The 71,956-nt window shown below is 34.2% G+C and overlaps 3 protein-coding genes across 8 annotated transcripts; 2 read left to right on the top strand and 1 right to left on the bottom strand.

Moving 5' to 3' along the window:
- The first annotated feature begins 18,720 nt into the window (after positions 1-18,720).
- On the top strand, positions 18,721-24,295 carry LOC115977120 (putative chloride channel-like protein CLC-g). 2 transcript variants are annotated; one of them, XR_004088494.1, is made up of 8 exons: positions 18,721-19,154; positions 19,257-19,457; positions 19,658-19,835; positions 20,572-20,834; positions 21,176-21,445; positions 21,551-22,682; positions 23,340-23,809; positions 23,973-24,295. XR_004088494.1 is itself a non-coding variant. In XM_031098793.1 (7 exons), the coding sequence occupies exons 1-7, from the start codon at positions 19,021-19,023 to the stop codon at positions 23,472-23,474; spliced, it is 2,313 nt and encodes a 770-aa protein (XP_030954653.1). In that variant the 5' UTR covers positions 18,721-19,020; the 3' UTR covers positions 23,475-24,295. The 2 variants fall into 2 exon arrangements, 1 of the variants encoding a protein (XP_030954653.1); XM_031098793.1 differs by having other exon boundaries at positions 23,340-24,295.
- A 2,767-nt stretch (positions 24,296-27,062) lies between these two features.
- Positions 27,063-35,916, bottom strand: LOC115977119 (calmodulin-binding receptor-like cytoplasmic kinase 3). 4 transcript variants are annotated; one of them, XM_031098791.1, is made up of 8 exons: positions 34,567-35,916; positions 34,219-34,431; positions 33,680-33,948; positions 32,648-32,813; positions 32,475-32,564; positions 30,415-30,713; positions 27,539-27,679; positions 27,063-27,420 (listed from the first exon to the last, which is right to left on the bottom strand). In XM_031098791.1, the coding sequence occupies exons 1-8, from the start codon at positions 34,850-34,852 to the stop codon at positions 27,349-27,351; spliced, it is 1,536 nt and encodes a 511-aa protein (XP_030954651.1). In that variant the 5' UTR covers positions 34,853-35,916; the 3' UTR covers positions 27,063-27,348. The 4 variants fall into 4 exon arrangements, with proteins under 4 accessions (XP_030954651.1, XP_030954650.1, XP_030954652.1 ...); XM_031098790.1 differs by having other exon boundaries at positions 27,115-27,321; positions 27,440-27,679; positions 34,567-35,889; XM_031098792.1 differs by having other exon boundaries at positions 27,115-27,679; positions 33,680-33,945; positions 34,567-35,890.
- A 25,822-nt stretch (positions 35,917-61,738) lies between these two features.
- Positions 61,739-69,898, top strand: LOC115977118 (probable sucrose-phosphate synthase 1). 2 transcript variants are annotated; one of them, XM_031098786.1, is made up of 13 exons: positions 61,739-62,115; positions 62,280-62,369; positions 63,981-64,222; positions 64,543-64,606; positions 64,740-65,438; positions 65,859-65,975; positions 66,138-66,269; positions 66,429-66,605; positions 66,989-67,042; positions 67,146-67,208; positions 67,320-68,252; positions 68,456-68,583; positions 69,306-69,898. In XM_031098786.1, exons 1-13 carry the CDS (start codon positions 61,933-61,935, stop codon positions 69,583-69,585), a joined length of 3,162 nt encoding a protein of 1,053 aa, XP_030954646.1. In that variant the 5' UTR covers positions 61,739-61,932; the 3' UTR covers positions 69,586-69,898. The 2 variants fall into 2 exon arrangements, with proteins under 2 accessions (XP_030954646.1, XP_030954647.1); XM_031098787.1 differs by having other exon boundaries at positions 62,024-62,115; positions 62,230-62,369.
- Positions 69,899-71,956: the final 2,058 nt, after the last annotated feature.

Genomic DNA, 71,956 nt, shown 5'->3' with positions numbered 1-71,956 from the left:
TTAGAATGGAGTTTCATAAGGATGCTGCTCACTCACTTCGGCTTTCTTGATAATATTATCAATCTTATTTTGAGTGTGTGTCAACTACATCTACTTCGCTGCTCTTTAATGGAAGTAAGCTCCATCCCTTTTGTCCATCAAGAGGTATCAGACAAGGGGATCCTATCTCTCCTTATCTATTCCTCCTTTGTATGGAGTTTTTGGGGGCTCAAATTTATAGGATGTGTGAGGAGAATAGGTGGGATATGATCAAAGCTTCAAGAAATGGTCCTGGATTTTCTCATGTGCTCTTTGCGGATGACATTTTACTGTTTGCTAAAGCTAACAATAAGAATTGCACAGCCATTATGGAGGTCCTTCATAATTTTTGTAACTTAACTGGACAGAAGGTGAATTTTGGTAAATCTAGAGTCTTCTTTTCTCCCAATGTTTCTGGTAGGAGAAAAAGGACTATATGCAGAAGGCTTGGTATCATAGCTACAAATAATATTGGTAGATATTTGGGTTTCCCTATCATTCATAAAGGTAGAGTGGGAAATGCTTTCAATTTTATCCTTGATAAAGTCCAGAGTAAGTTGGCTGGTTGGAAAACAAGGTTATTGTCGAGAGCAGGGAGACTTGTGCTTGCTAAGACAACTGCTGCCCCTATTGCAGAATATTATATGCAATGCCATAACATCCCAACTAAAGTTTGTGATTCCCTTGATAAAATGGTGAGAGATTTCATTTGGGGGTCAACTGAGGAGAAAAAGAGAATGCATATGGTAAAATGGAGTACTGTTACTCTTCCAAAAGAGCTGGGTGGCTTGGGGATCTATTCAATGAAACAAAGGAATGAAGCCATTTTAGCCAAACTTTGTTGGAGGCTGGCTCATGAGGAGGGGAAGCCTTGGGCTAATATGTTGGCAGCCAAATATCTCTGTTCCAGTAGAGTGTATGAGGAAGGAAGTAAATTGCCATGTTCGCGGATTTGGGCTGCTTGCAAAAAGGGAGGCCCTATATATGTGAAGGGTTTGAGATGGACGGTGAGTAATGGCGAGTCTGTTAATATGTGGAAGGATTTCTGGCTTCCCTGTGGGAGGTTAAGGGAGCTAGTTGAAGGCCCCTTAAACCGGGGAGAAGATGAGTTAACAGTGCAACAGTGTTTTGATGAGAAGCTTGTATGGAAGGATTCAAGCATATCTTTTGAGCTTCCAAATAATGTCCTAAACACCATTCAGGCTATACCTTTCTCTTGTGGTACTCAAACTAGAGATAGTCTTATGTGGGCCCATTCAAAGAATGGATCATTTTCTATTCAAGCAGCCTATCTTATTGCAAGGGGCTTAAATCCCCCAAACCCGGTTTCTGTGTCTTACAAGTGGGTTTGGAGAACTGATATTCTTCCAAAGATTCAATTTTTCATTTGGCTATGTCTCCATGACAGTCTCCCCATGGCTTATGTGCTGGGTTCAAGAGGTTTAAACCTCGATAAAATGTGTAGAATGTGTAATAAAGGCAATGAAACCATAGACCACTTGCTTAGAGAATGTGAGGTTGCCCATTTATTTTGGCTGCAAGTTCAAGTTCCCCATTGTTATAGAAACTCTTTTAAACTCCCTTTAAAGGAGTGGCTGGAATACAATTGTAAAGATGAAATGAATACAACTGTCAAAGGGGTGCCTTGGAAAGTGCTATTTCCGATGGGGTTGTGGCATTTGTGGTTACATAGGAATGACTTTTTGTTTAAATCAGGTACTACTAACCCGCAAGCTTGGAGAAGATGTTTTCAAAGTAGTGCCGAATTCTTCTCAATTGGCTTTGTGAATAAGGCTAAGCAATTGAAATCTGTGATTCCCGTGGGGTGGGAGAAGCCACCAAGAGGTTGGGTTAAGATCAATACTGATGGATTAGCTATAAAGAATTCGAATAGAGCAGGGGGATGGGGTTTGCTACGGGATCATGAGGGGAATTGGCTGAAGGGTTTTGCTAGGGGGATCAGCTACACTAACAGTGCCTTGGCTGAACTATGGGCTCTTAGGGACGGATTAATTCTTGCTAAGGAGATGGGGATTCAGCAGCTAATTATTGAACTTGATGCTTTGAGTGTTGTGATTCTGCTGAATAATTGTACTGAAAATTTATTAATGGAACCACTCCTAACCGATTGCAGGAACCTGTTGCAGGAGTTTCCAGGCAAGCGTGTGACCCATGTGTTTCGGGAAGCAAATCAATGCGCTAATGCTTTAGCTAAAATGGGCGCGCAATCTTTGTATAGTTTTCATGTTTTTTGTAATCCATCGCTTGTGGTGGAAGGTTTGTTGGCTGCTGATAAAGCCAACATGTTTTGTAATAGACTGGTTAATTCTTAGCTTTTATTTTATATCATGGTTGACCAAAAAAAAAAAAAAAAGAAGTTAGAGAGCAACAAAGTCACATAAATTTACATATTGATTGGTGCTTGAGCTCAATTTTCAATTTTGGTGATAAATAATTCTTGAATTTGAATTCCCAGCTTTAACATTTTACTTGAGATGGTATAAAAGAATCATAATTTGAAAGATACAAATGCAAGTGTAAACTATTTAATTTTTTTTCTTATTTAATCAAATAAAACAATCATGTGAAAATCAAGTTGAATTGATGATTTTTTGGTAATTAAGTTTAGGTTGATGACAACAAACTATGATTACAGTTAATTCTTCAAATTGATTTTGAATACGATAAAGACTTTTAGAAAGTAAATGATGTGATTAACAACTATTTTTTAGTTACCTTTTTTTGACAAAACAAACCCTATCTAATTGACATATAATTGAATGCACTTATTTTAGGTGTTTTTTCTTCTATAAGTGAATGAACATTCTCCGATGCCTTGTCGTTAAGTTGCAATTTGTCCAAAGTTTTGTAAGTCAACTAACACTGCATGATTTTTTCAACGAATACATCTAGTTTGTTTAGATTTCATATTTAATAGTTACAACTTATTATTCCATCTTTCTATCATTGTTTCTTAAGTGGATGTTTAGATTCAAACTAAGTTGGTGAAGGTAGTTGACTCTAATTCTCAGAGTCTATGAGAAGCAAAAATAGAGAAGAACACACAAAGAATAATCACACAACACAAAAATTGGTCTCAACTTTTTTCTTGTGAGGTTTGTTATGATTAGTGTATAATAAAAGTGATGTAAGTAATTAATCTATATGAAAGAGATATTGCTCCATCGAAAAAATGTTGCTCCATCAAAAATATGATTAATGCTTTTTTTACAAAGTTGCAAGGATTTTTATTATGTCAAAAAGAATAATATAGAGGCAGCTTAGAGCATTGGCATCAGGTGTGCCAAATGCTAAAAATGCTAAATTTTTAGCATTTAGCACACCAAACACCAAAAAAACACTTCTCATCAGACGTGTCAAAATCAAAATTTTTTTTCAACATGCTACAGTACTGTAGCAAGTTGTAAAATCAAATAATAATTTTTTATTCTCTCTTCTCTTTCCTCCCTCTTTTTTTTTTCTTTTCTCTCTCTTCTCTCACATGAACATATTCACCAAGTCATCTTTTTTCTCTTCTCTCCTCTCTCTTCTGGGTTGAGATCAGAATTCTCTTCTCCCTCTTATATTTTTCTTCTCTCTTCTCTCACACTTGTAGAAAAGCTTTTTTTTTTTTGTTGAGATCAGCGTTTCCAACTGTGGTGGGTTTGAGATTGACGGCTTTTTGCGGCGATTTTCCTCTCCTGCACATTGACGAAGCCACCACCAATGGCCATAGACCTCTCTCTCTTCTCTCTCTTTTATCTATTTCTCTTCTTTTTTTCTTTTTCTTTTTTTCTATTCTTGTTTTTGTTTTGGTTTTGGGATGGGTTTTGTAGTGGTTTTGGTGTCTCAAGTGGTGGGTTCCAATGGTAGTGGTGGAGGGTTGTGGGGGTGATGGACGGTGGTACTTGGATTGGTTTGGTTTTTGTTTATATTAATTTTTTAATATAATTGAGTTCTTTTATTATTATTTTAATGTGGTGTAATGTTAAAATAAAGGATGCAATGTATAGCGTATTACAAAATATTATGCTAAAATTAATAAAGTAAGTTTTAGTGTGGTAAAATAGCATTTGGCATAGCCCGTCTAGTGCTCTAACAAAAACTCATTTAAAAACATAATGCTCTCAAATTGGATAGGGTCCAAACTGGATTCACCACAAAACCAGGCTCCTCAAAGCCTAACAGTTGGGATCACGGGCTTGGTTTATCTTTTGGAAAATGAAGTGAGACGGATAATGGTCCAGGTCCAGGCTGACAGTCCAGTCAGTGAGACACTGTTGAACATTATTAAAACGAGCCTGGAGTCATATTCAACCGGTCTTGGGTTTTACTGGACTATATTGCTGAGGCCCTAACGATTGAAACCCATAATATAAATGAAGCCCATAAAGAAAAAGGCCTAAAGAAGAAAAAGATCCATTACTTTTATGGTACACTAGGCACCGCCTACAAAAATCATGACATTTCTGATTTCTCAAATCAAATGCATTGGTTCCTTTGGACTTGCTCTTCACAATATTACTTTGTCACTTGTATTGTATCTCAATGTGTTTCCCTAACATTTCCATCCTTGTGTTCCGTTAAACTCTCATTTGATCTTACCCATATTTTACAAAATCATCGCTCTAAGTCTAGAGATGCAAAATTGTTTACAACTTTTTCCTTACTAGATCTGTTGTGATTAATGTATAATAAAAGTAATATAAATAATTAATTTATACAACACAAAAGAGATATAGCTCCATGTGAAAAATGTTGTCTCTAATATTACTCTAGAGTTATCTTAAACATTTGAAACGAGTCCCTTTTTTTTTTTTTTTTTTTTTTTTTTTTTTTTTTTTAAGTTTTTAGTGTGATATGATAAAGGATTCTATACCACTTTTACAATGCCACAATCTTTGAGTGACCTTCAGCATCTCTTTATATATTAACAAGCACCGTAAGGTTCCTGTTAACTATAGCCTTTGTACTTTTTTTTTTTTCGGCTTTATTGTAGCTTTATGTCATATTTTTGTAGCTTTTAGGTTGTGAGACTAACTTTATAGAGAAAAAAAATATTAAAATAAATTGTGGGGTCAGTTTTATGTCTTTTTTTATTCAATTTTTTTATCAAATGGGACCTATATTAGTGCAACATTAACAAGCATGACACGGTGCTTGTTAACATTTGCCCAATTTTTAAATTCCTTTTTGGAGAAGGAGATAAAACAAGCAAAGAAAGTCTTTACTTACCACTAAAGAAAAGTGGGCATGAAGAGGTTCGGTACTTTTTTATCTTTACATAGATTTGGACAACCATGATTGAAGTACTTGAGAAAAGTAGGAAAACAACCACTCCAAAGTGTGATGCCATTGCTTAGCTAAATCATCAAACATGGATACGTTAAATTGAGGCGGGCAAGAGTGCAAGTCTGCAAGATGCTTTGGTCGTTTACTTTTTGGCAGAGATGAAGATGGCCTTTGTGAAAGTATAGCTGAAAAAGACCTATTATTTCTATATCTTTCGGCTGGTTCCAGCGCCAAAAAATGCGTGTCCCGTGCCTTTTATATTGCTTCCAAAGAAGTTCAAACTTTTCATGTCTCATCTCATGATCTTATTAATTATTATCACCTTAGGCATTTATTTTAATTAACCTCCAAAAATTGTAGTCCTTTTTACCCCTCTTTTTTAACTGGCTGTATTTCTAATTTCTATAATATCTTTTATTATGAAAAATTTATCATTCCTCGAAAATAAAATAATTCATTCCTTTCTTCTTAATGATGATTTGATTTTTATTTTATCTTTTTGTTTTTGGTAACAATGAAGTGAGTCTATTGCCTGCCCAATGAAGTTTAAATTCTTGATATCTTTATTGAAAATAAAAGGCTATCTTATTGAATTACAAAAGTCTTGGTCATATATTATTTGATATTTAAACATAAGTAGAATAGAAAAACACTAATGTATGGTATGAAAATATAAATAGAAGATCAAAAGAGGAGGGCATGGTTTATGCATGCAAAGGAGGAAAAAAAAGTCTTTGCACTCAACTTGCAATTATCCTGGCAGCTTTAATAAATGTTTCATACGATCAAATCCGAACAAAGTTCCTCAACCTAGAATAGTGTGATTCTCAGCTCCAATAAATGCGACAGCAATGAGCAATTAGGCAAAGTTGTCCTTCACAGTCACTGGCTTCTTACTGAATGTAAGTGCAAGTTACTTCTATGATTAAGGGTCATTATAGGAAAAGTCGGCTCTATGATTTGAAGTCAGTGTTCAAAATAATTTGACATATACTTTTTCTTCTCTTTTGTTGTGCTTTTACAATAATAATATAATTTTTTTTTAAAGTCTTAAACAGAAGCCTCTCTTCTTGAGGAAGTGGTCAACTGTTATTGTGATCAACAAGCCCCTTTTGCTTAGAAAACGGTATATGTAACATATATAAATGATGATTTACTTCTTTTTGCACACATTTTAAATCACAACAAATCCACGATTTGCTTTTGGAGTCTTGGCAATTAAACTTGGATGAATGATCTATATCATGAGTAAAACATTTGATCATGGGACCTTATTTTATATTCAGAAAGTAGATGTCCTACCGTAAACTATACTGTCATGATTCTTAGCTTTAAGCAGGAAGATATACCTTGGACTTACAAATCACTCTTGGTATCACACAATTATTAGTTGAATTAGATGCTAAATTAGCTATTCTTTTTTGAGCTAACTTTATATCTGTTCAAAAAACCCAAAAAAAAAAAAAAAAAAAAAAGAGAAAAGATTGTGCTCATATTGTAAACAAGTGGAAATCTTATATCATGATGTTGGTATATCATCTAGAACTTTTTTTGGAATTTTTTGGCTAGACATTGATATTGATATTGCATGATGATCAAGATCAGGGGCGGAACTACCCTTGAACTAGGGGGGAATGGCCCCCCTATTTTTTTTTTAATATTATTATATATATGTGTATTAATTTTAGCAATTTTGTTTTATAAAATTACATTTTATTTCCCTTTAACAATATCATTGATTTTTTTAAGAGTAATGTTATACTTACAAACACTTTTATAACATTTTTACAAACCTTTTCGGTAGCAAATTCTTATTGATTCGCATATGGGCACATCACTCACATTATTTTTTTACTTACTAATAACCACTTATTACATAAGTAATTTATAAAAAACTTACAACTTTAGCATTTTCCTCATTTTAGTAACCATAAAAAAATTTATAGACCTAATATCTAAAACAAAATATACAAGTCAAAAAAAAAAAAAAAAAGCTCCACAACAAAAATTACTAGTAAAACTAAAAACAAAATTAATCTCAATTAACTAATTTTATCTAAAATAAATAACCATACCCTTCAAAAAATTCTAAACAAAAATCACAAAATTAGAAGTTAAAATAACTGCACATAACTAATAATAAAATCGCCCCTCAACTCAAAATTCTAACTCCTTCTATGATCAATTGGGTTTCCAGCTTTCATCCCCCAAAAAAAAAAAAAAAAAAAAAAAAAAAAAAAAAACGGTTTGGTTGTTGTAAAGAGAAAGACTGGCAGCTGAAATAAGCCTTTCAATTAGATAATTAATTAAGAGAGACCAGGGAGTGAACTTAACGGGGGGGGTGCATGCAATCATGCTATGCCAGAGATGCATCTAACATTCAAAACGTCATGTCAGCCGTACATTTATTCAATACTCACCGGATCATGCGTACATATATAATTAATACTTTTGTATATTTGTGCTGGAATTAAAAAAAAATGACACAGTTTTGTGCTACAATTTATCACGTGATGAGTTGTGATTGTGAAAGAATGTTTGTAGGCCATATAAGGATACGTTTTTACTAATTACTACTCGTCACGTAGCGAGTTGTGACACAAAATTGTGTCATTTTCGATAATCTCAACATTTTCCATTTGTTTTACTTCTTAAGGATCCGGAAGACTATATTAATTATCTATTTTAAAAATATATATATAAAAAATTGAAAAATATGTTTTAAAAAAAATTAATCATTTTTTCATAAAAAATTATCTAAAATAATTTACTAATGTTATATATATGCCATAAGAATATTTTTATTTTCCTCTCTTAAGGTCTGTATGGGATCCGCTTATTTTGTTGAAACCATGGTTTTAAAAACCGATACGGTGAAAGAACCGAAAAAGATGCTAATTACCGATTTTATGGTCGGACCGAGGTTCGACCAATGGTCGAACCTGTGACATCATAAATAATTTAATTATTATTTATTTAAATGATATAAATAATTAATAAATTTTTTATATACTAAAACTAACAAACCAATAGTAATAAATATGTTTCCTTAAAAAAAAAAAAAAAAAATACAAGTATATAAGTATATAACATCTTTTTAAAGAAATTAACATAATAACATTACAAAACAATCATCATTAACATAATAAACTTTCAATAGAACCAAATAAATAAGTTCATTAGTCATTACATTTACATCCAAATGGCAAATAGCAAATATGTTCATTACATCCAAATAGCAAATAAGTTTTAAAATTTCAAACAAACAACTATTAAGTTTTAAGACCCAAGCCTCATCCAAATGGCAAATAGCAAATAAGTTCATTACATCCAAATAACAAATAAGTTTTAAAGTTTCAAACAAACAACTACTAAGTTTTAAGACCCAAGCCTCATTTGTTATAAAGAAAATTGAAATCAATATCATCATGTGAACCAAATGCTCCACCACTAGCATCATTATCATCATCCTCATTCTCATCTTATTCATCTTCAACATGAATAGGATGATTTTTATCTCTAAATCCGGGAGGAGCATCAAGTTCATCACCAAATGATTCCAAATAGAGAGCAAAGTTGATGAAGCCAAGAAGCAGAGAACAAAATCAAAATCAAAGGAAAAGAATATTACCTGATGAAGCTGAGAAGCAGAGAGCAAAGATGAGAGCTCAGAGGGAGAGGGCGAGACCGAGAAGGAAAAAAAAAAAAAAAAAACCTTCGGATTTAGAGATTTTGGTCAATTTTGTTTGTGGCTTTGACAAGGAAGAAGAGAGGGTTATTGGGATCCTCAGATTTAGAGATGAGAGTGGTCAGTGGAGTGGTTGATCATTGATGAGAGTGAGCTTGAGTGAGGTAGAGAGGCAGAGAGTGAGGCGTGACTGTGTGTGCGTGAGATGAGGTTGAGGGCTTGAGGCGTGAGATGATGAGAGTATGAGAGTCAGAGTGTTTAGTAAGTTAAGCTTTAGGGTTAGTTTTTATGTTTTAGCCAAAATGATGTAGTTTTAGGTTGGGAAAGGAAAAAATATCCCAACCAGTCAATAATCGGTTCGACCATGCCGATTCCCGGTTTTTTGGTTAAATCGACTAGTTTTCAATTTTTCCTAGTTTTTAAGTTATTTTCGGTTTTTGACCATAACCGGACCAAATTGGAGGCCAGTTTCTGATTGAACTAGTCTAGTCCGATTTTTAAAACCACGATTGAAACTAAAAACTTTTTGTTGAAGTACTGTAGATAAAAGTAAAAATTAGTTGAAATAGTATAATGAGACCCATGAATAGTACCAAAAAGTGCAATGAGACCTATGAATATTAGCAAAAATAAACTAAATAGTAAAATAAGTTGGCAAAAATAATCTTGCTAAACAAACACTTGACTTAAGTGTGCATTTGGCTCTAACATAAAAAGTCAACTTATTTTACTATTCATGATCTCCATTGTACTTTTTGTACTATTTATAAATTTCACTGTTTTTACCTTTAATTACAGTATTTTTAGCAAAAAATTTCAATTTCAACAAAATAAGCAAATATAACACGGAACACATTTGCAGTATGGTGTTTTTATAGCTCAGCTTCAACGGTCAACAAGTGGCTGCCAACAAGCCCAACAGGTTGACTGCTGGTGGAAAAACCGAAGGCAGTATCAAAATTTGTTTCAAGAGCCAATTTTAGCCCAAAAGTGGGCTACATTGTTACAACTCTTATAAATTAAATTAAAATTAAACCGAACCCTAGGTCAAGCAAAAACAAATTGAGTTTATTCAATTATAGGGTGAATATGAAAGGAGTAATGTTTAATGAGTGGGTCTAGGCTTCTAGCTTTCTAGGATCATAAATTATTTCATAATTTTTAACCACAATTTTGACATAGTAGATTGCGCATGGTTGTTTTGTCTATCACTAATATATTAATCCACAATTTTTTAGTCATCAATCATGCTCTACCACATCATAGTTATGACAAAAAATTGATATAATTTTTTGTGGTACCAGATTTTTTTCATGTTTAATACTCTACTAATCTACTTTGTTTAGGTTTCAATTGGCTCAACTGGTAAAGTCTCTTATTATCGAATAAAAGATATTGGGTTTGATCCTCGACTACATCAAAAAACCCAATTGTTCGATAAAAAGAGATAAGATTCTCAAGTAAAAAAAGGAAAAAAAAAAAAAAATAGAAGAGACGTTTTTTTTTTTTTTTTTGGGTTGAAAAGATGCAATAGGGGATTTTAACCTATCAAGTATCAATTTTATTCTTATTGTTATTATTATCAAAGAAGAGATTTATAATAGGCTAAAATGCATAATAAAATCAATTTGAATTTGTAATTTTTTTTTTCGCTAAAATTTGAATTTGTAATTACTAATTATTAGTATTTAGGACAACATAAATTTTTCCTAAAAAAAGGGACAACATAAATAATAACTATTTCTTTCACAATCTAAAAATATCTAAGAATTTTCTAAATAGGAAAACACATCAAGTTTTCATTGATGCAATATTGCAAGTGATTTACCAAGGAAAACTTTTTTTCTTTCTAGTTTTTATCACACTTATCAAATATAATGTGCCAAGTCATTAAGAGTTTTGTGACTCTATAGTGGGTTTGAATCCCCTTCTCTCATTTTTTGTTATAAATAAACTAGCATGTAGTCCGTGCTTACGCACGGAAATATTAACAATTGTGATGATAAGATGTTTATCTTAGTAGATTCAATTTCCACATTGAGCATTATGAATAGAAGTAACTTAACACCAACATTTAAAAATCAAATTGGACACATAGCACAAAATTAAACTACAATTAGAAATCAATTTGATTCAATTTGAATTCTAAAATTGAACTTCAACTTAATATAATATATATGATTATATTTTTGTCACTTTTAACAAATTAACAAAATCTTAATCCAGACACACTAAAAACTATTAAAAAATAAGAACTAATCATTGAGCTTGGAATCTTCTTGGAGGCGCCAATGAAGCGCTAATGTATGAGAGTGTGAAGCAAGGAAGAGTGGGATTGAACATTGTGTTTGAACCCGGCCTTGCTCTAAAAAATCCGTAAGGAGGAGGAGAGGGCAGTGTGTGGATCTAGTTGGTAGAGGTTGAGAGAGGAGGAGACATGGGATGAAGATATAGAATTAGGAGGAGATGATGTTTTACTTTTATAGTCTTTCTCGTTGGACTCCTTGGTTCTGGTTGTGGGATTAGAAGAACTCCAGACTCTATTGAGATCACCCATAAAAGTGTGCAGGTGAGATGTTCTTGCTTAGGCCAATGAGTATTATTATTGTGGTTTTCTTGGCTTTCGTGTTAAATGTTAATGCATCATTTATTTGGGCACAAAAATTAGAAAATTTAGATAAGATATATGACACAAAATTGGAGTCCAATTTATAATCTCCATGAAAGTGTGCAGGTAAGATGTTTTTGCTTAGGCCAATGAGCATTATTATTGTGGTTTTATTGGCTTCTGTGTTAAATGTTAATGCATCATTTATTTGGGCACAAAAATTAGAAAATTTAGATAAGATACATGACACAAAATTGAAGTCAAATTTATAATTTAATTAAATTTTTTTTTGAGTTTTGGTTAGGACAAGTGGTGCAAAATTGAGAATCCAATTGAAATCTAATTGGATTTTCTCTCTGCTTCACCTATTATTATATATATAGATATATAGATAAAGTTGTCAACTCAAATTTTATAAAACTTTATAATTATAATTATTTTTAATTTCCTTGATTTCCTCGCTCAGGTAATTCAAGTCTCAACCATGTCTTTGCTCCCACATATAGTTGCAAGTTTTAAGTTTTTAGTGTTTTCCTAAATATAGGTAAAAACATGTTAAAAACTTTAAAATAAGAAACCATCAGTGTCCACTTATGCATGAGAAAGGTGAATACAAAAACAATTGTATACGAATGATTATTTAGAATTTCAAAAGTCTTGTAATTCAGTAGTATTGTATATTTTCTTTATAATAAGAGGGGGTCATGTTAATGAGTGCCCTTTGGGTAGTTGATTATAAACCATTTCAATAAAATTTTAATACAATTTTTATGAGAAATAGAAAAAATTATCAAAACATTAATTACTTTTTCTTTTCTTATAAAAATTTTCCTAAAAATGGTTCACTAAAAAATGCTCTTAATTGCATCAATTAACTTTTCCCTAAAGGGAATCTAGGCTCAAATCTCCTATTTTAAGTATTGAATTTTTTTTAAAAATGCTTATTTTGATTAAAAATGAAAATAATGAATCTTTTCAATTTATGATGGTTAAAAGATGAATATGTCCAATTTTGATTATGTGTGTGTTGTGCTGTCATCAAAAGTATTATTTATATATTTTTTTACTTCCCATGAAAATTTGTCCATATTTTCTTGATAGAAAATTCTATACAATGATTAAAATTTGGAAGATTAAATCAATTTTCACATTTATCGATTAAATCAATTTTCACATTTATCTCTTCTAAAAAAAATCACATTTATCAAAAATCAATATTTGCATTAAACTTCCATCAAAAAAAAATATATATATATATATATATATATTTGCATTAAATTGACTTCAAACTAAGAGAGGGTTTTTTTTTTTTTTTTTTTTTGAGAAACAAATTAAGAGAGGTTAAGATAAGAGAAGATAATTAATTTTTTTTTTTTAATAAACGAAGATAATTAAAATATGTATTACCTATCATACGCCCCTCCTTCATTTCCTTTAATTTTTATTTTATTTTATTTATATAATTGATAATTTGATAGTTTGCAACAGGAACGATGGATTTAAATTTTTGATATTTTGAAAATATCAGGAAGTAACCAATTGAGCTATGCCGCCCTTGGCATTGGGAGGAATAAGAGTGTCAGTTCAAATTTTCTAAATCATTGTTTTATATCTTAATCTTAAACAACATATCCAACATTTATTTAGACCAATATTGTCAATACAAAGGACAGGAGAGTTAAAGTTTGATGTAGAAAAGACTAGACACCACCCAGCGCCAGATGAGATGGGGACAGTTGCTCTATTGAGCTCTCTCTCCATGAAACATCACAATTTTGACAAACTAGAAACAAAAGGGGCGCGGCGAGACCCGAAGGCACCTGCTAACCTTTGGCTTTACACGCCAAAAACCCCACACACGAAGTTTCGGAGTGTGGAATCCTCGTGTAAGAGTGTGTGTGAGGACAACCATAAGTATGCCGAGTACAATTAATCATGTGATATCTAACACTTTGCGTATCAAATCATGAGCACAACCAAAACTACAATTTTCTGAATAAAAATAAATAAAGAAAAAATTGATGTGCAGCACCAGCACATTCCTAGCCTAGGATTTTGCCCCCCTCCTCCGGTTCCAAGTTTACCCATGTACTTCATCTCCGGTTGTCATTTGTCATAATAATTTATTTGTGATTATTATATAGACTTTTTTTTTTTTTTTTGACGAATTATATAGGCAAAATTAAGCTTTTTAATATGAATATATTTTAGCAAACCATAATCATTAATCGAACTGCCTTTCAAAACCATTTAAATAAGTTTTTTTCTTTATAAGGATTTTATAGCAAACTAATTTTGGAAAAAGTTTATTGGGAATTGAAAAGTTTTGACAACTTTTTCAATTTTCAATAAAACTTTTCCAAAAATTGATTTATTAATGTGTGCCCTAATTTATAGAAGAATTTGTTATAGGATTAAATTATAATCTAAAGTTTCATAAAAAAAAATTATAATCTAAAGTATCTAATAAAGTATAGGTTAGCTTATATTTTCTAAAAAGGTTTGGCTCTAATTATATTTAAAGTTTTGAGCTCTAATGTGGGTTCCAGTCAACTCGATTGATAAAGTCTCTGATGGTTGTATAAGAGATCTGGGATTCAATCCACCTACACCAAAAACTGATTGGTGTCTTAGTCTTATAATAAAAGAGCTATCATCAGGAGCGGACGCTATAGGTTGAAACTCTCTAAAAAAAAAGTTTTGATCTCTAACCATCAATAAAAATATGACATGTGTTTTAATATGTGCAATGAACATGACCTACTCTAATTGGGTTAGGTGAGTCATGTGTAATTCATATGACAATAATTAATGTCAACTTACTATTTGTGATTGGAGCTCAAGGCTCCAAAGTCCAAACATGTTTGAGGTCATACTTTTTTCATTTTTTAAATATTTTTAAACTTTTTCATTTTGTCATTCTTTTAATATTAAAAATGAAAAATTGTATACAACATTTTAAAAATCCTCCCAAAGAATGGAGCTTACATATTTCCTTAAATGACAGAGTTTAGCCCCAAACATATTTGGAGCCAGCCAATGGCTCAAACACCACTTAATAGTTTTTTTATTATTGGATGTGAATTTTGATAAACCTATCATTATATTACATTTTCTTCTCATATCCTTCATACTTGTAACATTTTTTAGAAAAAAAAAAAATCAATAACTATGATATCAACAAAAGTTTAAATTTCAATTATTTTTTTTATTTTTTTATTTGGTAATATAAGGTTATGCATATAAAATAAGTTTATGAATCAAATAGTAAATAGTATTCAATCAGAATGAAATTTGACATACTTGTTAGGAATATAAAGAACATGCAATTTAGCAATTAGATTTTCAAAATCTATAATTATGTTAATTTTTTTAGTGAGCGTTGGAGCCAAACTTTGTCATTTTTAAACGTGTTTTTTAAAAAGAAAGATCAAACATTTTCTCATTTTGTGTTCTTCATTCTTGATTACAAACTGGTTCAAATGAGGTTTTATATACTAGGTTTTATGATGTACTAGACTTTATTAATTGAACTAATTGGAATACATGCATGAATGACTTTATATTTAACTTATTTTTGTTTATTTAATTATGTACATATTTTTAAACCTTTTTTTTTTAGAAATAAAACAAAATTTTATTTTCTAAATGAACTAACTATATCCCACATTTGAATGACCTTGTTTTTAACTTTTTTTTTTTTTAAATTTTATTATGTAGATCTTTTTAAATTTTATTTTTTTAAAAGAGCAATACAGTTTTTTAAACAAAATAAACTAATAAAAACAATCTCTTTTAAATACATCTTAAAATTATTATTACATATACATACATGCAAGAAAGTGAGACATGAGAGTTTGATTAATAACAAAAAGAATGTTTTCCATCCATCTAGTTTGGAGGAATTTCCTTTAATAGACTATGTAACAATTTATAAAACCATTAACATGTATTATATATAACTAGTCAGTAACTAGTACAGCGTATGGAAAAGTAACATAATATAATTTTTCTATTTCCTTTTTTTCTTTTTTTATCTACATATTGAATTTGATCATTATAATAGTTCTTAATAGGTATTTATTATGATTGTGTTTATATATAGAAATATATATTATAATATTAGACATTTATTATGATTATGTTTGTATATAAAACTATATATTCTTTTTTTTTTTTTGATAAACAAACTATTTGCTAAATACACACTTTAATTACTAAAGAAAATATGATATACCAATATTTTTATCAAAAATTTAAATATAGAATAAAATATAAATTCAAATAAAACTATATATGAGAATTATGACATGTAAAGTTGTGAGGCCTCAAACACTTACATGGCAAAATATTATGTGAAAAATATTAGAATGTGAACAAAAATTTATCTAAATATAGAATTTTATCATCATGATAGTTATTAAAAGATATTTATTATAATTGAATTTGTATATAGAAATATATATATATATATATATGTATGTAAGGACACAATTCCTTGGTGGCCCAATAAGAATGTTGGGCTCGCGCATGAAAGACCCCTCACAATATGATTTGTAGAGAGTGGGCTTGAAAAGCTAGCCGTTGGTCACGGGGCGGTGCTCGGTCCTGGTTTTGGAAGGATTCGTGTAGAAAAAAGGATTTGGGCTTGAACATTTAAGCCCTACGGCGTCGCATCCCATGGGATGGGTCTCCTCGGACTTGATCCGAGGACCATTAAGATCTTACCCCGGTTACCCGACGATGGGTTTTTTCTGTGATCTCCGGTGTAGTTGAGGTGTTCTCACCCATGTAGTTTCTCTTTTCTTTTGAGGTGGGATGGATCCCCTCTAGATTTACTTACTTTCTTCTTTTATACTCGTCTGCGTTAACTGTCCTTCGTCCACGTGTAGGGTCAACCTTTACAAGACTGATATTTGTCCCATCAGTCTAATCCCAGAATTGTTGGGGATGATTGATAAGGCTGAAGAATACGGCTCTGTTAGGTGCAGAGCCTTATATGGGAAGGGTCATAAGGGTGACTTTCCCAAGATATTTTTGATCTCTTTTCAAGTTTGGTCCAATACCAGTTTTACCCCTTTACTCCGGTGGAATTTTGGATCTGCCGAGGACTGAACTGTCCTCGGCTGTATTCCAAAACAGTCTTGTGCTCCATGTTATCGGGCTTGGGCCATAACTCTCCTCGGGTTGGGCCTTCGGACTCTTCACGAGCAAATGGGCCTGGCCCATAGATTATTGGGCCCCACAATATATATTATAATATTAGATATTTATTATAATTATTTTTTACAACAATATTTATTATGGAACTATATAAATATTATAATATTATAAATTATAAATTTATAATTGTGTTTACATATGGAACTATATATTCTCATATTTAAGAAAATATGATATGCCAAGATTTTAATGGAAACTTTAAATATGGAATATAATTTAAATTCAATTAAATATATATATATATATATATATATGAGAATTGTGATGTGTAAAATTGTGAGACCTCAAAACTTATGTGACAAAATATTAGAATGTCAAAAAAAAAAAAAAACTTCTTTGATCTTATCTAGATTATAGATTATAAATTTTGGATATGCTTTTACTCAAAAAAGAAAAAAGAATGGATATGTTCTATATAAAATCAAAGCAATTTGACTTTTGATCTATGATATAATATTATGGCAGATAAGTTTTTAAGACCTCACACTTTTACATGTTATTATTTTAATTTTTTTGAGAAGTTGTAATATATATTTTGATTGAATTATTTCATATTTATACCCTTCATTTGTTTGTTTCTCAAAAAAAAAAAAAAAACCCTCCATTTGAATCTTAGTACACTATATTTTCTTTAAATAGAAAAATATATACTAATTTCCTAAACAATCACAAATCACAATTGTAATAACGCTCTGTTTGTTTCAGCAATGATGTTTTCTAGAAAATGAGTCATTTTTCAAAAATCATTTTCTATAAAACTATCTCATTTTCCAATGTTTGGTAACAACTTTAAATGAGTTGAAAAGCAATTTCCTAATTTCCCTTATTTAGCTTGCTGTGAGATAGAGTTGTTTTCCAAAAAAAATTAATGGAAAACAATATCTAAAAATAAGCCATACTTTTTATGTTGACCAAAGATAGTTTTCCTTTGACTTATATTTTTTTATGCTACCAAACACTGGAAAACACGGAAAACTATATTTACACAAGGTTTTCCATCGAAACAAATGGAGCGTAAATGTCTAATAATAATGCAAGAATATATGTATATTAAGAACAGCCATTATAATCAAAATTTATATTTAATAAAAAAATGAAAATTAAATTATGTCAAACTTGCCCGTACAAATACATTGCACAAGTTACTGGTTAAATACGTTACATGACTCGTTACGTTGGTTTTTCTATTAAAAAAAAAAAAAAGAAAAGGTCATGGGGGTAATAGGATTTTTATTTTTTTTTGAGAAGAAGGAAATTTTCGTTTTAGACTTTTAGTAAGAGACATTTTCTGTCATTCACAAATCTAGAAACTAGTAGGTAGATTATTTTGAAAGAAATTCAGCCAAAAAAAAAAAAAAAAGATTATTTTGAAAGAAGAGCAAATTCTACAATTTTTGCATAATCATGGCCGGATTTCCTTAATCATTCATTCTTGATCTTTTTGGATCTTGCAATTTTGTGGCGTGTGTTATGTGAATATGTAACATTTTCTACGTGCCTACCCAACAGTCAAACAACAAACCCACCGACGTTCATTTCAGGACAACCAAACCAACATTGTTTTTCTTACGCTACAATCATGTCCTGTCCTAGATTTACAAAAAATCCTCATCCGTCCACTGCACTAATCATATAATCAAATCAAACTCCGCATTGTTAGCTTAGTGGTGGTTTATCGGTATTTTGGAATCATCCAATAGGATTCCTCCATGTAATAACCTGGTACAAGTGAAATAGGAGACTACATATAACACTCGAGAGAATAATCAAATCCTCAAAATGGTTTTGATACTTTCATTTGTCATGAATATTGGCATGAATAGTAAATAACATTATATCCGACCCGTTAGAATCGCTATATAGTACCAAGCTGTTCACCAACCCCAACAGCACCCTATCATTTCCCTTACCAATATTTAATTTAAAAAAAGTAGAGGAGAAACCGAAAACGGAAGAGAAAGAAAGAAAACAGAGAAATAACACTTTGTGACAGACACAACTACCTTTTTGAGAACAATGAAATTGAACTTAACCATTACTCTTTCTCTTTGACTCTTCTCTCTTTCTTTTAACTCTTTAACTCAAACTCAAATTCTCTCTCTCTATCTCGTTGTGTCTGGATTGTTCACCATACAATGCTCTAAATAGAAATTGAAGAAAGAAGCAGTTCCAAAATCACCAAAAACCAACCATGGCCACTACCAATGGGGACCAAGACTCCGTCATAGTGCCTTTACTCTCCGTTCAAAGGACCACTCCAAACTCCACCTCTCAAGTCGCCATCGTCGGCTCCAAAGTCTGCCCAATCGAGAGCCTCGACTATGAGTATGTTTCTTCTAACTTCTTCTACCTTCTTCTTCTTCTTTGAAAGAAAAAAACAATGGCAGGAATTGTGAAACTTTTTGTGTTTGTTTGTGTGTTAAAAAGGATTTTCGAGAACGAGTTGTTCAAGCAAGACTGGAGAGGGAGTGGCAAAGTGCAGGTTTTCCAGTACATATTTATGAAATGGCTGTTGTGCTTTTTGATCGGTGTGATCGTCAGTCTCATCGGTTTCTGCAACAATCTCGCCGTCGAAAATCTCGCCGGCACGAAATTCGTCGTCACCTCTAACATGATGTTGGAGAGCAGGTCTTTTTTTTTTTTTTTTTTTTTGTTCTTTTGATTCGGTTCTGTTTGGTTTGATGGAAACTGTACAAATTCTCCCGAGAAAAAAAACTGATAACTTGAATTAATATTGACATAGAATGTTATCGGAAATTGAGTTTTTATGCTCACCTGAGTTATTGTTGAAATGTGGAAATTGAAGGGATTGGTGAAATGTGGTGCAGGTATGGGATGGCATTTTTTGTATTTGCAACGTCTAATTTTGTTCTCACTCTGTTTGCGGCTATAATTACTGCTTTTATATCACCGACGGCAGCCGGGTCGGGTATTCCGGAAGTGAAAGCTTACCTGAATGGTGTGGATGCGCCCGGAATATTTTCTTTGCGGACTTTGGTTGTAAAGGTAGAAAATTTATGAGTATTTTGGATATTATGGCTTACTCATACTTTACATTTCCAATTAGAGTGGATACATGGAGTTGCTGATTAGTGTGGAGATTCATACAATTGAGTTCTTTTAGCGAAATTCTAGGTTCATATGGACTCACCATTTTTTCCACTACTCACAGTTGACCACTTCAAGTTGTATCCATGTGAACCGTTTCTTTTATTGTTGGGTCTCATCATATATTGTGTTTTGTAATTAATGCAAGTGGACTTGGTTGTGCCAACCTTCTTGATCAATTACTCTATGAGATTTAAGAGTGTAAGGTTTCCCTAACCAGTTCTGTTCACTAATATTGTCTACTTGTGTTAGTTCTAATTCTAATATAGTTATAGCATATGAATAAAATATAATAATTAGTAGATTTGTGTCATGCATATATATTTAAAAACTCATAAGATATAAAGAAAATAAATAATGTTGATTATATTAAAATTCAGGGGCAACAATAATTGTAGTTTATCATGGGTGAAGACACTATTGCTGATAGAATGCTTCTATATGCAATGCTGACATGAATAGAAAAGGAACTGCTGGAATACTAGCTACTAAAATCATAGAAAGCCTTGTTACAATACTATGATTTTTTTGGATGTGTTAAAATACTATGAAAAATTTTATTTTACAGAATCACATTTAGCCATTGTTTTGGAGAATGGTAAGAATCTCTTATTTGTGTCTCTTTGATGTACAGATAATTGGCAGCATTTCTGCAGTGTCATCATCTCTTCTTGTGGGAAAGGCAGGACCCATGGTCCATACTGGAGCATGCGTTGCATCATTGCTGGGTCAGGGTGGGTCAAGGAAATATAAGTTAACATGCAAATGGCTACGATTTTTCAAGAATGATAGAGACCGACGAGATCTTGTAACATGTGGAGCAGCAGCTGGAATTGCTGCTGCTTTCCGTGCTCCTGTTGGTGGCGTGCTGTTTGCTCTTGAAGAGATGGCAACTTGGTATGCTATGTTAACCTATATAGCAGATCTTGTGTGTTCTCTGTCACAGTAATTTAGTATATCTTAAATTTTCATGTGATGGTTGGTTCTGGCCCATAACCCATAATTTTATATGAGAGTGCTCAAAATTTAATTGTATGTTATTTGTTTGTGTATAAAAAGAAGGCTATATAGTTAGAATTTTGACAGTATTTAAAAACTTGGAGCCATCATCATAGGCGCCCTTAGTGATGCCAAAGTGTCCATCCTTGTTTGACTTGTATGTATTTGGCAGCTGAATGGATGAAGTAGCCAAAATAAAAGCACTGTTTTCGATATTTATATTGAATTTGTTTCTACAGGTGGAGAGGTGCCCTTCTATGGAGAGCTTTCTTTACAACAGCTATAGTTGCAATTGTACTTCGTGCTTTCATTGATATTTGTTTAAGTGGCAAATGTGGCCTATTTGGTACTGGGGGGCTGATAATGTTTGATGTCTATTCAGCAAATATTTCGTATCATGTTGAGGATTTGCCTCCTGTGCTTGCCCTTGGACTTATAGGGGGAATATTGGGAAGTTTCTATAATTTTCTATTAGATAAGGTTCTCCGAGTATACAATCTCATTAATGAGTAAGCTCTCTTTTTAGCTTTGTGATGTTTGCACTCTGTTAGAGTTATGAAAATACTGTGGAGTCATATTTGCTAAAATCATTTTTGTTGTTTTGACTTTTCCAGAAAGGGCATTGCTTACAAAATTTTTCTTGCTTGCTTGATCTCCATTTTCACATCCTGTCTTCTTTTTGGATTACCATGGATTGCATCTTGCCGACCTTGTCCAGCTGATGCAGCTGAAGCCTGTCCTACAATAGGTCGCTCTGGTAACTACAAGAAGTTCCAATGTCCTCCTGGTCAGTACAATGATCTTGCCAGCCTCATTTTTAATACAAATGATGATGCTATCAGAAACCTTTTCAGTAAAGACACCAATGCTGAGTTCCAACACTCCTCAATGCTCATATTCTTTGTTACCTGCTTTTTCTTAAGCATTTTTAGCTATGGGGTTGTGGCTCCTGCTGGTCTTTTTGTACCTGTTATTGTTACCGGTGCATCTTATGGACGTTTTGTTGGAATGTTGGTTGGTCCACACTCAAACCTTAACCATGGCCTCTATGCTGTGCTGGGTGCTGCTTCCTTGCTTGGTGGGTCTATGAGAATGACGGTTTCTCTATGTGTAATTATCCTTGAATTGACCAATAATCTACTATTGCTACCACTAATAATGCTAGTGCTTTTTGTTTCTAAGACTGTAGCTGATGCCTTCAATGGCAATATCTATGACCTTATTATGAAAGCCAAGGGGTTCCCTTATTTAGAAGGTCATGCTGAGCCTTATATGAGGCAGCTGACAGTAAGTGATGTAGTCACAGGCCCACTTCAGCTCTTTCATGGCATTGAGAAGGTCAGTAATATAGTACATGTTCTCAGAACTACAAAGCACAATGGCTTCCCTGTACTTGATGAGCCTCCGCTTTCTGAATCACCAGTATTATTTGGTATAATCCTACGAGCTCACCTTATTACATTGTTAAAGAAGAAAGCTTTCTTCTTTCCTACCCCTGACCGAACAGGAATGGATGCCTTAAAGCAGTTTTCAGCAAGCGATTTTGCAAAGAGGGGTTCAGGCAATGGTGACAAGATAGAAGATATAGAATTGAATGAGGAAGAGATGGACATGCTCATAGATTTACATCCTTTTACTAATGCTTCACCTTATACTGTTGTGGAGACAATGTCACTAGCAAAGGCTCGCATACTTTTTCGAGAACTTGGTTTAAGGCACCTGCTGGTGATACCCAAGATCTCTAGTGTAAGTAATGCTGTCTAATTTTTTTTTTTTTTTATTTATTTTTTTTTATTATTATTATTTTTTTTATGGAGATTAGGTGATCTGAAGGCACCCATAGGTTATAAATTATAGTGGAGTTGATACGTAAATTCATAGAGCTGTAACACAGTTTCATGATTTTTCTGCATACTTCATCCTGATGAATTGGCTATGTTTATATTAAGCGATGGAATTTAATTTATGTCATGTATTCAACAATTAGTTTCCATCTTCCTCCACTGATTGAACTTCCATGAAATTTCAGGAACATTCAGGTTTTTTTGCCTATTTTATCTATCTAAATATCATTTATTTCTGATGCTAAATATTCATTTGTCTCATTACTTTGCATTTCATTTAGGGCCTTATTATTTGCTAAAGTGGGTAGAGCTTGGGTCCAGTGTCCAGTTGCACTAGACCTGTCTCAATAGTGACACATGTCCATTTTTGGCCATGTGTCATCATCCCAAGCCAAGTCCTGCTGCAGCTAGTTTTGGCTGATTTGTTGTAATGACTAGGTCGTCTGTCCTGAGGAACTACATTTCTTCATTATTGTTCCTATTAAATATTCTTTCTACTATAGTATTTTCACTATTTTGCTTACTATCTTCATCTAAATGCAATGCTGCTCAATTGCAGAGATCTCCTGTGGTGGGTATATTGACAAGGCATGATTTCATGCCAGAACACATATTGAGTTTGCACCCTCTGCTGGTAAACAGCAGGTGGAAAAGATTAAGATTTCGGTTTCCGCCTATGAGAAAGTTCTTTTAGGTTATCTCAGCAAGCATCAAAAGTTACCCCCGAGAATAAGTTTGTAAATAGTCTTATTGGAGCTGCTCAAGGTTTCAAATTCATCAGAAGACCGGCTTTTTCCTTCCTTTGTCAATACTGTTGCTAAATTTAGAGCTGAAGAGGGCCAGATAAGCACGAATCATGTTTCATGAACCATTAATTGTGATAATTCTTGCTCCAGTTTTGCAGTACATTGAATAAATTATGAATGCCTTTTACTTGAAAAATTGTTCTTCCTGAGCATGGGGCAGTTGAGTTAATGTGGGCATTGTTCAAGTGGCTTGCTTTCATTTGGATGACAAATTGCCATACAGGTGAATCTAATTTAAGGTTAATTTTGTTGATCAAATTCACTGGTAGATGAAGAATTCAATAAGTTAAGTAGTTTTGAAAATTTCTGGGAAGTGCACCTTGGGATTTGACGATTTTGTCATTCTTCTTTGACTCTCAGCGTATCATCATTATTTTTCTATGCAGTGAAGCAGAAGTTTGTTTGGGGGTTCCATTCAAGGCCATTATAAGGGTTTTGGTACTGGATGCTATAGAAATCTTCAGACTGCTACCTGGTACGGGATTACAATTATAGGGCATCATTATGGTGGGCATTATATGTTGTAGTACCCAAACATTTTGACATCATTGCAGCCTACCTATTTATTTTTATAGTTTTCTCATAAACTGTTTCAGGAATGAAGTTAAATTATCAGTTAAAGCTTATTGGAGTCTTGGAGTTCTGTCAGCCACTGTATTTTTTAAAATTGTATCACAAGCAAAGATAAATCAATGCTAATAATTTACTACTTGTCGTCTTCATGTCTTTCTTTTCGTAGCAAGTTCGGTCATTTTGGTTGGTTTGGAAAGATCTCTAATTAGTACCATGGTTATCCTGGCTTGATGTAATTTACCATTTGTTGGATACCATAATGGGGATGGTTGTGTATATTATAATTATGCCTCTTGAAACTTTCATATGAAAACCTGTGAATGAGAATTTTCCTGTGCCCAACACAAACGAACTTATTCTAGTGTAACATTTTTTCCCAAGAAACTCGTATCTAGCATTAAAAAATAAGACATCCACAACATTTTCATGACAGATCTTAAATGGTTGTTACTGATGGGCAAAAAAATAATTTTAGTAATGAATTTAAATTAGAATCAATAATAATTTACCACTTAAAATTTGTTGTGAAAATGTAGTGAAAATATTGTTGACGGTTGCACTTTTGGTCTAACATTTGAATGCATAATTTGGAGTTTGGAGTGATTTATATTTCCAATCAATGAACTAATTTTAGGCTACGTGTAATTTACATCTAGACCAAATAATTTAGGCAAAACTATATTGTTGGTCCCTTAAGTTTGCTTATTGAGCGCTTTTGATCCTTCAAGTTTCAAATGAGCTCTGTTAGTCTCTATAATTTAAATTTTTTGTGCTATTGGTCCCTTCATTATCTGTCCTTAGTTTCATTGACTATGTGTTTAATAGAATAATGACGTTGCATTTTTTTAATGAGGTGGCAAATGCTAGAGATGGCACATTAGTTTTTAAAAAACTAAATTGCCAAATCAAATTTATTTATATTAGCCTCATCCACACCCTTCATGTCGTCGACGAGACTCTTTTTTTTTTTTTTTTTTTTGAGTGGTTTTATTTTTTTAATAGGAACTTGGGATAGTTTTATATATATATAGAACATGGGGTAGATTTTTTTATTTATTTTATTTTTATAGGAACATGGGGTAGTTTTGGTTGTGTACATGGGCAGTGGGAAGTTTATAGAACAGGGATAGGTTTTTTGTTTTTAATTTTTGTTAATTCATTTTTAATGTTTTAAGATAAGGATAAGTTAATTAAATTGGTAGTATTTTTGAAAATTAAAAAAGACAATAACTAACTTTCTGAATCATTTTAATATATAGAGATTAATTCATTTTAGTTTAAAAACTAAATAGAAAAAAAGTTCAAAGATTAAAATTAAATAAAAGGCTATCTTCAAAAATTCCCAATCTCATTGTTCATTTCCAGATTTCCTCCTCATCGCGGTACCAATCTTGAACCGCACATAGATTAGAGGGTGTTTGGATTGATAAAAACTGAGTTATATAACTCAGTTTTCATCTCCCAAAACTCAAAAAATGTGGGACCTATGGAAACTCATCTTGTATGGACAAATTTTTTAGTTAAGTTTCCATAACTCAAAACTCAAAAATTTAAGGGGACCTGTGACAGTGTGTGGTCAAATCAGTTTAAGCGAGACCATTGGGCACATTCATTGCTCTTTCTTTGTTTAATTTTTTTGTTCTTTTCAGATACGCACAACACCTTTCTCTTCTTCACCAAAACGACAATAATTCATGATCTTAGAACCAAAATCAATTTCAGGGCAGCATCCATGCTGGTTCTTATTCGAATATTATGTCTATGAGTAGCACTTGTTAATGAGAAAGCAAAAATGGATGGTACACTTTATAATCTTGAATAATTATCAACATCTATCCTTGATTTTCTTGGTTTTCTTCCCTTTAACATCCTTATGCCTTTAGGTGCCTATATCATCTAAACAGTTTGAAAAAGTATAAGGGCATCAATGAGATTGAATCTTAGCGCGATTCAAGATTAACATTGGCGGTGTGAAAGAAATCTAGAACGAATGATGAGATTGAGGATTTTTGGGAATTGACTGTTTAGGTTTTAATCTTTTTCTTTTTAATTATATTTGCTATATAGTTTTTAATAACTAATGTGGCATTTGCAATGCCATTAAAAAAATGCCACATCTTTGTTCCGTTAGACACATAGACAATGAAATTAACAAAAGTTAATAGAAGCTCATTTTTTACATCTGGAGGTCAACCTACCAATTAAACTGCTTGGTATATTTTTTGTCAAAATTTTTCGTTCTCATCTCCAAAAAGTTAAAAATTAAAAATTAAAAAAACAGCAAAAATATTTTGAGACCTAAAGGTCGGAGAAATGTGGTGCTGTTTTGTTTCAAATGTCATGCTGGAGCGAAGAACCTTGATACCCAATTAATATATACAATATTTTAAAACAAAATATTAACCTAAGATGAAACGAAAATCTTGTAAAAGGTTAATTTTTTTCCCAAAGAACTTTAATCATAGAGCAATAGAAGAATAGAAAGAAAGAAGAATGTAAAACTGTGTATTTTGTATTCAAGTAGAGCATAGAATGAAAGAATGGGAGATTAAAAAATAGTTTGGTATTGCATTTTCATAGGGGGCAAGGATTTGCTGCAAACTAAGTTGCAGCAACTCCTACAAAATGCACACGTGTCAAATAGCCATTTAGTGAAAAATTCAATCTTGATAAGAAAGTTCTCATTTAAATATAAGTCTGGACAGGTGTCTCTATGAGGCATTGACACGTGTATTTTTGCAGGAGTTGCTATAACTTAGTTTGCAGCAAATCCTTACCCTTTCATTGGAAGCATTCTTCATCAACAATGCAGCAAAACCATGGTTAAAAGTCTCAACAAAAAGCTGCATGAAAGTATTTCAATGTTGTGTTGTGTCGCGGCTGCTTTACCTAGAAAGTTTAAATACAGGAGAACAATAACTGATTCTTTTGATAGCAAAGTTCAAGATGTAGATGTCTCACTCACCACCTGTTGATACTTGTCACAGTAAGGCATTCATTTGCAATAATAAAGTTGAAAAATAGTACACAACTGAACACATTCAAGAATGAAGAAAAATAAACAAGTGAAAGAAAAGGCAATGTCAAAATGAAATTTTCGCTTCTGCAGCTGAAGAAAACACAATTTGATTTATAAAAGACAACTATCAAACACAATTTGATTTATAAAAGAAAACTATCGGATATCAATCAAGGCCCTTTCTTTGCACTCTTGAGGTAGTCTGCCCTTATTGACCACAGCTGTTCTCCCACTGATTTCATGTCTGGCACACAATTTGATTTATAAAAGAAAACTATCGGATATCAATCAAGGCCCTTTCTTTGCACTCTTGAGGTAGTCTGCCCTTATTGACCACAGCTGTTCTCCCACTGATTTCATGTCTGGCCGATCAACTCGAACAGGTGCTGCACACAGGAATGCCAAAGAAAACATTTTCATAAGTACTTCTGCATCCACTACTTCCTCCATCAAAGGATCCACCAATTCCCCCACACTTCCTTCATCGTACTTCTTGAAGGCCTGCACAATATCAAATTTGCTTGACCTGAGAGCTTATATACTGGATGGAAGGGTTTAATGAGCAACAAGGAAACCCAAAAAAAAAAAAAAAACTTTGATACACTGCATTGATTCATTGATTGTACAACCATGCAGGTGTTAGGAGTTGCAATTATGAACAAACCCATTGGATAATTGTTGCAATTATGCATCCCTCTTAACTTTCTTTAGCAGTGGCACCATCTAGATAATCACTGGCTATAGCCTATAAAGATCTACAAATGAGGTCTCTGAATTTGCCCCACTCGGGGTGGAAATTACTAATGTCATTGACACAATTTAGACTTTCAATTCAGGTTTGCACCAAGATAGAATTATTATTCCCTAATCATAAGGGAAAAACACACACCCAAACATGGCTGCAATAGTCTTCTTGTATATAGGAAAGTTCTTATATCTATACTAGAGAATCACATATTAACCATAGTCTTCTTGTATATAGGAAAGTTTTTTTATCCATACTAGAGAATCACATATCAACCGTGGAATAACATTATAATAGGATAATAATAAATAATAATAAAAAAATCAAACTATTTAACGAGTAGAATTAGCTGGGTAGGAGTCAGGAACCTTGTCACATCCATGGACAGCCTAATTTACAGCTTTTAGTTACATCCAAAGCATCAAAAAATTATTCAATACTCTAGGAGCAATGCTCCATCCTCTCACAAGAATGGTGGGTCACACTATTAATTTAGTTTTTTTTTTTAGAATCTATTAATTTAGTTAGTAGGATTCACTATTATTTGAGTGGAATGACTAATGAGCATTACTCCAAAAGTACTAAATAATTATTCCAAAACACTTGCTATGAATACCAAAATTAATGCTATTTTAAATTTGAGTTTCCACTTATGTAATTTTATTATGATCGAGGATTATGTGGGATTAGGGTTTAATCATTTTCCTTGTTGGACATAGGCAAGAGAGTGATAAGGAAGATCTGGAAGAACTAGTCTACATGCCTAACATTGATGACATTCGGGACAAAGATGAAGAGTGCAAGGGAGAGACCTTAACCTAGGTTGCATTCAAACTTTACCACCTCAAGTTGAACTCCCTAAAGTTCTTAAGAATAGTCTTGATACATCTAACGTGAGATGAGGTTGAATTCAGGATAGTACAACCAAAAGAGGCGATAGTGAAAAAGGGCCCAAGCATTTTACGCCTGAAAGGGTTTAAGAGGGCAATGAGTGACGATTCCATTTCCACTTGAAATCAAACCTAGGAAGCCTTTAGATCTTCTCCCACTTTCAACAGATGTTATAGTATTTGGGACAATAAGAATGATACAAACCCATGGGTAGAACTCACCCTTGATGGCTTGCAAGAGAAGGGAGCCCAAGAGTTTATATACTCATGGTTAAGCTTGTGCTTAAGCCACGTGGGACACTTGGATCATAACAAAGAACATATAAGCATCATGAAATTAGTAAACAACCTCAAGCAAGTGATGATCCATAGTAGATTAAGTCATGGCATTTACCGTAGGAGATTAAGTCATGGTTCCAATTAGGCCCGAACATTTTCCCTACAACTTCGTTAGGCAATTGCAAGCTTGTAGTGTTGAACCACACAAAGTGTTGAATTGGGTAGGACTACATGCATATGCTAATGATTTTCATTTGATTACAAAAGTAGCTCCACCTTTAATATTGAGGATCTAGTTGCTTATAAAGGTCCAGAAAATATCTCATTTGATACTTCAATGAGCTTTCCCATGATCCCATTACAAACCCTATTACTCATCCAACACCACCAAACCTTTTGCCAATACGTAAAAAACATATTAATGTCATTTTGGATGAGCATCCTGTTTCTAATAGGGGTGGAGGAGTTTAGTGCCACTTAATTCATTGGAAGGGCAGATCATGTGCTTGATTTTTTTTTTATTTTTTTTATTTTTTTTTTCATTTTAAACTTTGGCTACTTTATAAGGAAAGAAAAAAAAAATGATATGAGACAAGTTATGATTAGTGGAGAATAAAAGGGAACATCCAAAATGGGATAGAGGATTTTATTCCCCTAATCTTATCCTCATTATTTGGGATTATGTTTATGGTTTGATTATTTTACTTGTTAATTTTCTTGGAAACCTATTTATAAAGGGCTCCAGTAAAATGTAAGGGACACATAATGTGATGAAGGGAATTTGATGTTGGAATTTTCCAATAGCAAGGTACTAATTCCTGGCATGAAAATTTTCACTCCTCCGGGAGGAGTCACAACAACTGTGGGTTCCACCATGTGTCCCACATTGGCATCCACACTTGTGAGAGGGGGGAGGACTCCTCCTGTAGGAGTAAATAATTTGTCATTCCTGGCAACCTACATGTCCTGCTTAGTGCTAATTCCAAGCAACTAGGTATTGATTCCTAGGTATATCTTTCCTTTTCTATTTCCTCTCCCAAATTCCTTTTGAACTTGTCATGTATCAGCACCTAGCCTATATCAGACGCAAATTGGTGTTTACCCAGCATGATTCAGCCCAAGTGACAGGCCTACCAAGAATAACTTGAAACATTTCATCTAATTGTGGCCTCAGCAAAGGAGGTTTCTGATAGATGTAAACTTATAATCCATCAAATTGGTGTATTGTTGCATTTGTACCTCAAATGTTAGCCCCCCCCCCCCCCCCCCCCCCCCCAACAAAAAAAAAAAAAAAAAATCAAAGTAATGGAAAATAAGCTTACCCATCGAAGTGTCACCCGCTGTTCAGGAGGTCTCTTCAACTCCACAGGGCGACGGCCTGATAGAATCTCTATAAGTAAAATCCCAAATGAGTAAACATCACTCTTGGGGGTGAGTTGATAGGTCTTCATGTATTCAGGGTCTAGGTAACCCACTGTCCCTTTCACTTTGGTAGAAATGTGTGTTTGATCAGTATCTAATGGACCAAGCCTTGCAAATCCGAAATCGGCCACCTTGGCTCTCATGCTCTCTGTCAGAAGAATGTTGGATGACTTCACATCTCGATGGATGATTTGCTTCTCTGTAGCAAGATGAACAAAAATTTAGACATCAATTAGATTTGCAACAAAGAAATGACACATGCTGTAAGAAGTTTATGTGGCAAGAAATCATTAAAATGTGAAATGGCATCCCAAATATTTTGGGTGTTAGATATTGTCTCAAATTTCTAATTTGATTTGGTTTAGATTTTCTTGGCATGGAAGTAAAGGTTTTTCCTTGGTGAAGAATGAAAGTTCTTTATTGAAGTATAAATTGGGTATTCCTTGTCCATCAAGGAATAGAATTGCTACAATGAGTTTGGTGGCATTTGCCCAAGGGTCCTACCACATGGTTAGAGGAGAAGATCCTAGAAGAACATCGAGTTTTGTCACTTTGAAGAGTAGTTTGAGTGTTTGTCAATTAGGTGTGAGAGAGTTATTAGGTATATTAGGGCTTTGGGATGGCGTGAGCCTATGTGTGTGTGAGGTTTTTGAGTTAGTTTATGTTTGTGAGAGGTTTTGTTTATGTTTGTTTTGTGCAAGTATGTAAGATTGTGAGTTTGGTGGTTTGTAAGGTTTGGTTGAAAGTGGTTGTAATCCATATTGTTGATAATGGATTTTGGTTAGTGTTGCACATGGCATAGGCTTTGAGTTGGCCGAACCACATTAACTATTGTTGTATTGTATGATTGTTTTTATTTCTTATTCGTGTCAATGCACTTACACTAGCTCTAAATCACAAAAATGGGCTCATGGTAAAAAGAATGTGTTATGGAGAGGCTGTTATCAGGACACACACACACACAAAAGACCAAGTTTGCAAGAAGAAGAAAGGAACATTTTTTAAGTCACATGAAGTTTCCCATGGTCAGAATCTCAAACATGAACCAATGACTGTCTTCATTACCTATAGAAACCACTGGGCACCGCTATGTGAAAATCATGGCTTGTCAGTCTAGTACTTAACCATGCAAACTGATAGATATAGACTGTTTCAGCCTTCCTAATTATCAAAATCACTCTAAACTGACGATTGATAATTTGCAAAAAAGGAAGGTGTGGATTTTGGATTGGTGCTACATGTGCAAGAGTAATGGTGAATTGGTTGACCATCTTTTCCTTCACTATCCCGTTGCTATGGATCTATGGACTATGGTTTTGGGTTTATTTGGAGTATCTTGGGTTATGCCACATACTGTTTTGGGGCTGTTAGGGTGTTGGCGAGGCAGCTTTGGTCGTCATTGAAATGGTTATATATGGTCCATCGTTCCTCATGGCTTAATGTGGTGTCTTTGGAGGGAGAGAAATAGTCGTTGTTTTGAAGATATTGAGAGATCTATTCCGGACCTCAAGCTATTCTTTTTTAGAACTTTGTTGGATTGGTTGTTTGCTTTGCAAAACCAATCATTCCCTTCTTTTATTGATTTCCTAGATTCTTGCAATTTTTTTTTTTGATTTGTTGTCCCCTTGTACACTCCCTGTGTACTAGGGTGTTTCCTTTTTTATATCAATATATCTTATTACTTATCAAAAAAAAAAAAAATCACTCTAAACTGAGAAGTGTATCTGAAGTCTATGCCAAAGGAATTCTGTAAAATTTAGCTTATTTGTTCAGAAAATGAAGGAGGAGCAAGGAAGATTTAGGAAGCTATTGCAACATTCCAACCCAACTCAGTTGTAACATTGCAAATTTGATTCCTGCCCCTCAAAGCCAAATAAATAAATGAAGGACTGTTCCTCGGATTGGTCTTCAGAATAACAAGGATCCATGAAACAAGCAAACTGAATGGAAAGTTTGTCACCTGCATATAGATGGAGATAAGTTAGGCCATGAGCAACATCAATGGCAATTTCAAGTCGCTGATTGAAATCCAGGATTCTTCCACGTTGACCTGCCAGTAATAGCAACAACATAGTTAGCACCATTATTCTCATCAGAATTAAGATTTTTTTTCTTGTGATTAAGTAAGCTTACCATCTAAATGTTCCCTCAAAGTACCATTTGGCACATACTCTATGATGATAAGGCGTTCATTTCCTTGGTCAATATAACCTAGCAATTTCACTAGATTCCGGTGATCAATTTTGGCCAGAAGTTCAACTTCACTAGAGAATTCAGTCTGCAGATTCTCAAAGAGTTCCTATGCAATCATGTCATGTGTACAAAGAAAATGCGTCAGAATTGTAAATTGAAAAATTTCATGGAATGAGAGATATGAGAAGATAACTGAAATTCCTTTTAAGAATTTTTTCATTATAAAGGCAACTTAAGCTTAAAATGACTTGAAAACTTATAAATTATATAAACATTGTAAAATAAAAGTCCTATTTTTCCACCACTTAAGCAGAGCCTCTTTTAGTTTGGAAATCTTTGAACTACGTCATAAACCTACAAGTTTATCATGTTTTGTTCCTATTAGACCCAATGTGAACAGTACATCACTCTCTTTTGTTGGCCATTAGGCACTACTTCTATACATAAAGCTTGCACCAGTGTTCTGGTTGGAACCATTTGTCCATTCCAGCCCGCCCAACAGAATACCTAAAAACTTGCACCTGGCCCCTTCTTTGATGAAAATAAAACAAGAAACACAGTTGGTTTCTTATTACGTAAAAGACTAATCATCTACACAAAAAAACTAGCTTTTAATGGTCTAATTTGCTTGAGAGAGCAAGTTGCATCTTAGTCTAATAATATTGAATGCCATTAATCTGTCAAGTTGAAAAGAGTTGCTGAATGCAGAAATGATCCCTCTAGATGATGTTTCCTTTGCTTATCCTTCATTTACTTTTAGGTGAGAATTCCTTATCTTTTTTTTTTAATTTCCAAAGAACATATTTTGCAGAAAGCAACCCATTTCTAATCAAAAGGTGGCTGTATGTTTCTTGATCTGAATGTTCTATCACATTAAATGCCATTACCCACAACGTAAATTCTACTGACTAAATGGTAGAGATGATATTGCATAAGTAGTATATTCAGCATCATTTAAGGAACCAGCACTACCTTCTTCGCTCGCTTTATCGCAACCATGTGGCCGTTTTCTAGCTGTGCCTTGTAGACAGTTCCAAAGCCTCCTTCACCTATTCGTAGTGATGGTGAGAAATTGCTGGTTGCTTTCGAAAGCTGGCTCAAAGTGAGTTGTAATGATCCAATTCCTTTGAGTTTAGGTGAAATTGAGAATCTAGAAGGACTAGGTGGTATTGGCATCCGATGTGGACTGGCTGGAATCTTTTCAGGAGCCGGATTCGCATCACAAGAAGAAGCTGAATCTACTGCAAGAACAAAATTAATCACTTGTGAAGTATAGCATTAGAAAGAAAACAAATGAAATCAAGAAAATTTCATCTAATTAAGCCAGAAAAGATTTAACATTGGGGAGAATAATACCATAATTGCAAAACACTGTAAATAGTAAAAATGTAAAACACTCACTTTTAGTCATCATATTATTAAATTCATAGAATTGGGGAAGCTTAGCTATAACAGTTCATAGTATTTTAAAGTCATAGATGGCAAGATTCAGAATAGAAAATTGTACTCACTTGAGTGTGGATCCTTAGAAAGAACAGCGTGGGAAGTTGGTTTCTTTCTCCTCTGAAAGCAGGCACAGAGGAAAACACAACACAAAACCAAAGCTCCAGTTGTTGCCATGCCAGCTACTTTTGGGGTTGACATATGATGCCGGTCATGGGATTTCGACTTCTCTTTTAAATTTCTTTGAAAAAGTTTTCTTCCCGCCTTAAAGATCAAACCATCTACAAAAGCAGTAACACTTAAGAAAGATTCTAAGACTTGTACTATAAATTCTGACTACGCTGAATAAAGGTAAACTTTTTACTAATATTTGTACAAACCAGAAAGTAGAGCAAACACTTTACATTGGCGCATACCTAATGAAAGGTCCACTTCACAGTGATTACTTCCAAGGTACCCGTCGAATATGCAACCACTTGCATGATAAAATTGGAGGGCTTCACAGAACAGATCTTCGTTGACCGCATCCCCATTAATGTAAAACAGTTCATGACCATTAGAATTTGAATATGTTATACTATCAGTACCACAAACCTTTGACTGGACAAATTCAGAGGCAAAGATTCTTGGCAGTTGCACCAACAGCAACAGACTTAACACTATGATATCCATTCTCAACAAAAGAATGAACTTAATTTCCATGTTTGAGAGCTAAATGATAATGCAAGCATCTCTATATTCTGCTAATCACCACCAAGCAAAGCCAGAAAAGGAGATGCACAAACAGAACCTTAAAATACTCAGCCAGTATGCTTCAAATCAAATGAACCAAAGCCTTATTGTAGTTGAACCGGATAGGAAGAGGGCTGGAAATGCAAAGCCCTCTACTCTAATCTTTCGAGTTTAAGAATTCAATTGCTCAAATATTTCGGACTATCATCATGAAAGTCCATCTTACAAATTAGCGAGAACCACATAATCTAATTCAAGAAAAAGCACAATGCTCCAATACCCAGTGCGTCAAATTGACAAAGGAGAAAAACCCCTCACAGGGAGTAGAACCAAATAGCAATATAGTTGAAACCGATATAAAAGGAACTCACAAACAAGTTAATGTCTTCAAAGTGCTTTATCCATGTAGATTCAAGTTCAATTACTTTCCAAGTGCTCTATAAATGTAAGCTAAATTTTTGGCACTAGCCCTCAACACTCAATCAAAGCCTTCACTACCCAGTTCACCAAATCCCAACCCCAAGAACTGAAAGAAGCCAAATTTCTCAAAATCAAACTAAATTGACTGAAACCCCAACTCACCAAAACCGGAAATGAAACAAACCCATATCACAAAACACCTAAATATAGCAATACTAAGTTGAAAAGTACAAGGTTCAACTGGTGATACCTTTGAAAGACTTCCAATGACTTAAGCCACACGATACTACTAAGCTACATGTAAGAGAATCAAACCTGAAAAGAAGGAAGCCTAGGCTAGGCTGTGACCAAACTGGGGTTTGGATATTGGATTCGATTGCTCTCAGTATCAAAAAGCAATCATCATAAATAGAAAGAAAAGTCCGGCCAAAGTCGAGGAGGAAGATGTTGGAATCTGACGTAAACCATGGCCGTCTATATAAGTCTATTCTCTCTCTTTCTCTCTCTTTGTATATACGCGCAAATATAATAAGCAAACCGTAGTGTTGGACAATGTTGACCGTTGGGAAACTATCACCATAGGCGTTTTGGTCATTTGTTTACCGTTCACATGTGAGCTTTTCTAAAGTATGGTCATTTCTTATGTATGCAATGATGATACATAGCACGTAAGTTTCTTTCACGTAAAGATCTTGACCCTTTTTTTTTTTTTTTTTTGATGAGATAAAGATCTTGACCGTTGGTACATATACATTAGCATTACAGTATATTATAATTTATCTATGATCTTACCTTTGGATTCTTGGTACTCTTATTTGTAAAAATTCATGCAAAATATGGCAGTATTTATTGCTCAACTGACATCTTTTAATGTTTTTATGATAGGTGTTTAAAAACATCTGCTTACTTTATATAGCAAAAAATTCATAAAAAATTGATTTAGTGATTTTCAAGACCTAATGAGATTCATAAAGTTAAGTTTAAAACTCTTAGCCTATAGTTCAGAGTTACCCTTAAGAAATTTTTCTATATACGTGGGACAAGAAAACTACACACATTTAAAGAAATAATCAAGTATTTAAAGAGCTTTAAATAACAAAAATGTGAGACTTAGGACCGTTTGGATTGAGAAATGAGAGAGAGAGAGAATAGAGTAGAGTTGGCTGAAATTGTAGTGTTATTCCTGTTGGATTGAACTTCTAATTTTTTAGGGATGACGGTTGGAGATGGTTTTGGTAACTATTGATTATATTGGCTATGTTAGTTGTAGCTTTTTATTTATTTTTTTTTTTTTGGCTTTTGGATCAAATGGGTATTACTATCTTTATGACACGTGGATTGTTGAGAATGGATAGTGCAGTGAGGAGTTTTTATGGTATACACACCATATAATATACCCCCTGAAGTTGATTGATACGGTGTAAAATGATATCGCGTGGTTGAATAATTGAACATGTTCAAGGAAGAAACCAAATAGGCTTAATTAGATTAATTAATTTATTAAATACTAATCGTTTGTTGAAGTGCAGTACTCACCAAATTATTTAATTATCCATACTCCATGATTTCAGACCCTTTTGCTCTTATATGGTTGATCAGCCATCCGCTTTTTGTGATAAAGCGTAAAGACTATTGAACCCATTCAGCAAAAAATAAAAAGACCATTGAACCCACACAAAAAAAGAAAAAAAGGACAAGATATTTAGGGTAAAAAAAGAATGAAAAAGAAAAAGGAGACAGATATTTGCATCATGACACCAGCAAGACCTTCAATGTTTCTTTTTGCTAGAAAAATGACTTCCTTTGTGAAAATGGAATTAAGGAGGCTAGTACATTGATTTGTACAACATTCCAAAAGGTCCTGTCCCTGTTGCCAAACGTTAACGATTGTCACTTGTCGTATGCGAATAAGGATGAAGTTATATAATTAGTTTTTTTTTTTTCCTTTAGTATAAAGACCACACGAATGAATACCTTTCGATGAAGTTATATAATTAGTATTTTTTTTCCTTTAGTATAAAGACCACACGAATGAATACCTTTCAAAAAAAAAAAAAAAAAAAAAAAGACCACGTGAATATTAGACCATTGATAGTTGAGATGAATGGCCACATTTGGTGGGACTAGTCACACAAACATATAGGTACGTCCGTATGTAAAAGGAGAATGTATTTCATGCATTAGATACACATATTTCCCCCTTCCCCCTTATATCATATGGATCTTATAATAGTGTATGAAGCATGTGGAGTTCACATATTATGAAGAAAAAAAAATGTATATATCTAATTCATGAGATGATTATTAGTACGACAAGAACATGTCATAGAGTAAGGTGCTTTGGGTATTAGAAGGTTATGTTGCTCTTTTGTGGTGCATGCTTGCAAGAGTTGGTTGAAGTTGTAGGTTTTGTTTGTTGTGAATATCATGTGTAGTGTATGTGATGTGGCTACCTTGCATGGGCTTCTCCATGGGCATGTTGATGAGCAGTGGTTGGGTTGATTGTGTGCAAGGCAAGGCTAGGCTACTTAAGAAGGCAGCATGCTAATTTATGTGAAAAAATGAGTTCGAGTTATGACTTGCTTGGCAAAGAATGGTTGGGCTGCATATGGGTGGTGATGTTGTGGGGGATGTGCAGCCAAGTCTAAAAGGTGGTAGACACCTGCCAAGCCCTCCAATTGGTGTGTATGGACCAAGACTGAGCGTTAGGTGTTGGTGATGTCAACAACATGTAACTGTGTATTATTATGTATATCTAAGTAATCATCACTAATAGCTATTTCTTACATGTTTAAAGATGTTAAAAGGTGGTAGACATGAGCCAAGCCCTCCAATTGTTGTGCACGAATCAAGACTGAGTGTTAGGCATTGGTGGTGTCAACATCATGTAATTGTGTATTATTATGCGTATCTAGGTAATTGCCACTGATAGTTATTTCCTACATGTTTACTTAAACACATTGGTGGTATCTTAATCAAGCTTCCCATCCTTTGGTATGTATACATATGTTCAATTTATGCAATTTGAATAATCTATTTCAAATTTGTATTGCCTGATTAGAACAATGTCCTTCTTAGGGGAGTCATTACGAAGATATGGATAGGTGTATTAGTGGAAGCTAGTCAACTCGACCAAGTGGGTTTGGATGCCTAATACCTTCCAAGCTCGTATCCTAACTTTGAACTCATATTTGATTATGTTAGACCTTTTACAAGGGTCCAAAAATTTGTTCTCAAACCTAAACCGGGTGGCGACTCCCTTCTTTACCTTAGCCTCTAGTTAGTGGTATACTCTTAAATTCATGTGTAGGATGGATTTTCATCGAGTTGCACCTAAGATTAGCCAATCACACAGCATGCCTAACCCAGACATACCAATAGCCTGCAATAACATAGGTCACTCGCAGCCCAATCCATACCTTTAAACCCAAGTACCAAACTCAACTAAGCCTAGATTGCAACCCCATGCTACCATAGCACCACCTTAAGACCCATTTGAGATCGCCACATCCAAATTTCAAACCACCTTGGTCATTCACAAATGGAACTAAGGACCACTCTTAATTTGCTAATTATGTCCAATCACTCCACCCTAAAGTGAGAGGGAAGGGAGGGGTTTTGTTGATCTTGGGTTAGTATGGCAAAGAAGCCATGGAAAGAACTATCCTATATGTGGAAGATATAGGATAGGATAGAGAACTTAGAGACATAACAATGATAGTGAGTGAGAAAAACTAATGCTTGGATTGAGAGTCTACGCGAAAATGAATGTCTTTACCATCTGATAATTAGCAAGTGTAAAAAGAAAGAAGGAAAAGAATGGAGAGAGAGAGAGAGAGCGAGAGAGAGAGTTTTTTTCTTTGTTTTTTGAGTAAGAGAATTGTTATATTTACTTATGTGTATTTTTTAAATGAATTGATAATCTTAATTGGACCATGTGTCATAATTTTAGACTTTGTTGGCACACTAATAGACAAAATGACGACATTGCAAATGATCTCAAACTTTAGATACTAAAATCAATAATTTTAATTTCAAGAATCAAAATCAAATTACCACAAATTTCAAGGATGCAATTTACATTTCAGTTTTTTTTTTTCCTCTCCCTGCAATAAGGTGAAGGACTTTGTCCTATCATAGGAGCAATAAATGTGCCACCAAAACAACATGCTATTGGTAAGAATTAATGTAAGTCGAGATACTTTTACAATTCTGTATGATAAAATGAAATTCAAGTGTTAAGAGCCTTATAGCTTAATTAATTGGTATTTTTTTATATTTCTAACAGAGACATCCAGAACTTAAATCTCACATTTCCATTGTAACTATCAAATTACTGAAATTTAGCGTTATTTTCATAACATAATTTGTTCCAAAGGAATGTAATAAAAATGTGACACATTTTAGTTTGGAAATGAAGTTATGAGACTAAATGGTTTTTTGTTAAATGAAGTTATGAGAATAAATGGTTTTTTGTTTTTGCAATCTACGATTACTTATAACATACATTAAATTTCCTTTTAAACCCAAACTTCTAAGATTTGATCCATCATAGATATACAAAACAAAAGTCATCATCTTTAATATTTGAAAAAGGAAAACAATTTATTTCCATAAACTATTAGCTTAATTTCCAACTCTCGTGAAAAGACATTTGAATTAAAAAGAACAATTGGTTTGATTAGAAACAACATAAAATGGAAGACCAATTGATTGGAAAAGCTGATGTTGACTTTTATCTTAATTCTTTACTAGTAACTAGTAAGTAGTGATTCCACGAGGCATGTTTTCACACCAAATAATATTAATTCTTTGCTCTTAGTGGTACCACTAGGCTTGTATTAGGTAGCAAAAAACAAGGCATGGATCCACACACCTAATTGTCATTTTATTTATGATTCGAAGTTAAAAAAGATGGTGGGAAGACTTGTGAATTCAGAATGGTCTATGGTGTGAAATGTGGATTAAGGGACAGCATAACGTGTTGGAAGTTGTTATGAGCGTGTTTGAAGTTGGAACACGCAAGATTTACACGATACATATATATGGGTCAAGGAACAAGGCCCACTGGTGGGTCCAACTCTGATGTGTCCCTTCTTTGAAGCCTAATTCTAGACTTTTATGTGCCACAGCCCATTTTAGTCTTGCTCTTGTGGGTAGATTTGGATCAATTGTGGGCTAAAGTTAACACTAGCTGGGCCTGTTCTGGGTTGGCTTTGCCCCAACTCTTTTTTTGTTTTTTTTAAAGGAAATTTCTTCCATTTAAAAGTACTAAACAAATGTGGGCTAAACCTTTTTTTTTTTTTTTTGGGGGATCAAATGTGGGCTAAACTCTTTTTTTAATGTTTCTTGCGGATTTGTAAAATCACTGATTCACATAATTATTGGGTTCGACAGTGTTTTATGTATTGGATCCGATAAGATGCTATCATTTGTCTAAAAATTGTTAATACCTTGTATATTGGACTTGATAAGATGCTGCTATTTGTCCAAAAATTTTCACATGACAACGTCCCATTGAGTTCGGTGCACACAACACACTGAACCTAAGCTTTTCCCAAATTATTATAGCCACTCAAAATTCACTGTACAACCAATGTACTAAAAAAGTTCAAACTTTTCATATTCTAATGTTATCAATTTTGTCAATTCCACTATTATCTACTTTTTTTTTTTTTTTGCTTAGAAAAAGATAGGGCCTGGATTCATCTGGCTTGTTGCTAACTTGTGTGAGTGGTGATGGGTTTTCACGTGATTGTAAGGACCACATGGTTTTTCATTCTAACACTTTATCCAAATCCAATTGCCTCGACCGACCTAATATGTGGCTAAATTTTGGGAGATAGAAGAAGCCAATTTAGAATTCTGATTTATGAACCTCAAAGTCTTTATATTAAACAGGCAATTTCAAGATAAAGATCTACCATATGAAAAGACAAATATATTCTGCACCAAGTGGATAAAGTAGTTCTTTATTGTTATCATTGTGGATTTACTAAATGAGTGATGTTAAAGGTGCTCCTTTGAATTAAAAATAATGATAATAAAGAAATTATTTATTACGTTGTTAACATCACATCAATCACACGTATATTATTTTGTTTGTAATAAGAGAAGCTCGTCTTGCATATACTAATTTTTTTTTTTTTTTTTAAATAGTTTGTTTATAACTTTAAGCTACGACTATAAAAGTTAGATTCTTTTATAGTTATATTCTAATTATATAATTTATTATAAAACCGGTTTAAAACACAAATACTACTATTTTTGTGTGTATTCTAATAAGTATTACTGTTTACTAAAAAAAAAATATGGAATGTTTATCCTATATTGGTTGTGTATATTTAGGATCCACTGTTTATAATTCCAGTCTATAACTACAAAAGTTAGACTATTTTGTAGTTGTACTCTGATTATGTAATGTATTATAAACTCGGTTTAAAATACTAATATTACTATTTTCGTGTGTGTTCTAATAAGTATTATTGTTTACTATAAAAAAAAAGTTTTTTTAGGTCTTTGTTAGTTTTGACTATGCATATTGTTTTGTCAATAGCTGCAGTGATTTATGGTATTATCTTTTTTTGACATGGTTTTCGAAATTGAGGTATCACATATTCGTAAGAATGGAAATCATGCAGCACTTTTGTTAGCAAAACACGTTCAAGGTATTGAGCATTAAGTTACTTGGATTGAAGAGAGCCCTTTTTTTTTTCTTTTTTTTTCTTTTTTATTCAGATGAAGAGAGCCCTTATTTCTTAGAACATACTCTTTCAAATGATGTAATTTCTTTTAGTTATTTTTAATGAAGTTCAAGTTTCTTATAAAAAATATATATATCTTTCCCGATAAATAAAATCGGAAAATCCCATTCTTTAAAAAATATATATATATATATAACTCCATTTATTCAATCTTTTTTTCCTTAATCTTGCCAAAATCTTAAAATATTGTAGCCAAATTTGAGCCCAATTTTGTTTGTACATAAAACCAGTGGAGACCATATATTTGAACGACATACAAAAAGTTGTATGGCAAAACTTTGCAAGGCAAGGCTAGGTAAGTAAAGCTTGAGAAGTTAATCATGGCAATAAAAGAAGGAAAATATTGGATACTTCTTTTTTGCTGAGAAAAAATATTGGATACTTATAACATTCTCATCAAAGATTTCAAAAAATTTAGCATTTAGCATCTCAAAAACCTACTTTATCAATTTTAACAATTCACTTTCCAATACCCCCAACATCAAAGATTTTATATTTTTTACTAATTCATTAATATATATATATATATATATATATTATTCTCATTCTCATCTCTTTCACTACCAACAAACCCACTGCCATTGTCAATACCCACTGCCACCACCGCCCACAGCCACAACCACCACCACCACTGCTAACACCCAAAGGCACCACTACCAACAAGTCCATCCCTTCTTCAACTTTGTAGCACGCCCCCACACACATGAAAACAAACCATCAGATTCTTATTCCTTGGTCCTCCCATGGAAGACCCGAATCTCCGTCTCCGCCCTTTCCGCTGTCATCGACGCTTTCCGCCGATCTAACGGCACTGTCAACTGTCGTATCCTCTCTCTCCTCAATGTCAAAGCAAGCCCGAATCCCAACCTTGTGAAGCCCGAATCCCAACCTTGTGAAAGGCGTCAAATCTTCAGACATCATGGTCGACCCTTCTCGCTGAACCCACCAAATCAAAACCCAATCCCAAAACCAAACCAAATCAAATCAAGACCCAAAATCAAATCAAACTCACCTCGATCTGAACCCAACACAAAACTGCAGCTAAAACCCACCCCAACCTATCCGAATGACCACCATCCTAGCAGCCCAGCCTCTCCAGTCTCAACCCCAGCCAAGAACACCGACCATGCTGACTCAAGAATGACGCCTCAAGAACGCCAACTCAATTCGATTTGAACACAAACACAAGCTTGGGTTTTTGGGTTCGGCCATAGAGAGAAGAGAAGAGTTTGGGTTAAGGGAGAACCAACAGAGGAGAAGAGCTTGCAAGTGAGAAAGAGAGAGGGCACATGTGGAGATTAAAATATAATATTTGGGTTTGACACTCAGCTACCGTGTGTTGCTAGAGATAGCAATGCACTATAACTAGGTGTCAAAAAATTTATCATTTAGCTTCTTTGATGGAGCATGTTTTTTGTGCTTGGAGCTATAAAAATAGCATATCAAAGCATTTAGCATCTTTGATAAAAATGTTCTTAAGATTACAACTTATCTTCCAAAACATCTATCTAGGAAATATTATAATTAATGGAGATAGAGATGTATCTACTATCTACTGCCTTGAAAAATGCCTTGAAAAAAAAAAAATATATATATATATATATATTGTGGGGCCCGAAATCTGAGGTCCCAGCCCACTTTGTGTTAAGGGCCCAAAGCCCTGTCCGATAACGCCCAACCGCCGAGGACGCGCAATGCAACTCCCTGAAGGCCTAAGAACGTGGCCGAGGACGATCTCACGCTCAACACCTCACAAAGCGCCTGAAGAAAAGGACAAACTCAGTACAAGAGCAGTACAAACGAGAAAGGTGCCAACACCATAATGTGGAGCCCAGCACCTGACGAGCCCATACTCCATACCATGCTATCCAGTTTTTCCCAACCACTCTGACGTATGGATTGATAGGACAAGTAAATACCCCAAATCAGGAAAAACTGACACGTAGATGAAGAACGGGAGGTAAATACTAGTATAAAAGGGAAAGAGAGCGAGGAAGGTGGAGAGGAGGAAAAAAAAGGAGGAGGGAGGGAGAATGGTGAGAATGTAATGCTCCTCGGACTAATTCCGAGGAGCCAAACCTTCTGAACCACATCAATGTAAGGCTCAGCTATACAGTCCAAGCCTACCTTTGTATGAGTTCTCATGAAACCAAGACCAGACCCCTGCCCAGTGCCCAAGGGCATGCCTTTCCAAACCCACTCTCTACAAATCGTATTGTTCGGGCCCTTTTCATACGAGCCCAACATCATTCTTGGGTCGTTAAAAATCGTGTCTCTACAATTGGCGCCATCTGTGGGAAGGCTTGCGCGTCGACGCAAATGGCGGTGGAGTCAAGCTTCTATCAGGCAGAAGTTCGCGAAGTTTCCTCCATCTCCAGCGACATGCAGTTGTTGCTTCGACATAGACTTCAGCTAGGGGCTATGCCTTGCAGTGCCAATGGCACAGGCAGCCTTAGGGGCTTCCAGCCTCAAGCTAACTCTCCCCGCCCTGGTCTAGGGGCTAACCTTCGAAAAATAAATAAATACAAAGAAAAAACTACAAGTTTTGGACAGAACCAAGGCCTTGCATGGTCCTCGGACTCAAGCCTGTGGGGAAACCAAGTACACAGAAAAAACTACAAGTTTTGGACAGAACCAAGGCCTTGCATGGTCCTCGGACTCAAGCCTATGGGGAAACCAAGTACACAAAAAAAAAACTACAAGTTTTGGACAGAACCAAGGCCTTGCATGGTCCTCGGACAAGCCTGTGGGGAAACCAAGTACACAGAAAAAATTACAAGTTTTGAACAGAACCAAGGCCTTGCATGGTCCTCGGACTCAAGCCTGTGGGGAAACCAACTACACGGAAAAAACTACAAGTTTTGGACAGAGCCAAGGCCTGCATGGTCCTCGGACTCAAGCCTGTGGGGAAACCAAGTACACAGAAAAAAAAACTACAAGTTTTGGACAGAACTAAGGCCTTGCATGGTCCTCGGACTCAAGCCTGTGGGGAAACCAAGTACACAGAAAAAACTACAAGTTTTGGACAGAACCAAGGTCTTGCATGGTCCTCGGACTCAAGCCTGTGGGGAAACCAAGTACACGGAAAAAACTACAAGTTTTGGACAGAACCAAGGCCTTGCATGGTCCTCGGACTCAAGCCTGTGGGGAAACCAAGTACATGGGAAAAACTACAAGTTTTGAACAAAACCAAGGCCTTGCATGGTCCTCGGACTCAAGCCTGTGGGGAAACCAAGTACACAGAAAAAAAAAACTACAAGTTTTGGACAGAATCAAGACCTTGCATGGTCCTCGGACTCAAGCCTATGGGGAAACCAACTATTTAGAAGAAAAGTTACAAGTTTTGGACAGAACCGAGGTCTTGCATGGTCCTCGGACTCAAGCCTATGGGGAAACCAACTACTTAACATGAACCTTAGAATCTATCTGAGGAGAATTCCCCATTAACAGTTGGGTTAATCCCAAAGCTGCGTGAATTCCCCAGCCTACCCTCGAATTCTCGGTACCAGGGGAATTGGTGCAACTGCAATATAGTGCCCTACGATATCTAAACGCAGTTAGAATCCCTCACTGCTCGGCTACCCCCTCGGATGAATCATTGAGAGTTTATCGTTCTCGGACGGTTTCCTCGCACGCATTACGGAGTATTCAGCTGTTATCTCGATTAGTTTCATGAGTTTAATTTACTGGGAATTATCATTATTATGCCTGGTAATGTCGGTAAATTAGAATTAGTCGGATTATGTTTCAAGGTTTCCTGCTCTAAGTATCATTGAATAAAAACACACATGGAGCACACCCATTCACAAAATAGTTGTTGCAGAAAGGAAAAATGTTTAAAACAAGTAAATAAATTCATCTTTTATTAAGACAAAGAAACAGTACAGTGTACAACGAAAGAGCTTAAATAAGCTCACACTGAGGCTAACTACAAAAAGCGAAAGGAAAAGATACAAGGGAATAAAGAAAAAGCCGAAGAGGAAGTGCAGGGAAGAGACATGCTACCGCTTCAAAATTTCGTCTAAGGAAGTCATTCCTCAATACTTTTACATGCCTATAACTCAGGCAGCCAAAAAGCCCAAATCGGGGCCTGCACCGTTGAAGAAAAGGCGCCGGGAGCCCGACTTCGGGCTAGCGCAGCTGAAGAAAAGGTGCAGGGAACCCAACTTGAGCCCAGCACCGTTGAAGAAAAGGTGCAGGTAGCCGGAAGTTGATGGGCCTCCACGGAACCACGCCTGCGGTATAGCAGACGGCGCTGATGGCGGAAAACCTTTCTTCTGACACACCAAAAATCTGGTATGACCAGAGCCTGTTTCGGATTTTGACTGAAAGAGGTGGGGGTACCGTTCCCACCAAGCAGGAGGATACCTTAAATCTGTGCCATCCCTGCCCAGATCACACCACCTTAAGTCTTGGAAGGGTCCGGTGCCTCTGTGGCGGGTGAAGTTCCTCCACCTCCACCCAAGCCTCAGACATACTGTACTATGGGAAAGTGGCACTGGATGTGGGAACTGGCTATGGATAAAGGGTTAAGATTCTAAAGGAAGCAGAAGGGTTTATATGCACAACGAATAATCCCTTACCCTATTTAAATAGGGAGCAGACCGGTGGCATTCAATCCACTCAAGTTTCCAATAATTGCTACAGACGAGATAGTCCTGGCACAATTTCCGACACCATATACAACTACAAAGATTTGAATAACCTCAAGAAGGAGGCGCATTAATGGCGGGCCTTGAACACTGAAACGTCCAAGATGCCGCCTGGAAAATCTAGAAGGATGTCTCACGCCTTAGCGCGCTCCCCAGGCCAGTACAGCAACCTCGATGTTGATGAAATGAGGAGCTGGGCAAGTCATGATTTAGGCCTGATGTTACCAAAACCCTACTCCCCAACAATAAAGTCAGGCAGCAGGATTTTGAGGGGCTATTGTGGGGCTCGAAATCTGAGGTCCCAGCCCACTTTGTGTTAAGGGCTCAAAGCCCTGTCCGATAAAGCCCAACCGCCGAGGACGCACAATGCAACTCCTTGAAGGCCCAAGAACGTGGCCGAGGACGATCTCACGCTCAACACCTCACAAACCGCCTGAAGAAAAGGACAAACTCAGTACAAGAGCAGTACAAACGAGAAAGCTGCCAACACCATAATGTGGACCCAGCGCCTGACGAGCCCATACTCCATACCATGCTATCCAGCTTTTCCCAACCACTCTGACGTATGGATTGATAGGACGAGTAAATACCCCAAACTAGGAAAAACTGACACGTAGATGAAGAACGGGAGGTAAATACTAGTATAAAAAGGAAAGAGAGCGAGGAAGGTGGGGAGGAGGGAAAAAAAGGAGGAGGGAGGGAGAATGGTGAGAATGTAATGCTCCTCGGAATTAGATAATAATAACGAGAACTTATAATTCAAAAATGAATGTTCTAAAACATTAAGCCAATAATAAGTTATTGGATGGTTTATATTAACAAATAATTATATTAGATATAACTTGAAGTTAACCTCTATAAATGAATAAATATATTTTCCCTTCAGAAAATGATTTCCCATTCACCAAACCACATTTTGAATGGTTCTTCACACTTTTGAAGAAGCAACTGATTTTGTTGAGGAATATAATTCTAAAGAGTTTACTTGCTTAATTTTCTCAGGAATTTAATTCATTTTGTCATTTGAAAATACCCACTTTTATTTCATTGTGAAAATGAAAATAACCACATTTAATTCCGTCACTTGCTTTTGTGTGCGTATGGGGATTGGATTTTCTGGGGTTTCACTTTTCGCTATTTTCAGAACCAGGTTATTGTTAAGTTTATAGTTATACTACAGATTTTACCATAAACACAAATGAAAGACAAAAAAATATTTTGGAAAATACTAGTTCTACGTGATAGTTTCAATTTGGGAAGGCAATAGATTTCTGTCACGATATTTACATTTTACAAATCAATTGAACTTGGTTCTTGAGAGAAAATAAAGTTGCAGAAAATGAAATGTAATGGAAAATGAAATACAATTTTCTTTTACATGGAAAGCCTCCATGTTTGGAGGAAGAAAACTAGTCGAATATTCCACTATTATTTTGTTAAATGGTTACAATGAAATATTGTAATGGAGAAAGAGGGGAGAGGAGAAATAATAATGGAGAAAAGACAGAAGAAAAAGGTGGGAGAGGCTTCCACCGTAGCAAGAGAGAGATGGCTCATTAATTCCCCTTTCTTCCTCGAGTCATTCATTCTTTAATAGTGATGGAGGTAAGCATGTGTCACTTTCTCATTGGGTAAGGTGTTGTATTCCCATTTGAAAAGGACGGTATAGAGTTTTAACGAAATAGGATAGAATGCATTTGGTGCTCCCACGCATGCGTGCTTGTGTACATGTGGTGGTGCTGCTTTGACATGCTGACCTTTGGCCCACTATCTTGGATGCGTAAATGATAACTAATGGCTACATGTTTATTCCTTTATACATAACTTTTATCTCTCTGACATTCTTCCTTTCTTATTATTCTGGGATGCCATACGATGATGGTGGATTAGCTAACCGATCAACACCATCCCACACACTAGTTAAAAGATAAATTGGAATAGAATATAATTAAAAGATGTAGTATAAAATACTAGTATTTAAAAAAAAAAATTGAAATACATATAACTCCATACCCTGCGTTTTATTCATAATTAAAACTATTGAAACTTTCAAAACTCATTTTACATTCAAACGGTTTTTATTTACTTTTGAATAAAAAAAATTACACAATGGAATTCAAAAAGATTTAAAAAATAATAATAATAATTATCATCATCATCCAGGCAGAATGACCAAGAATTAAATAATGAAGTCAGGTTAGACCTAATTCTTGGCATCAATGAGTTTCTAACAAGTCATATGATAACATGCACTTTGTACAATATTTGCTTGGAGCTATTGGTCTTTGGACCTAACTCTAGAAGCCAAATTGAGATAAGAGGTAGGATCTCCTTAGTTAGCTATTGGCAATTCTAGTTTAGGAATAAATTTTGTATGACTATGGCACCCATTATGCACTCCTGCATCTTTCACATGATTTTTTGGAGTCTTGTATCTTGTTAATTTTTCTTTAACCTTGTCTGTGTCGGTCAGGCCTAATAAGGCGTCAAACTTTAACAAAAGAAGAAATTAAAAATAAAAAAAAATGCATGAATACCGGAATATATATTGTAAGGGCACGATTTGGTGACGAACCTAAACAGTATTGGGTTCGTACGTAAAAGGCCCAGACAATATGATTTGTAGAGCGTGGGTGTAAAGAGCTAGATTAACGGTGGTATCTACCTCCAAAATTTTCTTTCAAGCCCATACCATGTTTTCCTTCTCTTTTGTTGGTATAATCAACGTCTTTTCTTAAATCCCTAGTGTTACTCTCTCCCCTTCTCTTCTTCCTTTTTTCTCTTCAGTTTTATGTGTGTTCTCCTTTTTTTCTCGATCCCCTTCTCCATGTTCCTCTTTTAGTTTATATACTCCCCTGCGCGATCCATCTTCACCGAACACGTGTAGATTGTGCCCAGGGGATTTCTTTCTGTCCCATCTGGCGCCTCCTGGAACTTCCTATGGGCAGCTGTAAGGCTGCTTTCCTGCTGCTCAGGTATCACCTCCACATTAATGCGGCCAGAGAGTTGGTTGAGAGGTCATTAATGCGGAGGCAGCTATAGTTTTAGATATTTGTTGGCCTTATCTCTTTCATCTTTAGTCGGCTACTCTACCCCTTGAGATGACCTACTTCTGAGGTCTGATCGTGGTGATACCACGTCCTGATCGTCTTCGGAAACGATCGTCCTCGGACGCATACTGCCGAGGAGGATGGCGTCCTCGGACGGGTGCACGACCTCGGATGGGCCACTGGCCCAACAATCCTCAACCAATTCTGAATCCTATGGGCCTATCGACCGAATGATCCCCACATATATATAGAGTATACTATTAGCAAATAATTATAAGCATTGGAGTTGGGCATTTAGGTGAATATAGCCAAATCCAAGTGGCTTAACTCTTTAGTTTTGTCTTTTAAAATTTCAGTAATTAATCAATTTATGTCTATGTTGTCACTTGTCATTTCCTTTTTTTCCTTGTGGGATCCTCATCAAATCACTTCATTGTCCCCAGACCTGTTGCGTTACTGATTCCTCTCTCCATTTCTTCATAATAAAATTTTGGAACTCACATTTTTCTATTATATAATTTATATCAATAAAAAATAATATCATATTTGTTTGTGGGAATAATTTTTTTTTTTTATATATATAAACCTCTCTCTCTCTCTCTCTCTCTCGATATCATCATTCGTCATTACAAAGATACCTCTGCATTAAACAAGACTCCCTCAAATATAATAATGTAGTAGTGGTTAGTGCCATGGAGTCTAAGTCTAACGTGACCCATTAGGCACTTGACATGTATCGATCGGTTGGGTTTAGTCAATTAGCGTGTCAATGCCGATTTTGACATTTATTTATGTATTTGTGTAAGCATTGTGGTAGTGGACACTTAGAGAATTACCTGTCTTCGTAGATGAAAATCTCGTGAGATACAATTACAAATATCATTACTATCTCTTGTTAAAACATAAGAGAAGAAGGTAAAAGCAAGAGAGAGAGAGAGAGAGAGAGAGAGAGAGAGAGAGGGGAATTTATTTCATTATGTATCTTATTGCTCTCCTAGATTAAAAAACGTACCCCATTGCCTTTTGCTTGATTTGAGGGAACACATGATTAATTGAAGTACTAGTTGGTAGTGGCTTCAAAATCTTATGTTCTTTTTTCCTATCAAAAAAAAAAAAAAAAATCTTATGTTCTTTTTGAAACACTTTTAACTCTTATGTACTTCACTTAATTAACAAGCAAACCCACAAAAATAAAAATTCAAATATATATTGTGGTGGGAAAAAGACTAATAGGCCCGTTTGAATATCTATACTGGGCCAGGGGCCCAGTCCACGGAAAAACCCCTCTTCGACCATGGAAAAATCCTCCTCGGATGGATATAGCCGTCGGTAAAAGAGGTAACAGACCATCAATGGTGAAACTCCAGACCGTTCCACAAGGCAGTGAAAGCATGAAAGTGGAGAAAGACGACAGATAGAATGAAAGCGTACAAGGGAAGGCATCCTTTATTGTATTCAGTGCCTTGTGCCTGACACAGTCATACTTCTCTGTCCTTACAACCACTCCCAACAACTGGAGGTAGGGGCGGATGGGACAAGTACCTGCCCTAGGGACCCCAGACAAGTGGAGGAAAACGACTATAAAAGGAGAGTAAAGAGAAACAAATAAGGGGGGAGGGGGGGGGAATGGATCCCCAACACACCGGAAGCACCAAGAAAAGCTCCTTGGATTCAGTCGAGGACTAATTCTCCTTGTTAAATTTGGCACCATGGGAAATATCTTAATGATCGTCATTCACATGCCAAAGCCCAATTCTAGTAACCCACTCTCTACAAATTCATTGTTCAGGGCTCCTTGGACCGGAACCACATAATTGTTGGGCCCGAACCCCGAATCGTGACCCTACATATATATATATATATATAACAAAATATTAAAAAAATAATAATAATTTGATAGTATTGAGTTAAGGGTATTTGAAATCTAGATATCTTTAATAGAAGCATCAAGACGTGTCAACTGAGTTACAAAACTTTTGGCATATGACATTATTTGCATTCCTCCTATGATGCCTTGTATTATATGGATTGGATTGGATAAGTGTTTGTTATAAGGACGTGTGATGAATCCCACATTAAACCTTTACTTGGTTGAACTATGCTTTATACATAATTGCAAGGAGCCTCGGCTATCATTTAGTTAGTCATTTTGGAGAACAAGCATAAATGTGGCTAACACTTTTCTTGGATTGTTACAAAGAGTATAAGAGCAAATTTGTAATGCTATGTGGCTCAGGGGCATTGCATCACAGCGTGTGACTTGAAGAGAAAATCAAGAATTTAACTACACGGATATTGTAATACCCTAGATTATGTGTATTGGATTCAATAAGTGTGTGTTATGCAAGCGTGTATTGAGTCCTAGATTGAATATTTACTAGGTCTAATAGAACCTAATAAGTGATTACAAAAACTTTGAATTACAACTTAATTATTTCTTTTGACATATAAATCTATATGTGTAGCACTTTCTTCAAGTTGTTACACCTTAACTAACACCTCTTCATCTCACTTTTTTTTTTTTTTTTCAATTTTTGTCTACAATTGTTGTGGTTGTATTTCTCAACATGAACCAAAAATCTATGTTATATACTTGTGTTTGTAGTGTTTATTGAGATTTGTTGTGATTGTAAAAAAAGTTGTGAAATTTTTGTGTATGTAACATTATTTTTTTTTATATTGAAAAATGTTAAAGTTACAAATTATTTTACAAACCACTGATGTGGTGAGTAGTTATTAATAAATAAATAAAAATAATGTTAATAATCAATTATTTATAAAGATATTATAAAATAGTTATTAATAAATAAATAAAAATGATGTTAGTAATCAACCATTTGTAAAGATATTTAAATGACTTAAGCTTTCCTCTTTGATATTTTTATCCCTCTAAGAAGTTGACCAAACTGTCCCATGAAGAGCGCAAATAAGGGTTCTCTATTTATTTTTTAATATTTTATTTGGGTTATAAAAAATGGAAATCTCAAAAAGCCAAAAGGCAAACAGATCTGGTGTATTTGTCACATGAGTAGGTGGCTAACGTCAAAGATTCGAAGCATTTTACGAGAATATTTCCCAATAGTTATAGTTCTAATCATTATAGCTAAATAAATTATCTACAAACGCACTTCAGTACATCACAACTCCCACGCTCGAGTTGTACAAAAAAGTGATACTCTCCATACTTGTGAACCACTTGTCCCCATCCATTTCTTTTTTTTTTTTCTTTTTCGGGTAGACAAAGATATTTGAGATCTCCATTCCATTGTATGGTGACAGAAGTAGAACCCTTTAGCTTTGGTATCGTACTAACCACGGAATAGAACGGAGGTGGAGTTGTGTAGAACTGTACATCTTAGATTTAGACGATGAACACTTGTTGTGGCCTTCTGTTGTTGATAGTGACTGGTGAAGGGATCAACTTGCTCATTTTTAACCGTGATAACAAAGATATTTTCCTTGTTAAAGAAAAGTAATTAAAAAAAAATGAACAAACTTTGTTTCATCTTTAGACTATAACTTTGTTTGATATATTTGTATTAGATATGAATTTTGAGATTACAATTTATTCTCATATTTTTTATGCTATTTGCAAAATTTTAAAAAAATAAAAAATTATTCATCAATCATATATTTAAATTTCAAATTTTTATATTATAAAATTATGCATAAAATAAATATGTAGATCAAAGAGTGAATAATATTTGATTACTACAAAATTTGATATACATGTTAAAAACATAAATAATATGAAATTCAAAGTTTAGATTCTTAAAATATATAGCCAAACTTTCTCATTTAAAAAATATGTGAAAACTCTATTTTCTTTTTCTTTTTCTCTCAATAAATAATTAAGGATATGTGAACCTTCTATGTTTCTTGCCAAAAAAAAAAAAAAAAAAAACCTCTATGAAGCTACATCTGGCCAAAAGGCAAATCATCAGCATTTTTTTAGCCGTAATATTACTGAAGAAGGATTATCAATATATGACTTAGGAAGGGCTGGGCCTAATGTTGGTTTTAGTGTGGTATCCTTTGTCATAGTATTCCTTTTGAGATTAGTGTTGCATGCATTTTTTTTTTTTTTTTTTTAATCTTCCGTTCGATTTTTAAAGCAATCTTTGGCTATATACACATAAATTCTGGCCAACACTAATTAGTTTACTTCATTTGAAATCAGATTAAAAAACAAGGACTTTTGTTGTTGTTGAAAGAAAAAGGTATTATTGTTGGGCATTATTAATTATTATGCCTTTACCCTAGATTTTTCACTTTCCCACTATCATAGCATTTTGACTAAAAAAAAAAAAAAAAAAGCAAACGACTATAAATTTTTTACTACCTCCTAGAATTAAGAGGGTCTCATTTTTTTTAAGAGTAAATTATTTATTTGGTCCATATTCTTTATACAATATTTTAATTTGGTCTCTAATATTTCAATTATATTAATTTAGTTCCTAACTTTTTAATTGTATCAATTTGGTCTCTAATCTTTTAGTGCCGTGTAAATTTAGTTTATGTTATTATCTCTTTGATGGAAATTGCCGATGTGGCAAATAGCCAAAATAAAAAATTAGTTTTATTTTTTAGAATCAACTTTGTAAATTTATTCAAGAAAACTCAAAAGTCAATATCATAATCGATTACATTTTGAATGTCTGGTAGAACAAATTTCATCCAAATTAGTAATGGAAATGAACATTTAATATATATATATATATATATTACAAAATATTTAGATTTTTTAATAATTAACTGAAATTTTCAATTTAAAAAATTCAAAAAAAGAAAAAAAAAAAACTAGACAATTAACGACAACATTTAACAGAAAAATTTAATTGAATAAACTTCAAACTTAGAAGATTTAATTGCACGAAAATAAAGTTAGATGTCTAAAATGAATTTTGATTAGACTTAGGAGGTACAATTTACATTTTTGCTTAGTAAAAATTTTTTTTCAATTATAAGTTTATGTATAAAAAAAAAGCTCATATTTACTTATCATGTTAATAAGTTATGAAAAAATTATCAAAATTGTTATGCTCATAACAATATTTATTTAAATTTAGAAGTACAATTTACATTTTTGTTTAATAAAAATTATGTCAATGATAAGTTTATGTAAAAAAAAAAATTACTTATCACCTTAATAAATTATGAAAAACCTATCAAAATTGTAACATCACGGTATATTTAGTCAATCAAACTCCTTAGAAAAATATTAAAAACAGAAGCTTACCCATCGCTTTTCTAACAATCTTGGCACGCAGTCAAACTGATTCCAACAAAAAGATGCGTAAGTTCAGTGTCATCCAATTTTTTTACAATTTTGTCACAATTTTATTATGCAATGACTTGTGAATGGTAAAATTATGGAGACATGGACTTATTATTTTATTCCCATCAATTATTCATAAGTTGACACTTAACAAAATTGTATTAAAGTTGTGAAAACTTTTATGCCACTGAACATTATACAAAAAGAAATTATTAACAAAAGCACGCAATCAAACATACTTTTTTAGAATGTTATTAGGCCGACATTGGGATCACACACTCCTATGACACTGTCGAGATCAGATGCGTAAGGTCTTTCCCTCGCCTAATATGAAAAAATGACTATTATTAAACGCATTAGCCGTACACTTTTTTTCTTTCTATTTTAATATAAAATTTTATTTTTTTAATATTTTATTTTACTTGCGTACTTTTCAAAATATTTCAAATAAAATAATCTATTTTATACTATATTTTATTAAGATATTAATTATATATATTTTTTTAATTATTTATCTTTTTTCACACACAACAACTATTATTTATTATCTTTCTTCATCTTCGATATACATAAAGAAATAATAAAAAACCAAATGTAAAATGGTATTCATTTCTAAGCAAAATTGTGTAAAATTTACACATTTTTCTATTAACACTCTTACACACATATTTGCACATACATCAAGAATTGCCTTGGAAAGATAACTTGAAGTTGTGATTACAAAAGTGCATAACATCGTATTTCTTCATTTCACATAAATAATAAGTACCATTGTAAGGACGCGATTCGTGGCGGACCGTAACAGTGTCGGGTTCGCACGTGAAAAGACCCCTAACAACATCATTTGTAGAGCGTGGGTTTGGAAGGTTAGGCCTTGATCGATAGGCGGTGGGTTTTTCGCGGTGTTCGTACCAGTTTAAGTTTTCCTACACCCCTGGAGTCTTTCTCCTGGAGGTGGGCTGGGAGGCTCTGGTTTCTGGCCATTTTTCCCAACCCCCTTCTTTAGGTTACTTATTTTTCCTTTTATACTCGCCTGTGTCCACTGTCCTTCGCCCACGTATAGGGTCAACCTTTCCAAAATTGATACTTGTCCCATCAGCCCATATTCAAAGTCGTTGGGGGTGGTTGTAAAAGCCAAAGACTGTGGCTCTGTCAGGTTCAGAGCATTGAATGGCAGTGAGAGCAGTTTTCCCTGGATATTTTAGATCTTTCGTCCTGATTTCGGTCCTATACCATTTTTACCCTTCCTTCAGGGGGGGACTTTGGGTCTGCCGAGGACTGAGCCGTCCTCGGCGATATCCACAGGCTATTTTGTCGAGCTTGGGCCATAGCCCTCCTCGGCTTGGGCCTTCGGATTTTCCCCATGTAGATGGGCCTGGCCCGTAAATCATTTGGGCCCCACAACCATTATTTAAGAGATATTTTAATAGATGCCCTAAGGATATTTGTTAATGAATTATTTTAAGAAAATTTTTATGGAAAAAAAATATAATGTTTTGACAACTTTTTTTTTCTATAAAAGTTGTGTCAAAATTTTCCTTTTGTTAACAATTGTCCTAAAAACACTCGTTAACACGATCCTGAATTAATTAGTAGAACTGACAATTTTGTGAGCGTAATTAATACCATATTATTATACTCTCCAAATATTGATAATTTATCTCTATAACATATAAAGTATAAACTATAAAGACACAAAGACATGAACAGGGACCCTTCTAGCTTTTAAAATATCTGCTCTTTTATTTTTTATAATTCATATATTTTACTAATGGTCCCCTATATTCTAGAAAAATTGTACTACATTTATAATATATATATATATATATATATATATATATATATATATAAAGCTGAGCCCCTTTGGCTCCAGCATTGCACGGAGAGATATTTTTCAATTAAATTACTTTAACATAAACACCCCAGAAAAAAAGAAATTATTTCATTACGCTACCTTTTATTCCCAATAAGACGAATTATCATTCCTAACGTAATTATTATTCAATGTACTACATCTTAATTTCACATAAATTAGGATGGGTTCCACCTAACGATCTCGTATATAAAACTATTTGATAAATAAAAAAGACAACATAATATATATCTCATGCAAAAATGGTAATATAGTTAATTATTTCTATTAATATGTTTGGTTGTGAAATATTAACTGTAAGGATATAGTTCGTAACGAACCGTAACAGGGTTGGGTTCGCACATAAAAATGCCCAAACAATATTATTTATAGAGCGTGGGTTTGAAAGGCTAGGCTTTAGTCACCAGACGGCGGGTTTCTCGTGGTGTTCATACATGGTTTAAATCGTGTTCGCCCTGAGAGTCTTTCTCCTAGAGGCGGACTGGGAGGCTCTGGTTTTTTGCCCTTTTTTCCCAGCCCCTTTTCCGGATTGCTTATTTTTGCTTTTATACTAGCCTGTCTTTCTTATCTAACGTCCACGTGTGGGGTTCGATTTTTTCAAGACTGATACTTGTCCCATTAGCCCATATCCAGAGTGATTGGGGGGTGGTTGTAAAAGCTGGAGAGTATGGCTCTGTCAGGTGCAGAGTTTTGAATGGCAGTAAGGGCAGCTTTCCCTGGTCGTTATACTTTCCAGCGTATCCTTCTCTATTGACCTAGATATTTTAGATATTTTTTATCCTTCTCTATTGACCTAGATATTTTAGATATTTTCCAAGCTGCTCCTATACCGTTTTTGTCCTTCATTTCAGGGGGACCTCGGAAATGCCGAGGACTAAATTGTCCTCGGCTGTGTCCCAGGACTATTTTGTACTTGTATTACCTAATCTTGGCTATAACCTTCCTCGGCTCGGGTCTTGAGCCCCAATGAATAAATGGGCCAGGGCCACAGATTATCGAGCCCTACATTAACAAAATTTATAAAATCACAAATTTATATTTTGGAAATATAATAATTTTATAATTATTATGCACATAGAGATAGTTTGCACTTGTGGAAATATAATAATTCATGAAGTTATTACATGTATTAAAGAATTACTATTCATCAATTTATTTCTAATGAATGACCATTACATGTAATAAAAATCCAACCAAATGACAGAATAGCTATTCTACATGAATAAGTATTCCATTATATAATCTATTACAGCGTATCAAAAGTATATTGAATAATTTCATCGATAAAATATTCTAAAATGATTTTAATTTAAATGATACCTGTAGAATGGTAAATGGTAAGTGTAAGGACACAATTCTCTGGTGGCCCAATAAGGATGTTGGGCTCGCGCATGAAAGATCCCTCACAATATGATTTGTAGAGAGTGGGTTTGAAAAGCTAGCCGCTGGTCACGGGGCGATGTCCGATTCTGATTTTAGAGGAATTCAGGTAGAAAAAAGGAGTTGGGCCTGAACATTTAAGCCCTAAGACGTCGCACCCTATGGGATGGGACTCCTCGGAGTTGATCCGAGGACCATTGGGGCCTAACCCCGGTTATCCAACGACGGACTTTCTTCAGTGAAGTCCGGTGTTGTTGAGATGTTCTCCCCCATGTGATCCTCCTTTTTCGGAGGTGGGGATGGGATCTTCTTTTAGATTTACTTGCTTTCTTCTTTTATACTCGTCTGTGTTAATTGTCCTTCGTCCACGTGTAGGGTCAATCTTTACAAGACTGATATTTGTCCCATCAGTCTAATCCCATAATTGTTGGGTATGGTTGATAAGGCTGCAGAGTACAGCTCTGTCATGTGTTGGGTCTTATCTGGAAGGGTAATAAGGATAACTTCCCCAAGATATTTTGGATCTCCTTACAAATTTGTCCCTATACCAGTTTTACCCCTTTATTTCGGTGGGATTCAGGATCTGCCGAGGACCAAAATGTCCTCGGCTGCCTTCCAAAATTGTTTTGTGCTCTGTACGGTAGAGCTTGGGCCACAGCTCTCCTCGGACTGGACCTTCGGATTTTCCAGGAGCAATTGGGCTTGGTCCTTAAATCATTGGGCCCCACAGTAAGTCTATGTGTTCAAAATCTATAAATGCACTGGTCAAAATCTCGTGCATTGCATTAGAAAGATTAATGAAATGTGATTTTTTTTTTTTTTTAATCTGTCTAAACTTAAAGTTTGATAATTTATGATAATTATTAGTAAACATTTTTTTTTTTTTTGAGGAAGGATAAACATTTATTATGAATGTATTTGTATATGGAACTATTTAGTCTACTAGAAAAAATGATATGTTAAGATTATAATAGGAGGTTTAAATATAGACTATAATAAATTAATATATACATATATATAAAACTGCTTTCTCAAAAAAAATAAAATTATATATATATATATATATATATATCTATATATAAAACCGAAGATGTTAGATTTTTTTATTCATCTCATAATATTTTACCACATAAGCTTTGGGGTCCTTGTAATTTTGCACGTCATTTTTCTAATTAATATTTTTCAATTGAGATTAAATTTTCTATTATTAAAACTTTCTATATATATACACTCCATTAAAATCTTGCCATATCATAATAGATATTTCCATATATAAACACAATCATAAGAAATGCTTATTACTAACTACCATGATTATACTATCACACACCATTGGGGTGATTGTCACTTTACAAATACAAGTTCTTGTAGATTATGAGGGGTAAGGGTCGGGGTCAAGTCTCCACGAGATAACTTCACACACATACATTTAGATTAGGTTAGAGTAGGATTTCAATCTCAATAAAATAAAATAAAATAAATGCCATAGCTATCAAATTTCATCTATAGGAAAAAGAAAATAAAAGAGAGCATCAAAATTTTTAATTTGGTTTTAAGAGTTATGAAAAATGCCAAACTATGATATTTTATATTATTTAGAATTCACGATCTTTTTTAATAAAGCAAGCAACCTAATACTTGTGCAATTAAGTTTGATCTATAAACAAATTCTAATTAAATTAGACAAGTTTTTTTTTTTACAAAATCTCTTATTTGAATTTTTATTTATTGATACTTATTAAATAAAAATAAAAATATATAATATATAAATATTTTCATTCAAACTTTTCTGTGTATTGCATGTGTTAGTGTCTAGTTTATATATTAAAATAATGATATGTAAAATTATGAGATCTCACAAGTTCATATAACACAATATAACCAGATTAACCAGATTATATATATATATATATATATATTATATAGGTCTTATAGATGTGAATTTACTTGTAAAAAATAAGTTTAAAGCTTGCAATTTTATTTTTTAAATATAATTTAAAAACTCGTATGTTATCATTAATTCAAGAAAGAAAAATAATTTAATCTAGTTGTGAATAAGGTTTTTAATTAAACAAGATGTTTATGAACAACTCAAACTTGGTTCAGGAAAATGTTTGTTTATTTAGCAAACAAGCTCAAGCCCAAGGTTAGACTTGATTATTAAATGAGTCAAACTCAAACATACGTTTGTTCGCTCGTGAACATGAGATTTGATTTAACCATATATAATATTATGCTTTTATGTGTACATTTGTTTAGAAATGCATTTATATTTGAGTTTTAAAAACCAGATTGTTAGTTAAACCGATTCAATTGAGAATCGAACACCAATCCGGTTCGGTAAAAAACCCTAAAATTGCCAAAAATTGAGAACATGGAGTAAAAACGGTTCATTAACTGTATTGATTTTTTAAACCATGATTTATATAGATTTGAGATTTGATTGTATAAGTTTGTAATAGGTTCATATAATATTAAATTATTATTTGTAGTAAAAATTCATAAATTTGTGAAGAAATATAAAATTTTAGTCATGTTTCTATTACACACACACAGATAGGTTTAAGTTACACCTAGTGTAACTCTACAAAAGTTACACATTTTTTAGATTATAGATTTCTAAGAAATCTAATGAAACAAGTTTGAACATGCAATCAAGTATGACAAAAAGAAATGGGATCAAATACATAGAGATGGGTTCAAATATATATAAGTTAATCAAGTAACTCGTGAATAAGTCTAGATTTGTTTAACAAAAAGAAAAGAAAATAAGTTTGAACATACAATTCTATTTGGTGGTGAATTGACGCTCAACTTGTATTTGAATTAAAATTAGATGAATAAATTTGAACTTTTAATACTCAGCTCAAGTCTTCCTTGTTTATTGTAATGACTATAAATGTAAACTTACTTTCCAAAAAAAAAAAAAAGCCTTTAAATGTAAACTTCATGTACATGCATTATATATGCATATTACTTGTATGAGTTGTACCCTTTTTTTTTTTAGAAGCATATGAGTTGTACCCAATGCATAAATTAAGCATAAAAACAAAAATGCATCCAATGCCGAAAGTTTCACTGATGAAGGGAAATTTTATTGTAGTCAATTGCACGGCAAGGCAAGAGTAGTATCACTCCCATACGACATAAAAAGAGAATCATTCGAATATTTAGATAGAACATTTTAAACACATATTTTTAATTTTTAAACAATATTATATATATTTTTACGTATTTTTTACTCATATATATTTAAAAAAAATACAAACAATATTATTCAAATTACTCAATGAAAACGGGTCCTCACCTTTTAAATCCCAACTTATTTATTTATTTTTTGAGGGAAAAAAAAAAAGTTTCCTCGTAATGTAATGCAAAGCCAAAAACAGTAAATACCAGAGAAGAGTCCCTCCCATATATAAACACCACACTCTGTGTCTCTCTTCCTCACACTTACTACTTTGTCCTTATCAATTATCATAACTACAAAAAGACATACAGATTTTTGAGTCTGAAAACCAAAAAGAATATCTCTTTTTTTTTTTTTTTTTTTTTGGGTTATAAATAAAAGCAGAGGAGAAATCGAAATTGAAGCGAGCTTTGTAGAGAGCTCGAGCTTGAAGAGAAATCAGAATGGCCGGAAATGATTGGATAAACAGCTACTTGGAAGCTATACTGGACGTGGGTCCAGCCTTAGACGATGTAAAGTCATCTCTTTTGCTCAGAGAGCGAGGCCACTTCAGTCCCACTCGCTATTTCGTTGAGGAAGTCATCACTGGCTTCGATGAGACCGATCTCCACCGTTCCTGGGTCAAGGTACACATTGACTCACTCAAATGGTGTTTATTTTTCTTCTCAGTGACTATCTCTATGGTTGTGTCTGTGTGTGAATTTTTTTATTTTTTATTTTTAATAAGTTTGTTCTAGAAGGTTGTTTGTGTCTGTTCTAGAACTGATGATGATGACGTGGCGTGTGATAGGCTTCAGCGACGAGGAGCCCCCAGGAGAGGAATACGAGGTTGGAGAATATGTGTTGGAGGATTTGGAACTTGGCTCGCCAGAAAAAGCAGGTTTTTTTATTTTTATTTTTATTTTTAAATAATTTTGTTTATTTGTTTGTTTAGCTGAGTTATTGAAGTGTTGGGTCTGTTTTGTTGTGAAGAAAAGTTTTGATATTTGTGAAATGGTAGTAAAATTGCTTGATGGGGATTGTTTGCCTTTGTGTTTTTTTTTTAGTAGTTTGCAGAGTTAGTGAGTGATGGGAGTTTTTGAGGTACAAGTTTGTGAACTGGTTTTTGGTTCTGATTGAGCATTCGGTTATTGTCATCAAAAGGGGGTTTGAATTTCATGTTTAAATCTTTTTATGTTATTTGAAAGCTGTGCTAAAACACAAGAGCTTGTTCAGATTCCCAATTAAAAATTATAGCTAGATTGCTTTTATTTCAACTTAGCGGAACAAGAGTAAATAAGTGCAATGAACCAATAACACTACCCTAAGTCATATTCATCTATCATCAACAATAAAATGAAAGTTTAAAGTGTAGGGAAGAAAGATACAAATACAAGATAACACCGAGACATGTTATCGAAGAGGAAACTGAAAAGTTCGGCCAAAAACCTCTCCACGACCCTCCAAGTCGAAATCGATCCATTAGAGAATAAAGTTGGAATACACAAATAACAAAAGACCCTCCAAACCTAGTCTACCTCATGTACTTGAGCCCTTCAAACTCCTATTACCAACTGACTTCTCGGAGCTTTGTCTTCTCTAACTTTTCGGATCCCGCAATTTAGCCCAATTGCATCCGCCAATGAATGGCTCCTTCCAATGCTTCCTAGTGGCACCAAAATCTCACTTTACATTCAGAATGGGTGTGGTAAATGTTTGAGTTAGCAACCTCTCAAAAGATCTAGAGATGGAGAGGTAGGAGTTGAGGAAAACCACAAGAGAATGTTGTAGATGATTGTGGGTATAACAATCTCTAACTCTCAAGTGTATTTTCTAGGGTTTTCTCTTTGAAAAGCACTCCATACAATTTATGGGTAATGAGGGTATATATAATGTGGATAAAAACTTGGTAACTTTTTGCCAAACAAAGACTTTCGTAAGTCCTTCGCACCTGTGAGACAATCACGAAAATGACAACCTGACACGACTCTTCATCTTCCAGTCATATGCTCTACACGTGACTTTTTCGCAGTTTGCTTGTTGCAAGCTACTCACGATCCAGTCGCGAAATCCACTTGTTCAACTTTTGAAACTTGATTCTTTACCGATCTCTCACACTCATCCCTTATAATTAAACCCATATACATACAAGGAAAATGATTGAAGAAATTACAATCAAATTTGGCACGGAATTAAAACCAACATAATATAGTTGGAAATCACAACTTTACATTATTCATTTTGAATTTCAAAATGCTGACTTTGTGCCCGATACAAATGCTGTTACTAGTTTTTAAAAAATTGGTTGATTATTTAATTATAGGAGAAATCATTTTATTTCTTTGGGTATCTTTGATCTGAGCACTGTGCAAAGTGTGAAGTTCTTGAATTTTTATTCTACATTTGAATGCCAATTTATTGTTGCTTGTACAAGTACAACTATCTGTTACAAATTCTGAGTTTCCTGAATAACAAGAGATCATGTTCATGTCTTATCCATTTTTTTTGTTAGCTTGAGGGAGAAGAAGCCCAAAGGAAGGCTAAACGTCGCCTTGAACGCGAACGAGGCCGCAGAGAAGCAGTTGCTGATATGTCTGAAGACTTATCAGAGGGAGAGAAAGGAGATGTTGTTAGTGACATATCAACTCATGGTGAAAGCAACAGAAGTAGATTGCCAAGAATCAGCTCTATGGATTCAATGGAGACATGGACTAATCAACAGAAGGGGAAAAAGCTATACATCGTATTAATAAGGCATGAACTGAACTTTAAAGCTCTACTTTTTCAGATTTGGTCTTCAGTGGGATTTTGAATCAAATAGTTGGTCTTGCTGTACCACATTGTATTCAATAAATTGCTTCCAACTTTTGATTTATGTACCTAATGATTGAATTGTAACTATCATAGACCTCAGTTGAGTCACTGGTTATGGGAATTAAAGTATATTAAACATGTTGTAATGATAATTGATGTGAATGTGTTGTTCAATGTTGGTGTATAGTGAATACAAACTTTGATTCCTCTATTGTATGCGTGATGGTATTAATTATTTTTAACAATCACTATCTGTGCAGCCTTCACGGGCTTATCCGGGGTGAAAATATGGAGCTTGGTCGTGATTCTGATACTGGTGGTCAGGTAATATTTTGCTGTAGAAATTCTGTTCAATCAAATCCTAATCAAATGATAGTTCTTCTTTTGCTGTTAAATTGTACATCTTATATAGTTGCTTATGTAGATACCCAAATGATCTAGGTTTTTGTTCTTGTAGGTTAAGTATGTTGTGGAACTTGCAAGGGCCTTGGGCGCAATGCCAGGGGTGTATCGGGTTGATTTGTTGACTAGACAAGTATCTTCCCCAGAAGTAGATTGGAGTTACGGTGAACCCACAGAGATGCTGACACCAAGAAACTCAGAAGGTTTCATGGATGACTTGGGGGAGAGCAGTGGTTCCTATATTATTCGGATTCCATTTGGACCGAAAGATAAGTATATTCCCAAAGAACTTCTGTGGCCTTATATCCCTGAATTTGTTGATGGTGCGCTTAATCACATAATACAGATGTCCAAAGTTTTGGGTGAGCAAATAGGTGGTGCGCAGTCAATCTGGCCTGTTGCCATCCATGGGCATTATGCAGATGCAGGTGACTCTGCTGCTCTTCTGTCTGGTGCTTTAAATGTACCAATGCTCTTTACTGGCCACTCACTTGGTCGAGACAAGTTAGAACAACTTTTAACGCAAGGCCGCCAAACTAGGGATGAAATAAATATGACATACAAAATTATGCGTCGGATAGAGGCTGAGGAATTATCTCTTGATTCTTCTGAAATTGTCATAACTAGCACCAGACAAGAAATAGAGGAGCAATGGCGTTTGTATGATGGGTTTGATCCAGTTCTGGAGCGTAAACTACGAGCAAGGATCAGGCGTAATGTAAGCTGTTATGGCAGGTTCATGCCTCGCATGTTGGTAAGTAATGGGGCATTTTCTTATATCCTTGTGGAAACTGTAGTTTCTTTAATTGATCACAATATCATAAATGTCAAAACGCAAGAGGCCTGACCTGTTTTCTAGCTTCCGATCATAGATCTTGAGCTATCCTTGGAGTGATTGACTTAAAAGAAACAAACCTGAGCAAATTGATTCTTAGTTAAACCAGAAAAATTCAAATTGGAAGGTCTTTTTTTTTTATTATTTTATTTTTTTAATAATAATTTTATTTGGAAAATAAGATTTAGTTTGTGAACTACATGTGAACCTAGCTTGTTTTTGCTGTGTTTTAAAACTCTATAAATAAATGGTTTCCTGTTCCTGTGATGTTATTGCTGGCTTCTCTGGGTAATTTCTTGCTTATTTATTAATATATTTTATAATTTTTGCTCTCTTCAGGTAATTCCTCCTGGAATGGAGTTTAATCATATTATTCCACAAGATGGTGATGTGGATGGTGAATCAGAAGGAAATGAAGAACATTCTGCTTCTCCAGACCCACATATCTGGTCCGAGGTTCAAATTATTCCCTATACACTTACTTTGATGTGCCCTAGACTGAAGCCAATAAATTTCTTGGGATATTCTGCTTAACATAGTATGATTAATGCCAGATGTTATGTTCTCCTGTTTTATTTGGTTTCTGAACTGGTGCGCATTAAACTTGGTATTTTGCAGATAATGCGCTTCTTTTCCAACCCTCGTAAGCCCATGATACTGGCTCTTGCTAGACCAGATCCCAAAAAGAACATCACGACTTTAGTCAAAGCATTTGGAGAATGCCGTGCACTAAGAGAGCTTGCTAATCTTGTATGTTGAAGCATGTCATGACACTTGTTTAATAAAGACGTGTTCTTGATTGTGTTGACTTGCTAAATTATCAAAAAAAGTTGATCTCAAATGGACACTAAATTGGATTTTCTGCACCTGCCTTTGATCATACTTTTACTTTTTCTCTGTACAATGCAGACACTAATTATGGGTAATCGAGATGGAATTGATGAAATGTCAGGCACAAATTCTTCTGTTCTCCTCTCAGTGCTTAAGCTTATTGACAAATTTGATCTCTATGGGCAAGTTGCGTATCCCAAACACCACAAACAGTCCGATGTTCCTGACATATATCGTCTAGCAGCAAAGACAAAGGTAATTCTAGTTTCTGTATCAGATAACAATCTAGCTTTAATTAGGAAAATGGCATGTTGTTGGAGATAGTTCGATACTGCTAATGTGCGTGGTACCATACGCTTGTATTTCTATATAATGTGTACCATTTTGGAATCTAGCAATATAAATAATTTAATATTACCATCTTTCTTAGTGTTCATCAATTTAGTTAATTAGTGCTGTCATTGTAACATTTATTTTTGTTCATAAATATGTTGTTCTCAATTGCTTTTGGTATTCAATTAATTATACATGTTAAGATGTCTATGGATGTTTCCTTTTTGAGCACACATGCACTTTTGGAGATGTATGTGCAGGATATTTTGTCGTCACATTTTCATTCTGATCCAATTTTATTGCAGGGGGTTTTCATTAATCCAGCTTTCATCGAGCCATTTGGGCTTACTCTACTTGAGGTGCTTGTTTCGTACTTTTGAAGAGTTTATCTTTCACAGATCAATTGTTATTCAAAAAATAATATATATATATAAGTTCTGCTCTTATCTTTTGACCCCACAGGCAACAGCTTATGGTTTGCCTATGGTTGCGACAAAAAATGGAGGTCCAGTTGATATACATCGGGTAAGCTTACTCATTGGTTGTAATAAATTGGTCAGAAGATTGTATATCTAATGGTCATAAATGGAAGAGTTTCACTGTGGTTCTCCAAATCTGATGGATATGTCTTTGCAGGTACTTGATAATGGTCTTCTCATTGATCCCCATGATCAGCAGTCCATTGCAGATGCTCTTCTAAAGCTTGTTGCAGATAAGCAGCTTTGGGCAAGATGTCGACAGAATGGGTTAAAGAATATTCACCTATTTTCATGGCCAGAGCATTGCAAGACTTACCTATCTCGAATAACCAGTTGCAAACCAAGGCATCCACAGTGGCAGAGAAATGATGATGAAGATGAATCAGAAAATGAGTCTCCAGGGGATTCCTTGAGAGACATACAGGATATATCTTTGAACCTAAGATTTTCATTGGATGGAGAAAAGAGTGGAGCTAGTGGAAATGATAATTCCTTAGATTTTGAAGGTAATGCTGTTGATAGAAAGAGTAAATTAGAGAATGCTGTTTTGAATTGGTCAAAGGGCATTTCAAAGGATGCACGAAGGGCTGGGTCCACAGAGAAAGCAGATCACGCTGGTAAATTTCCAGCATTGAGGAGGAGAAAACATCTCTTTGTCATTGCTGTGGATTGTGATACTGATACAGGTCTACTTGAAACCACCAGAAAGATTTTGGAAGCTGCAGAAAAGGAAAGGAGTGAAGGATCTGTGGGGTTCATATTGTCTACGTCCTTGACCATATCTGAGATACACTCTTTTCTGGTGTCAGGGGGATTGAGCCCTCATGATTTTGATGCTTTTATTTGCAACAGTGGCAGTGATCTCTACTATTCATCTCTTAATCCAGATGATGGCCCCTTTGTGGCTGACTTTTACTACCACTCACATATTGAATACCGTTGGGGTGGAGAGGGCTTGAGGAAGACTTTGGTTCGTTGGGCATCTTCAATTACTGATAAGAAGGCTGAGAATGGGGAACAGCTTGTTACTTCAGCTGAACAACTCTCAACCAACTACTGTTATGCTTTTAAAGTGCAAAAGCCAGGAATGGTAAATATTTCTTTACTTGTTGGGGGAATGACTTTTGATATCTGCATGAAATGACTATTATAGTCTAGTCGAATTGAGGGTGAATCTGTTTTCTCAGATTTATTATACTTAATTACTTCCATTGTTTCACACATATTAGGTGCAATACTATTGGGTATACACTGAAAAATCATCTTTACTTTCTTTTTATATTATCTTTGCAGGTACCCCCTGTTAAAGAGCTTAGAAAATTGCTCAGAATTCAGGCTCTGCGTTGCCATGTTGTTTATTGTCAAAATGGAACCAGGCTTAATGTAATTCCAGTGCTGGCATCTCGTTCCCAAGCCCTACGGTATAGTTTTCGTGCTTATTATATCAGTGGCATATGATTTTAGCTAAATTATTTACTTAGTTTGGTAACGTTCTCCCTCTTCATCTAATGGGGAAAAAAAAACCTCTCTTTCTTCATCTTCTTTGGAATATTATTTTTGTGGATGTTCAAGAATTTTGGCTGAATTAAGTGCCTTCTGGCGTCCAACATAATTACAGGATCTCATTGATTCTCGTGCCAATATAACAATTGCTACATTGTTACATAAATAATGCATTGCAAACATGTAATAGTTACTAAAAGCTTCAAATGGTGTAAGAGGTCGATGCTATGTGGGAGTGAACAGTTTACAATTAATTTGTATCTATTTTCAATGTCAAACAACGTCCACATTTTTCAACATTCTAAAACTTCTTTTTGTAAGTAATTATACAATTGCTTTCATTTACAATAAAAAGGTGAATTAGCAAATTGGTTGGTCAAATTAAACTGGTAAATGTGATCTGTTCCCTCTTGGTTGAATCAACGTGGTTAAAGATCTTTGGGGACATCTATTGAATGATGGAACTAGACTTTACATTTGATGATGATGGCAGAGGTATGAAGTTGTACTCATGGTTCTCTATAACATGTAAACATGCCCGAAACTTGCAGAATATCTGAACTGCATGTGTCATTTTCTGTAACCACCCCCTTTCTATATTATTCTTCATAAATTTAATAATTTGTCACATTTTCTTCAGGTATTTGTATATTCGTTGGGGTGTAGAGTTGTCGAAGATGGTTGTTTTTGTTGGAGAATGTGGTGACACAGATTACGAAGGATTGCTTGTTGGACTGCACGCAAGTGTAATATTAAAGGGTGTTTGTAGCAGTGCCACCAATCAACTTCATGCTAACAGAACGTACCCACTTTCGGATGTCTTGCCATCTGAAAGCCCCAACATTGTTCAGACAAATGAAGAGTCTGGTAGTGATGATATCCGGGCTTCCTTGGAGAAATTAGGATTTCTCAAGGGTTAGAAATTTACAAGTTTTACAACCGCGCTCTCTTAATTGCCTTGATGTATTTTTTAGAGGTTTATTCATATAACATCAAGGCAATATTCATCATCTTTTATTTGTTCTCTTCAAAGTAAAGCTTTCAGTGGCTTGTGAGTTTTGGAATAAGAAGCCAAATTTTCTCTTGTTTGTATAGCTGTTGCAACTTGCAACTTTCTATGTATCAATGGCACCTGAGTTTCTGGGATGAACCCTCTTTTTATTTATTTATTTATATATATATATATATATATTTAAATACAGTTAGAAGTATAGCTCAGATTTGTTTCTAAAACCTCTCTCTCTCTCTCATTTCTTGCTTTGTTGTCGCTTTGCTTCTCTTTGTTCTGCTTGGGTGCTGTGTGTGCAATCTGTCTGCATTGGTGGAAATAAATACCTTCCAAGGATTAGTATGAGCAACATACGAATCTAGAACATTTGGTTAATTTGAAACACAGGTATATAAGATTGGTTGTAGGAAGTTGATTGTGACAAGATTATGTGTTTTTCTTGAACGGTCATTTCCTTCGTTATAGATAAAGAATATATTGATGTTTTCTTTTCTTCAAAGGGTGAGGCATGGGCAATGGATTTCACATCCCTTGAGGTGGACATGACAGGAGAGAGTATATAGAAAAAAAAATTTGGGAGCGATTCATTAGGGTCAGGCAATAACGTTTACAAAGACGTAAGCTTATGCTTCTTTCAATTTGAGATCACAATTTGAGTCTCTCTCTCATTTGAGATCTGAAATCTATATTCTTTCTCTCTTCATGGTTGAGTTGTGTTGCTGTGTAAACTTTTTGTTCTCCTTTTCTTGTTGATGGTTGGAGTAACCGACCATCATACTAACGAAAATCACCATCAATATCGTTGGAATTTCAATCCAAAAACGCAACATGACAGTTTACGTTTGAAGGATTCTGACAATGTTGGCATAGCTCAAAAACCACCTCCAACATCGGCCGCACCGAACTGTGTTCAACCCTAAGTTAAACGGTAAAACATCTTTTAAACCTTAAGGATCCGTTTGGGAGTTTATAAAGAAAAGGAATGGAATAGAATGGAATGATCATTAAAGGAATGGAATGGAATGGATTTAGTAGGGAAATGAATGGAATGGAGTGTGATTTAAAAATCTTGTTTGGATGTTATAAAATAAAGGAATGGAATGGAATGGAAAGTAAGTAACACCGTTTGGGAGTGACATTAGAAGGAATGGAATGGAATCATTTTATAATAACATTACTATCATACCCCTCATTTTAAAGAACATAAAAAATAATCAATGAGAACTTATAATTGCTTTGAAATGCTTAGTATTTAGTGGATGATGTGAAACTAGTTAGCCACAATTAGGTCTGTGTTAGATTATTGAATTATAATATTGTTTTGTCAAGGTGAATAGATTGTATCACGCTAATCAATAATTTAACAGATGAAGATAATGGCATGAAAAATTAACAATAGTACAATTTCTTTATTTCAATTTGCAAATTTTTTTTAGGGGTTGCTAGTTTTAGATTGGATCTTTTTTGGCTAGTATGCTTTACAATGGATTTGATAATTTAATACATCTCCATCTCCCAATTTCATTAAGGAAAAAAAAAAATTATTGTAGCTAAAAAACAAGTTATGTATATTTCTATGTTGTAAAGCAATTCACGCATCACATATTTATTCTCAACAAAATAAATATTTTCTAACAATGCAAACAAATATCTTTAAAAAAAAAACTCCGGTAATGAGTCATGCCAAAACAAAACAAAATAACATAATCCATTCCAAAACTAAGGTTGGCCAAAAAATCCCACACTTTTTTAATTTTTAGGCCTAGACATCAGTGTCAATAAGACACATTTGCGCTCATGATCTGGGCAACCAAAGAACATCTCTTTATATGTTGGATTTTCCATCAAAAATATGTAGGCCTCAGGCATAAAAAAATTTATATTAAAAATAATCTACTCCAACTTATTAAAGTTCTAAACTTCTATTATTTTAATTAAAATACTTTTCATTTTATTTTCTTCTCATTTTAAATTTTTTTACTCTTGTTTTTTTCTTAACCACACACCTGTTCTTGTACACTAGCTTTAACATCTTAATAAGTTGTAAACAAATGCATAAAATATATTATGTATATATTTTGTTTAGACAGAAAGGGAATTGACGTTGATAAATTATAACATAGATTGATGGATAGAAAAGGGAACTATCTTGGTCTGATATTAGTTTTGTTATTTGCATTGCAAGAATTCTGTTGTGATTTCATGAATAAGTAGCGGGCAATAAATTTGTTTGAATTATTTTTGGCTAAGAATATATTCAATGAAATGCCTTGATTTGAATT

Source organism: Quercus lobata, chromosome 2, assembly GCF_001633185.2.
Source record: "Quercus lobata isolate SW786 chromosome 2, ValleyOak3.0 Primary Assembly, whole genome shotgun sequence".
In the NCBI taxonomy this organism is placed as follows: domain Eukaryota; kingdom Viridiplantae; phylum Streptophyta; class Magnoliopsida; order Fagales; family Fagaceae; genus Quercus; species Quercus lobata.
Note: the sequence above shows the minus strand (reverse complement) of the source record. Positions and strands in the feature narration are given on the sequence as shown.

Excerpts from the sequence above, each read along its gene's own strand:
- LOC115977120 (XM_031098793.1), top strand. The coding sequence starts at position 19,021 with ATGGCCACTACCAATGGGGACCAAGACTCCGTCATAGTGCCTTTACTC. Across the intron at positions 19,155-19,256 it reads ATCGAGAGCCTCGACTATGA|GATTTTCGAGAACGAGTTGT; the intron begins GTATGTTTCTTC and ends TGTGTTAAAAAG. Across the intron at positions 19,836-20,571 it reads TGCGGACTTTGGTTGTAAAG|ATAATTGGCAGCATTTCTGC; the intron begins GTAGAAAATTTA and ends TTTGATGTACAG.
- LOC115977119 (XM_031098791.1), bottom strand. The coding sequence starts at position 34,852 with ATGGAAATTAAGTTCATTCTTTTGTTGAGAATGGATATCATAGTGTTA. Across the intron at positions 32,565-32,647 it reads TTTGAGGGAACATTTAGATG|GTCAACGTGGAAGAATCCTG; the intron begins GTAAGCTTACTT and ends TATTACTGGCAG. Across the intron at positions 30,714-32,474 it reads TTATCTCCATCTATATGCAG|AGAAGCAAATCATCCATCGA; the intron begins GTGACAAACTTT and ends ATCTTGCTACAG.
- LOC115977118 (XM_031098786.1), top strand. The coding sequence starts at position 61,933 with ATGGCCGGAAATGATTGGATAAACAGCTACTTGGAAGCTATACTGGAC. Across the intron at positions 65,976-66,137 it reads ACCCACATATCTGGTCCGAG|ATAATGCGCTTCTTTTCCAA; the intron begins GTTCAAATTATT and ends GGTATTTTGCAG. Across the intron at positions 68,253-68,455 it reads AAGTGCAAAAGCCAGGAATG|GTACCCCCTGTTAAAGAGCT; the intron begins GTAAATATTTCT and ends TTATCTTTGCAG.